This window comes from Podarcis erhardii, assembly GCF_964252035.2.
Source record: "Podarcis erhardii genome assembly, chromosome: 1".
Taxonomy (NCBI): domain Eukaryota; kingdom Metazoa; phylum Chordata; class Lepidosauria; order Squamata; family Lacertidae; genus Podarcis; species Podarcis erhardii.
In genome coordinates, this window is record NC_138497.1 from 4,660,151 (window position 1) to 4,732,239 (window position 72,089).

Consider the following 72,089-nt stretch of genomic DNA (forward strand, 5'->3'; position numbering starts at 1 on the left):
CCGTTGCTCATTCCCTGCTCCTGCAAACCTAGCAGTTCGAAAGCACATCAAAGTGCAAGTAGATCAATAGGTACCGCTCCGGCGGGAAGGTAAACGGCATTTCCGCGTGCTGCTCTGGTTCACCACAAACGGCTTAGTCATGCTGGCCACATGACCCAGAAGCTGTACGCCGGCTCCCTCGGCCAATAAAGCGAGATGAGCGCTGCAACCCCAGAGTCGGTCACGACGGGACCTAATGGTCAGGGGTCCCTTTACCTTTACCTAAGTACCATCTATACCAGTTTTCCAACCTTGTTTTCCAACCTTGTGCCTCCAGCTGTTTTTGAACTACAACTCCCATCATCCCTGACTAGCAAGACCAGTGGCATGGGATGATGGGAATTGTAGTCCAAAAACAGCTGGAGGCACAAGGTTGGGAAACACTGATCTATACATCATTTTCATAACATTCTCTTTAAAAGCACTGGAAATGTAAAGAAAGGGAAGGTATCTTCTACTACATGTTGTGGACTTGTAATGAGTTAAAGGCTTTCTGGGAAACTGTATATAATGAGTTAAAGAAAATGTTTTAAAATACTTTTGTTAAAAAACCAGAAGCCTTTTTATTGGGTATAGTGGATGAAGAGATACCAAGGGAAGTTAAAAGATTCTTTATGTATGCAACGACTGCAACAAGAATTCCTTTAGTCCAACGAAAGAAGAGTGGCAGATGAAGATGATGGGCTTTGCAGAACTGGCGAAGCTGATAGGAAAAATCCAAAACCAGCATGATCAAGTATTCCAAAAGGACTGGAGTAAATTTATACGTTTTCTGAAAGACTATTGTAAGCAATTAACATCCCTAGCAGGGTTGTCTGAAGACTTGTAATGATAAATTTTCTACCTTTTGATATTAATTTAAATTTTGAGTCGTTTTGTAACGAGTCTCATGAGAATTGGAAAACGTACAAATTGTAACGATGTAAAGGTTAATTTTGAAAGCCATGAGGTGGGAGGGAAGGAAGTCAACAGGCTCTAAAGAGCCAGGGTGGTAAAGTGGACAGTGTTGATGTGAATGTATATTATTAAATGGAAAATAAATTTTAAAAATATAAAAATATCAGGCGCTTGGCAGATGTCTCAGACTAAACATTTGTTTGGCCAGCTGAAGCAAACCAACCGGTCTTCCCAAGGTGAAAAACTGCTCCTGGGAGGGTGTGTGTTTGTGATTGCCAGAAGGACCAACCAATCGGCAAACATAAACAGGTTTCTTCGGAGCTTGGCCGGAATGGAACAAGGGACACCTCCAGGGAGGCTTCACCCCTCAAACGACGCACGACTGGATGCGCCCCAATATTGCAGAACGTGACGCCATCGTGAAGTTTTATTTCCAACCTTTTTGTCAAGGGCTCAAACCCCTTTGATGGTTTCAGTTGTCCTTTCTCAGTCCTGGCCTGACTGATGCTCACCATTCCGTAGATTCCCCAGCAATGCTCAGGATTCATAGAATCGGAACTGTAGAATTGGAAGGGGATCCCCCCCAGGTCATCTACTCCAACCCCCCCACCATGTAAGCTAGTGATTCGCTGGACGAAACCCAACATTGGCTTGAGGACATCTGCACCATTCATGTATAAACCCGGGGGGGGGGGGGGTTCGTATTGAGGAACAGATTCCTGATTTAAACACAGAAAAGAGGATTTAGTTGAGGGCAGATCAACTCCATCGTCCCTCCCCTTCAAGAAAAGGTAAATCAAGTGTATCCTTTTTTTATCCCTAGTCATTTTGTCTGCCTGTTCCTGCCCCTATCCCAGCTCCACAGTCTCCTATATCGAGATGGGAGTAACTAGGAATGTACCGTATTTTTTTGCTCCACAAGACGCACTTTTTTCTTCCTAAAAAGTAAGGGGAAATGTCTGTGTGTCTTATGGAGTGAATGTGTGGTCCCTGGAGCCGAATTGCCCAGGTGCAAAAAGCAGATCATGCTTTTTTTTTTTTTTTTTGAAAGAGGGAAGTGGGTGTTGAAACAAAGCCGCTGATCGTTTGCCGATCATGGAGAGAGATAAGGGACGCTAGAGATAAAGGGGGCTGCCTGGGAGGGGGGAGGTAAAGACAGCAAACTTGCAAGGAGAGGAGACAGGAATACTAAAACAAGCAATGAGGAGAGAAATTAGAAGAAAAGGAGGAGCAAAAAACTGCTCCAGCTAAGGAAAAGACACTAAGGCAAACAAGAGGGAAGGGGGTGTTGAAAGGAAGCAGCTGATCGGTAAGCGATCGGAAGGGAGATAAAGGACGCTAGTGATAAAGGAGGCTGTCTGGGAGGGGGAGGTAAAAGCCCATGGATCCTCAGGATTTTTGCATTGGGTCACCCCAAATTCACCATCAGATCACATGTCTGTGGCCACAGCATGCGCCACAAAAATCATACATCCACTGTTTTGTTCAGAATAATTTTTTCCCCTTGTTTTCCTCCTCTAAAAACTAGGTGCGTCTTATGGAGCGAAGAATACAGTACATACTGTTCCAATAACAGCCGCACATCCGCTCTACAGGGAATGATCAACGTGGTCATTCTGGATTTCTGTCGCCTCGCAGGCCTGTGGGTAGAAATACGAGGGCAATTTGCCCTTTCGAGACAGCAGCACATATCCACGTGGCTATGCGATTCTCCTATCAGGCCAGCCAACTCGCCTGGTCGCCACTGGCGAGCAACCATGGCCTCCAGGCGACCTGGCAGGAAAGTCCTTGCAAGGTGGGAGAGAGCGGACTCCTCCTTCTTTAACTTTTCAGGCCTGCCCACAAGTGGCTGATACTCAGTACGCAAACCGTCTAGTACCTTTGATCAGCTGGGGGTGCAATGTCCGTGTCCCCCCCAAATTTGGTGACTGCTTCTTGGATTTTTCACCTATCTTAAAAGAACAGAAACCATGAATGGTGGTGCGGTCACTACATTAAAAACCTAAGAAGAGCCCGCTGGATTAGGCGAATGGCCCATCTATTCCCGCAAGCGTCTGGTTCTTACATTGGCCAACCATACGCCCCAATGGGAATCCGATAAGCAGGATTCGAACGCAAGACCTTCCTGCAGTTTCCATCAGCTGTTGTTCAGAAGCATTGCAGTAGAGGCAGAGCCTAGCCATCATGGCTAGTAGCCATTGCCAGACTTCTCTTCCACAAATTTGTCCAGTCTTCTTTCAAAGTCATCTAGGCTGGTGGCCATCGCTTTCTCATGTGGGCATGAGTTCCAGAGGTTAACCATGCATCTTAAGACAACCCCTTCTTTCTGACCAGGGAAAATGTTTGCTTGCAAGCACTTCGGCCTGTTCCTTGGACTATGGATGATTTACAGGGCCGGGATGGGGGGTGGGGGAAGTGCAGCTGGACCCCCTCCAGACCAGCTCCTCAGAGAAGGCAGAAATGCCTCACTGCAGACGATCGGATCCTTTCCGCTCACAAGTTTCTAGCAGCTGAGAGTCTGTGGCCCTTTTCGAGCTCAGCCTCCTTGAAACCCGGTGGAGGCAACTGCGGAACAGGGACGTCCGGAAAATAATGAAGACCCAGGGGTCCACGATGGAGTTCACGGAGAAAAAGCGCAGGGCGGTGAGGTCTGCCTTCTCGTCGAAATCCGGGGCAAACGCGCCGACGTAAGCGCGGACCTGTGGGAGGGGAGGGAGACAGGTTGAAAAACTCACTTGTGGCAGATTGAGGCGGCTGAGTATTATTGCGATTACTACTTCATAGAATAATAATAATAATAATAATAATAATAATAATAATAATAATAATAATAATTTATTGTTTATACCCCGCCTAGCTTCCCTAAACAGGGCTGCCTTCAGATGTCTTCTAAAAGTCTGGTAGTTGTTCTCTTTGACATTTGGTGGGAGGGCGTTCCACAGGGCGGGCGCCACCACCAAGAAGGCCCTCTGCCTGGTTCCCTGTAACCTCACTTCCTGCAATGAGGGAACCACCAGAAGGCCCTCGGCGCTGGACCTCAGTGTCCGGGCAGAACGATGGGGGTGGAGACGCTCCTTCAGGTATACTGGGCCTTTGAGGCCGTTTAGGGCTTTAAAGGTCAGCACCAACACTTTGAATTGTGCTTGGAAACATACTGGGAGCCAATGTTGGTCTTTCAAGACCAGTGTTATGTGGTCTCGGCGGCCGCTCCCAGTCACCAGTCTGGCTGCCGCATTCTGGATTAGTTGTAGTTTCCGGGTCACCTTCAAAGGTAGCCCCACGTAGAGCGCATTGCAGTAGTCCAAGCGGGAGATAACCAGAGCATGCACCACTCTGGCGAGGCAGTTTGCAAGCAGGGAGTGTCTCATCCTGCGTACCAGATGGAACTGGTAAACAGCTGACCTGGACACAGAATTGACCTGCGCCTCCATGGACAGCTGTGAGTCCAAAATGACTCCCAGGCTGTGCACCTGGTCCTTCAGGGGCACAGTTACCCCATTCAGGACCAGGGAGTCCCCCACACCCGCCCGCCTCCTGTCCCCTAAAAACAGTACTTCTGTCTTGTCAGGATTCAACCTCAATCTGTTAGCCGCCATCCATCCTCCAACAGCCTCCAGACACTCACAGATGCATAGAATTTCAGAGTTGGAAGGGGCTAGAATCATCTATTCCAACTCTTTGCAATGCAAGGATATGCAGATGTCTCAAACGGGGATTCAACCTGCAACCTTGGCGTTATCAGCACCATGCTCTAACCAACTGAGCTTTCCTGTTGGTTCGTTTATTACCTGCCCTTCTTCAACATCAGGTCCCAGGACAGATTTACATCAATTTAAAACTCACTATGTATTGAATGGCAATGAGAAACCTAGACAGCATCTTAAAAAGCAGAGACATCATCTTGCCATATAGTTAAAGCTATGGTTTTCCCAGTAGTGATGTATGGAAGTGAGAGCTGGACCATAAAGAAGGCTGATCGCCGAAGAATCGATGCTTTTGAATTATGGCGCTGGAGGAGACTCTTGAGAGTCCCATGGACTGCAAGAAGATCAAACCTCTCCATTCTGAAGGAAATCAGCCCTGAGGGCTCACTGGAAGAACAGATCCTGAAGCTGAGGCTCCAAGACTTTGGCCACCTCATGAGAAGAGAAGACTCCCTGGAAAAGACCCTGATGCTGGGAAAGATGGAGGACACAAGGAGAAGGGGACGACAGAGGACAAGATGGTGGGACAGTGTTCTCGAAGCTACCAGCATGAGTTTGACCCAACTGCGGGAGGCAGTGGAAGACAGGAGGGCCTGGCGTGCTCTGGTCCAGGGGGTCACGAAGAGTCGGACACGACTGAACGACTAAACAACAACAACAAGAATAATAATAATCTATTCCAACCCATTGCAATGCAGGGATATGCAGATGTCCCAAACGGGGATTCAACCTGCAACCTTGGCATTATCAGCACCACACTCTAACCAACTGAGCTTTCCTGTTGGTTCGTTTATTACCTGCCCTTCTGTAACATCAGGTCCCAGGACAGATTTACATCGATTTAAAACTTGGTACGTATTGAAAAACAGTTCATCTAAAAGAAAAACCACGGGGAAAGGGGTGTATCCCAGAAACACCTGTCTTGGCCATCAAAGGCCAGGGTAGAGAGCTACCTTTTGAGCATTACATTGCAGAGGCAGTGGGGGTGTAGTGCTTAGAGCGTATGACCTGGGAGACATGGGTTCAAATCTACCACTCAGCCATGGGTGACCTTGAGCCAGCCGCTGCCTCTCAGCCTAACCTACCTCACAGGGTTGTTGAGAAATGGGAATCCGCGACCAGAAAGAAGAGGAGTTTCAAGAGGACTGGAGGAAATTTAAGGACTATTTGAATAAATATTGTCATATAAAAAATTAGAAATTACTTGAAAGAAAACAAATAGGCCTAGGATGAAACTATGTTATAATTAAACAAATGGGATTTAGAATGTTAAGAAAAGTGAATAAGATGGACTATAATTGGAAATTGTTTTAGTTTAATAATGATATTGGAAAGCTGTTACTTTTAACTACAAGGAAACTCAGAAGGGAGGGACTTGAGGACGTCAACCAAGATGTTTAAAAGGTTGGATTTGTGAAGAATTAAGTTTGTTGTCACTGTTTATTTGTTTATTGTTCCTTTTTTTCCCTTCTCTTTTTCTGTTTTTGTGTATCATTCTGCTTTTGTTATTGTGGAAAATCTAATAAAATTAAAAATGGGGAGGAGGTGAATTATGCAGGCCACCTTGAGCAAAGTTGGGTGGTGGTGGGGAAGGTAGGTAGTATATCACACCGTAAAACTTTTGGAGGTTGAAAACCAGGATGCCTGCTTTTTAACAACCACACGGTGTATAAATTTTATGGAATAAATTGGTAATGGATAGCAACATCTGGAGAGTCGCTATCCCAAAAGTCACTGAAATATTGTAAGCAAGAATTGCAAAAAAAAAAAACCCTTTGCTTTGGTTTTTCGGCCGCCTGCATGTGCAAAGAGCTCCCCCTGGTGGGTAAAGTTGGTGTTTGCTCAGTTCTGTCTCGAAACTGTTTCTTTGAAGGGGCTTCCGTAGAATCCGAGTTGGAAGGGACCCTCAGGGCCATTTAGACCACCCCCCTGCATGGCAGGAATCTCAACTGAAGCATCCATGACAGATGGCCAGCCAACCTCTGCTTAAAAACCTCCGAGGAAGGAGAGTCCACCGCCTCCAGAGGGAGACAGTACCACCATCATAAGACATTTGAAGGCAGCCGTGAATAAGGAAGGTTTTTTGTTTTGTTTAATGTTTTATTATGTTTTTATAATTTGTCAGAAGCTGCCCAGAGCGGCTGGGGCAAGCCAGTCAGATGGGCGGAGTATTAGTATTTGAAATATACTTGGAGCAGTGGTGAGGAGGAATGGAAGTTCTCTCAGAATGTCTGCTTTATATACATTATTTACACAATGGGCCCCACATGATTGGCTAATTCCAGGATTCTCCTGTAGGCCAATCAGGTTGCGGATTCACTTCCACCTGGAGCTGGATTGGGTGGCTCCTGTGGACCAATCAGACTGCTGCATTCTGGATCCTATTGTTCTAGGACCAATCAGACTGCTGCATTCTGGATCCTATTGTTCTAGGACCAATCAGACTGCTGCATTCTGGATCCTATTGTTCTAGGACCAATCAGATTGCTGCATTCTGAATCTTATTGTTCTGGGACCAATCAGACTGCTGCATTCTGAATCCTATTGTTCTAGGACAAATCAGACTGCTGCATTTTGGTTCCTATTCAACTCAGTACATAAAAACATTATTATTATTATTATTATTATTATTATTATTATTATTATTATATTGGACATCCCTATTTTCATATGCACACTTGCAGTCTAAAGTGCTTCTCAGGTGCTTTTCTGGAACATGAGAATTGGCTCCCAAGTCTCCCTGCATTTGTTCCAGGAGGGTCGTCCTGCTATATATCTAAGTACAGTGGTACCTTAGTTCTCAAACACCTTGGTACTCAAACAACTTGGAACCCAAACACTGCAAACCCAGAAGTAAGTGTTTCGGTTTGTGAACTTTTTCCGGAAGCCAGATGTGCTCTGTTTTGAGTGTTACACTTCCGATATGAGTGCCACACTTCCATTTTGAGTGTTAACACTGTTTTTGCTATTTATTTTGGCGGCTATTTTTCGTTTTGTTTTTGTGACTGTGTGGAACCCAGTTCAGCTACTGATTGACTGATTGTGTGACTGCAGTACATTATTGTTCCATTTTATAGATCCTTGGTCTTGTTGGAGAGCAAAATCCATGTTAAATTGCTGTTTTAGGGGTTGTTTTTAAAAGTCTAGAACGGATGAATCCGTTTTGCATTGCTTTCTATGAGAAAGCACGCCTTGGTTTTGAAACGGACTTCTGGAACAGATTGAGTTTGAGAACCAAGGTACCACTGTAGTGGGATTTGGAATAAATGTGAAATTAACCGTCACCACTTTCAATTTTGTTGCCTTATTATCTTCCTTACTGGGTCGTGTAAACCACTATTCTGAATAATGCCTTTTGTGGGGGCGGCAATGGGGATTCATTTGTGGAACTAAGGAGGCAGTGGCTCCGTGGGCGTTCAGCCACCCCTGAACTTGGCCAAGGCTGGACTCTGACGCACCAACCTCAACATTTGCTCTTCTCGAAAATGTCTCCAATAACCTTTTGACATCCTCCAACCTCCTCTCCTTGTAATCCTGGCCTTAAAAGGGCTCAGAATGTTCACGTGAGGCTCTGGTTCTCCGCAGGCATTTAACAGCTTTCCAAAAACAATGTAACTGCAGCAGTCCTGTAAAAACTCCCCCAAACTGCTTTCTGGCTAAAAGATCTGACGCAAGACAACAAAAAGCTAAAGATGCTTACAGTTAAGGCTCTGCTAATATATACCATTGAAAGCTGGACCATAAAGAAGGCTGATGGCCAAAGAATTGATGCTTTTGAATTCTGGTGCTGGAGGAGACTCTTGAGAGTCCCATGGACTGCAAGGAGATCAAACCTCTCCATTCGGAAGGAAATCAGCCCTGAGTGCTCACTGGAAGGACAGATCCTGAAGCTGAGGCTCCAAGACTTTGGGCCACCTCATGAGAAGAGAAGACTCCCTGGAAAAGGGCACAAGGAGAAGGGGACGACAGAGGACGAGATGGTTGGACAGTGTTTTCGAAGCTACCAGCATGAGTTTGACCAAACTGTGGGAGGCAGTGGAAGACAGGAGGGCCTGGCATGCTCTGGTCCATGGGGTCATGAAGAGTTGGACATGACTAAACGACTAAACAACAACAACAATATATACCATCTCTTTGGACAGGCAGATAAGCAGATAGTCCCTTTTCTGGATCTGTGGTTCCCAAATGCTTTTAGCAGGCACCAGAAAGAGCACAGTGGAGGTGCCTGCCTGATATCATGAGGCAGGTAGTTCCAAAGTGCACGAAAAGATGGAGTTCTTGCAAATGCAGAACGGGTATTGTGCGGCACTGGTAACAGCGCCAGTTCCACAGACCGAAGCAGCCCGACTGGCACATATGAGGTGCAGCGATCTTGTGGGTAAACTGGTCCCAAGTTGCTAAGGACTTTCCTAAAACCTTGAAGTCAGCCCGGTAGAAAATCAGCAACTGGTGCAGACCTCCAAGTACAGGTGTTATCTGTTGGCAAGTCCTCGCTCCTGCCAGCAATCGGGTTGCAGCAGCCTGCCCTAGCCACAGCTTCTGGGTTAAGCACAAGGGAAGCCCCACCTAGTTCACAGTTTTGTGATTTGTTTTTATTTATTTTATTAAATTTGTATACCACCCTCCATCTGAAGATCTCAGGGCCTATCTGCTGTCTTATGGTGCATGAAACAGCCCTTATTTTAGTACCCACAACTGTTACAGTGGTACCTTGGTTCTCAAACTTAATCCGTTCCGGAAGTCCGTTCCAAAACCAAAGCATTCCAAAACCAAAGCGCACTTTCCCATAGAAAGTAATGCAAAACGGTTTCATCCGTTCCAAACTTTTAAAAACAACCCCTAAAACAGCAATTTAACATGGATTTTGCTATCCAACAAGACCAAGGATACATTAAATGAGAGCAATAATGTACTGCAGTCACACAACCAGTCAATCAGTTGCCAAAAAGTGCAAGTAGATAAATAGGTACCACTCCAGCGGGAAGGTAAACGGGGTTTCCGTGCGCTGCTCTGGTTCGCCAGAAGCAGGTTAGTCCTGCTGGCCACATGACCCGGAAGCTGTACGCCGGCTCCCTCGGCCAATAAAGTGAGATGAGCGCCGCAACCCCAGAGTCGGCCATGACTGGACTTAACGGTCAGGGATCCCTTTACCTTTTTACAGAAGCAGAAGAAAAGGAGGCTCGGGAAATGTTTTAAGGATTGGGAAATTAAGGAAATACTACGTGACACTGGGGGAGAAAATGGCACAGGAGACAAGTGTGATGAGTGAATCAGCATATTAGAGAATCTACTGAGTAAATGAGAATGGGAAAGGGTCTCTGCTCTTCAAAAGAGACATGGATAAAAGGTAGAAAAAACAAACTTATATGTGCGAGATAAGACAATGTTTCAGATGCTCATGGAATTTAGTACAGTGGTGCCCCGCAAGATGAACGCCTCGCAAGACGGAAAACCCGCTAGACGAAAGGGTTTTCCGTTTTGGAGGCGCTTCGCAAAACAAATTTCCCTATGGGCTTGCTTTGCAAGACGAAAATGTCTTGCGAGTTCCTGCGGGTTTTTCCCTCCCCCCCTTTTCCTAAGCCGCTAAGCTGCTTATCAGCTGATCCGCTAAAAGCCGCTAATCCGCTAAGCTGTCAATGGGCTTGCTTCGCAAGACGAAAAAACCGCTAGACGAAGAGCCTCACGGAACGGATTAATTTCGTCTTGCGAGGCACCACTGTACATCTGAAAGAAAGTCAGAACTTTGTATCCATTACTGAGCTACCTCTGGAAACACCATTTGAGAAATGTATCTATATGAATGTTTGAGAACCAAGGTACCACTGTATTTAGTTGGGTGGAGGAAGGTGGGGCAAGGGGTGGCTGGCAGGGAAATGATTCCCTGTGTTTTGGCTTGGCTCTCCATTGCAGTGCACAGCCTGGCGATTCAGCTGCGGTTCCTGCTTTGCAGGGGTTTGGACTAGATGATCCCTGGGTGTCCCTGGAGTTCTATGAAATTAACAAAATTGGTTCACTTGATCCAAGGATACCAGTTTTTCCAAGTCTCATGGTCATTTATACCTCCAGAGCCCCCGGCCTCTTAGCACCCTGCAGGGAATCCCAACACCCCCTCAGCATAGCTGTCAACCTTCCCTCCCCCCCCCCCCCGACCTCATTGTCTGAAACATGGTTTGAGCTGGTTTGAGCTTGTGTTCGAATTCTGCTCGCTGGTTTCCCACAGGCAGCTGTGTCCAGGGTGGCTGTTTACCAGCTCCATCTGGTACACAGGCTGAGACCCTCCCTGCCCGCGGACTGTCTCGCCAGAGTGCTGCATGCTCTGGTTATCTCTTGCTTGGACTACTGCAATGCGCTCTACGTGGGGCTACCTTTGAAGGTGACCCGGAAACCACAACTAATCCAGAATGCGGCAGCTAGACTGGTGACTGGGAGCGGCCGCCGAGACCACATAACACCGGTCCTGAAAGACCTACATTGGCTCCCAGTACGTTTCCGAGCACAATTCAAAGTGTTGGTGCTGACCCTGAAAGCCCTAAATGGCCTCGGTCCTGTATACCTGAAGGAGCGTCTCCCCCCCCCCCCGTCGTTCTGCCCAGACGCTGAGGTCCAGCGCTGAGGGCCTTCTGGCGGTTCCCTCATTGTGAGAAGCAAAGCTACAGGGAACCAGGCAGAGGGCCTTCTCGGTGGTGGCACCCGCCCTGTGGAACGTCCTCCCTTCAGATGTGAAGGAAATAAGCAGCTATCCTATCCATAGCTGTCAACCTTCCCTTTTTTGTGGGAAATTCCCTTATTCCAGCGCCGTTTCCCGCTGCTATCCCGGATTGTTAGATATCCCGTAGACCGTCCCCGGTACAGGTGAGGTTGCTGATCCCTTATTTTTGAGGCTGCTGATCCCTTATTTTCAAATCTGAAAGTTGACAGCTATGCCCCTCAGCCCACTCAGCAATCTGGTAGCCACATTTAGAACTCATTGTACAGTGGTGCCTTGGTTCTCAAACGCTGAAAACCCGGACGTAAATGTTTCAAACGTTTTTTGGATGCCCAAATGCAGCTGTTGGCTATTGTTTCCGGGGCACTTGCACCAATCAGAAGCTGCACCTTGGTTTTTGAACATTTTGGAAGTCAAAGGGACTTCCGGAACGGATGAAGTTTGGCGCTTTTCTTTTTGCTATTTATTTTGTGTTTTTGTTTTTGAGGCTTTCTCGGTTAATATGTTTTTGTGACTGTGTGGAACCCAGTTCAGCTACTGATTGATTGCAGTGTGACTGCAGAAATGGATACAAGCCCCCCATCCAAACAATGACTGTTAACAGTGCAGGTAAGGGGGAAAATATTCTTAATTTTTATCATCTACAATACTGTCTTATTTATGTTATAGTACGTTGATTATTGCTTTCATTTTATGGGTCAATGGTCTCGTTAGATGGTAACATCCATGTTAAATTGCTCTTTTAGGGGTTGTTTTTAAAAGTCTGGAACGGATTAATCCATTTTGCATTATTTCCTATGGGAAAGCACGCTTTGGTTTTGGAACACTTTGATTTGGAGCGGACTTCCGGAACGGATTAAATTTGAGAAAATACCACAGTATTTTCCAAGGACACTTGTTCTCTCCTTCCAGTGATGTTTCTCCAGGAGGACACAAGTTACTTGCATTGATTTCCACAAGTTATATACCGGTTATTTATTTAGTAAATTTGAATCCTGTCCTTTGTCTCAAAAAAGGCCAGGGTGGCAGACAACATGCAGTGAAACATCTCCAAAACAATTCCATTGCAGATGCCATTCTCGGAAAGATCTCAGCTTCAAAGGCTGGTTGTAATTCAAGATAATAATCAGTTCAAACTGTTTTAAAAAACAACAGCCAGACACTGCAGAGCCACTGCGGTTAGATTGCTGGGCTAGGACCTTGGAGACAAGGGTTAAATACTAACTAGGTGAGCCTGGGAGGTCAGTCGGTTGCTCTTAGCCTAGCCTACCTCTCAGGGTTGTTGTGAGGATAAAGTGGGGAGAATGTTAGTATGTATGCCACCTTGAGTTCTTAAGAGGAAAGAAGGTGAGATAATTATTATTATTATTATTATTTATTTATATCCCGCCCTCCCCAGCCAAAGCCGGGCTCAGAGCGGCTAACAAGAGTAAAATAATACAACATTCTAAAATCATTTCATTATACAATCAGTTCAAATCAAATTAATGGCAACCATTGGGCTAGAGTTCTGTGAGGATTGCTGAAGGAGGGGGTCAGACTGTGCCCTGGTCAAAGGCCTGGAGGAACAGCTCTGTCTTGCAGGCCCTGCAGAAAGATGTCAAGTCCCGCAGGGCCCTGGTCTCTTGGGACAGAGCATCTAAACAAGTCGGGGCCAGTACTGAAAAGGCCCTGGCTCTAGTTGAGACAAATCGAACCACCTCACAACTTGGGACTGCCAAGATGTTTTTGTCTGAAGACCGTAAGGTCCTCCGTGGGACATACCAGGAGAGGTGGTCCCGTAGGTACAAGGGTCCTAGGCCGTATAGGGTTTTAAAGGTTAAAACCAGCACCTTAAACCTGACCCTGTACTCCACCGGGAGCCAGTGCAGCGGGTATAGCACCGGGTGAATGTGATCCCGCAGCGAGGACCCCGTAAGGAGTCTCACTGCGGCATTCTGCACCCGCTGGAGTTTCTGGGTCAGTCTCAAGGGCAGCCCCACGTAGAGCAAGTTACAATAATCAAGCCTGGAGGTGACCGTCGCGTGGATCACAGTGGCTGGATCAGGGCGAGAGAGGTAAGGAGCTAACTGCTTAGCTTGGTGGAGATGAAAAAATGCCACCTTTGTTATATATACAGTGGTACCTCTGGTTGCGAACGGGATCCATTCCGGAGGCCCGTTCACAACATGCACGGGTTGCGCTTCGCCGCTTCTGCGCATGCGCCTGACGTCATTTTGCACATCTGTGCATGCGCGATCAGCGAAACCCGGAAGTAACCCTTTCCGGTACTTCTGGGTCACCGCAGGATGTAACCTGAAAGAACGTAACATGAAGCGGACGTAACATGAGGCATGACTGTAAATGTACTACAGTGGTGCCTCGGGTTACAGACGCTTCAGGTTACAGACTCTAACGCTAACGCAGAAGTAGTACCTCGGGTTAAGACCTTTACATTAGATGAGAAGACCTTTACATTAGATGAGAAAAGAAATCGTGCGGCGGCAGTGGGAGGCAAAATTAGCTAAAGTGGTACCTCAGGTTAAATCAAAAAATCAACTAGAATTAAACAAAGACTTAATGAGAAGCCGGCTACAAAACTCATTTCACTGAACAAATCAGTTTCCTCAGAAGGAAATAAAGAAACGATAAGATTTTAAGTGATATCAAACAAGCTCAAGAGTAGGGCTGAAAACGCTTCCTTGAGTTTACAGCGAAGGTATGAAAACCTCAATGACAAGTTTTAAGCATAGCCCTATTCTCTTAAATAGCCCTATTCTCTTAAATTCTTGTTATTCTATAGTGAATTACTTCTCGTTTCAGGGATTTTCAAGATAATTTCTTTTGTTTTGTGTAAATCCTCCTTCAAACCTAGCTGCTGGTGGATCGGGGCCACTGGGGACCACCGACAGGGACTCCCTTGATCAAGCATCCCTTGAGACATCCTGGTCCCAAGTTGGGAAGGGCCTTGCCAAGTGACCCAAGAGCCTTGAACCTTGCCCAGGAGAAGACAGGAAGGGGCAGCTTCAGAATGGGGTCAGCGGCTCAAAAATAGCCGTTCTCACTCTAGAGACTGGCCTGCATTTGACAATCTGCCAGATGAATCTGATCTGGCACCAAATCTGGCCGAGCCTGAAGAGTTTTACGCCGGTTGGCAAAAATCCATTTCTCGTGTTAACAGGGTTCCTGCTGTTCCTGGGCCACTGTACTCTCAACGTTCAGTTCTGAAAAGACACTTCAGCTAACATTGACTTCCTTCTTCTGTCTCCTTGAGAAAATGTTCTTTTTTCGGGGAGGGGGAGGGGGGAACAGGCTGGCAAACCAGATGGTTCTCACCCCTAACCCTGCTCTGGTGGCCAAATGTGAAATATGGGCAGAGAAATCTAAATTCAAGATGGGTATTTACAAGCTGGAGGAGACTCTTGAGAGTCCCATGGACTGCAAGAAGATCCAACCGATCTATTCTGAAGGAAATCAGCCCTGAGTGCTCACTGGAAGGACAGATCCTGAAGCTGAGGCTCCAAGACTTTGGCCACCTCGTGAGAAGAGAAGACTCCCTGGGAAAGACCCTGATGTTGGGAAAGATGGAGGGCACAAGGAGAAGGGGACGGCAGAGGACGAGATGGCTGGACAGTGTTCTCGAAGCTACCAGCATGAGTTTGACCCAACTGCGGGAGGCAGTGGAAGACAGGAGTGCCTGGTGTGCTCTGGTCCAGGGGGTCACAAAGAGGTGGACACGACTAAACGACTAAACATAATTCAGAGAAGGGCAACCAAGATGACCCAGGGCCTGGAAACAACACCTTATGAAGAATGGTTGAGGAAGTTGGGGAGGTTTAGCTTGGAAAAGAGGAGACTGGGAGGTGATAGGATAGCGATCTTCTCTTATGGCCTGTCACATGGAGGATGGAGAAAGCTTGTTTTCTCCTGCTCCGGAGTGGTGGACTCAAATCAGTGGATTCACGTTACAAGAAAAGGAGATTCTGACTTAACATCAGTACTACTACTGATAATTTTTTTATACCCTGTCCATCTGGCTGGGTTTCCCCAGCCACTCTGGGTGACTCCCAACAGAATACAGCAGTACCTCGGTTGTCGAACGTAATCCGTTCCGGAAGACTGTTCGACTTCCGAAACGTTAGACAACTGAGCCACAAAGGGCTGCTGGCAAATTAATTGGAGAAAATTGAGAACACGCCTTGGAAGCCGTCCGACTTGCGAGGCGTGTTCGAAAACGGAAGCAATTACTTCTGGGTTTTTGGCATTCGAAAACTGAAATGTTCGGCTTCCGAGACACTGGAAAACCGAGGTTCCACTGTATTAAAAACACGACAAAACATCAGACATTAAAAACGTCCCTAAACGGGGCTGCCCTCAGATGTCTTCTAAAAGTCAAAGAGTTATTTATTTCCTTGACATCTAATGGGAGGGCGTTCCACAGGCCGGGCGCCACCACCGAGAAGGCCCTCTGCCTGGTTCCGTTTTACGGCGGGACAGATTCAGAAAGTGCTGGCATTGGGGCCAGCTGTGCACCCCACCCTCAGAACTACTGGATTCTGCGGCTCTGGGCCTGTTGGATCAGGCGATCCCTGTTGGATCAGGCAAATGGCCCTTTTGTTCCACCATCCTGTTCTCACAGGGGCCAACCAGATGGTTGTGGAAAACCAGCAAGCAGAGAGTTCTTTTCCTTCCTGTGCTTTCCAAAAACTGGTACCCAGAATGACTGCTGCTTCCAGCTGTGGTGGTCAGAGCCCAGCCATTGTGGCTGGTAGCCTTTGCTATACAGTGGTACCTCGCAAGACGAAATTAATTCGTTCTGCGAGTTTTTTCGTCTTGCGAATTTTTCGTCTTGCGAAGCACGGATTTTGGAAAAGCTTCAAAAATCACCAAAGTCTTCAAAAACCTCAAAAAAGGCTATGAGTTGCTCCTCGAAGTCAAGTCGCAACTGCACCCCCTGAATGCACCCTGCGTATTAACGGTTTTAAGAAAAAGGAAACAAACTTGCAAGACGTTTTCGTCTTGCGAAGCAACTCAAAAAACGAAAAACTCTTTCGTCTTGCGAGTTTTTCGTCTTATGAGGCATTCGTCTTGCGAGGTACCACTGTACATTTTACCCTGGTGGGGAAGCCTGTGGCCAGGTGACTTCTTTGGTCTGCTAACCTTTGATGGGTAACTCCAATGTCTCTGCAGATCTCTTCTCAGAGTTGTTTAACTTTAAATAGACCCGGGACACCACACAATTAAAATGCTCTTAAATCACTTGAAACAGTCGTGGCTTTCCCCAAAGAATCCTGGGAGCTGTAGTTTGTTAAGCTGTTAGGACACCCTTTTTCCCCTCCCAGAACTACAGTTCCCAGGGAAGAGGGATTGATTGTCAAACAGAAGACTGTCTTCTGTAAAGTGAAGGGGTTCCATCTCCCCAGGATAAATATGGGCCTAATTTGCAGGTCTATGGGGAGGACTCTTGTGATAATGTACACCAAAGGCTCTGAATGCTGAAAGCACTGTAATAAATGTGGACTATTACAGCTATTACTACTATTACTGCTCCAAGCCAATGGCTTCAAGTTAAAAGAAAATGGAAATTATGACCAGGGCCGGATTTAGGTTTGATGAGGCCCTAAACTACTGAAGGTAATGGGGCCCTTTATATGTCCAGCTGTCCTTTGTCAACAACAAATTGCCGCTGTTTTTTTGTGTTGAATATATTTGTATAGTTAAAGCTATGGTTTCCCCAGTAGTGATGTATGGAAGTGAGAGCTGGACCATCAAGAAGGCTGATCGCCGAAGAATTGATGCTTTTGAATTATGGTGCTGGAGGAGACTCTTGAGAGTCCCATGGACAGCAAGAAGATCCAACCGATCCATTCTGAAGGAAATCAGCCCTGAGTGCTCACTGGAAGGACAGATCCTGAAGCTGAGGCTCCAAGACTTTGGCCACCTCGTGAGAAGAGAAGACTCCCTGGGAAAGACCCTGATGTTGGGAAAGATGGAGGGCACAAGGAGAAGGGGACGACAGAGGACGAGATGGTTGGACAGTGTTCTCGAAGCTACCAGCATGAGTTTGACCCAACTGCGGGAGGCAGTGGAAGACAGGAGTGCCTGGTGTGCTCTGGTCCAGGGGGTCACAAAGAGGTGGACATGACTAAATGACTAAACAACAACAACAACATATGCTATAAGGTAATTTATGGACCTAATACAGTAGTGATCTAACCAGTGATATTGCAGGGAGCAGGCTAGCAGGCGGGGCCCATGACTTACATCACAGGAGCCTACACAACACAAAACACTGTTGCTGTATGTAGGTTTTATTTTGTGTTTTTATCTTATATTTTGGAAATGTACATCCAGTTTTTTTCTTTCAGTTTTTTGGGGAGCCCCAAGAGAGTGGGGCCCTAAGCTAGAGCTTGTTTAGGGATCCCTGACCATTAGGTCCAGTCGTGGCCGACTCTGGGGTTGCGGCGCTCATCTCGCTTTATTGGCTGAGGGAGCTGGCGTACAGCTACCGGGTCATGTGGCCAGCATGACTAAGCTGCTTCTGGCAAACCAGAGCAGCGCACGGAAGTGCCGTTTACCTTCCTGCCAGAGCGGTACCTATTTATCTACTTGCACTTTGACGTGCTTTCGAACTGCTAGGTTGGCAGGAGCGGGGACCGAGCAACGGGAGCTCACCCCATCACGGGGATTCGAACCACTGACCTTCTGATCGGCAAACCCTAGGCTCTAGCTTATAAGTAATTCCGACACTGATTCTGACTAAACATTAGGAATAACTTTCTGACAGTAAGAGCTGTTTGACAGTGGAACAGTCTCCCTCTGGGAGTTTGTGGGGTTTCCTTCCTTGGAGGCTTTTAAGCAGAGGTTGAATGGCCATCTGTCAGGGATGCTTCAGTTGAGATGATCTTTGGTCATGAATGATCTTGTTGAGATTCCTGCATTGCAGGGGGGCTTGACTGGATGACTCTCAGGGGTCCCTTCCAACTCTATGATTTTATGATTCTATGCTCGTTTGCTCAGCCTTGGCTCTCATGGCTAGATGTGCCAGCCTCAAAGCCCATTAACCACACATGGCAAGACTACACAACTAGATTGCGATCTGGCTTTCCTAACTGAGGCCTCATCCTGCCCGCAAAGCGCACCAAGCAAGGGCCACAGGTAAGCCACTGCTGTCTTCACGCTGCTTTGCCTTGTGGGTCCTGCACATCATCTCTGCTGCAAACAGGATATTGGAGTTGATAGCCTCTTTTGTCAGACCCAGCAGGGCTGCCTTGATGACCAGAAATCTGTCTTAATCTTCTTTGCTCTGTTCCAGACATGCCGTGCGCCTTGGCTAAAAAATGGATGCTGTTGGCCGGCAGCGCGAAACATTCTCCCGACTGTGTGCAAGTAACCAAAGCAAGTTCTCAAATGCATCAACATTAGTCAGTGTTCCCTTGCCATCCTGTTCCAGAAATCAATTAGTTAGCAGTTTTTGACTCGCAGCAAGCCGCAAAGAATCCGATAAATCTGAGCCTTGTCATTATGGGTGCTCCGAAAACACAGCCGGAATGTTTTGCAGCTTAACCAAGAGAGAAGAGCAGCGAGCCTTTTCTGTTACCCAGAACTGCTTCCCACGTCCAAACACCCTAGAGGGCAGCTGTTCTTTCCATCCCGGCTGTTGTGCTAATCTCAGAGAGGTGCGATGTGATGATTCTCAAGAAAACCAGTGCAGGGTTCAGAGCCCTTAGCCACAACAGCGAGGGCGCAGTCAAGGTCCGCTGTGATGTAGGTTGAAGTGTGACTTACGGGACAATGGCTATGGGGCTTGGGCGATAAATGCCTCTGTTCTCTGGTGGGGCAGCGGGGGGAAGTTATAGCGACCTGATCAAATTCTCCTTTAGTCTCAGTCACTGCTGCAAGAGAACGCGAGTCATTTCAGAAAGCTAGGGAGAAAGGAAGGGCAGGTGGATCCGAGACCGGGAGAGGAGCCTACATTTTGTACTGTTTCAAAATCTGGCGGCATTTGCCCCACACTGGGCAAAAGATTCCTGCACTGCCGGGGGTTGGACTAGATGACCCTCGTGGTCCCTTCCAACTCTACGATTCTACAAAATCTTCTACAAATGACAGAGAGGGCTGTGTTAGTTTCTGTAGAAAGTAGCTTACTGCAAGGGGTGAATTTGGCATTTCTTGTGTCCCCCTCTCTCAGTTTCAGCTCTGCTCACTACCAGCATGTGGTCCCCATTTTCTTGCCCAGAAGCGAATGCAGCCCTCAGCCTGTGAAAAGTCCCCTGCCCCTTAGTTATGCATGCATGTGACTTACTCCCTAGCGTGTCCACTCCTGCAGCCTCCATTTCAAATTTTCGCTTTGTAATTTGATTGTAAACTGAGCTCAAACTGCACACACTACAAAGCGTAAAGCGATACTTTTAGCATTTTCTCCCCCCCCCCTTATTAGGTGAATAGCTATTTAAAAGCCTAGAGTATCTTATATACGCCCTGTTTTTCTAAAGCCCTTAAACCCAACAACATCTGCCGCAGGGAAAGCTGCAAAACTTCAGGTTGGGAGACTGCTGCTGAGCTAATCTGGGATGCGAAAAACAACATAACCAGGCGTCCTTTTGAATGCACACGCATGATGATTTGTGCTCACGATGCTATCAGGGAGGTCACACGTGATCACAATTTCAACGCCGGTTGCACCTGCCAAAGCTTTGGGGCTGATCACGCTGCTTCATTCCCGGTCAGTGCGTATCTTCCTGCTGAAATCCTGTAATTTTTTTTATACCACAAATCATAGAATCATAGAATCCTAGAGTTGGAAGAGACCACAAGGGCCATCGAGTCCAACCCCCTGCTAAGCAGGAAACACCATCAGAGCACTCCTGACATATGGTTGTCAAGCCTCTGCTTAAAGACCTCCAAAGAAGGAGACTCCACCACACTCCTTGGCAGCAAATTCCACTGTCAAACAGCTCTTACTGTCAGGAAGTTCTTCCTAATGTTTAGGTGGAATCTTCTTTCTTGTAGTTTGGAAACATTGCTCCGTGTCCGCTTCTCTGGAGCAGCAGAAAACAACCTTTCTCCCTCCTCTATGTGACATCCTTTTATATATTTGAACATGGCTATCCTATCACCCCTTAACCTCCTCTTCTCCAGGCTAAACATGCCCAGCTCCCTTAGCCGTTCCTCATAATGTTGTTTCATTTCCTTTGCTCCTTTTGGATGCACTGTGGCCCTCCGAGACAGCAATAACGGGCCATGATTTGGGGAAGAGACACAGAGCAAACCAAAGCGAGATAAATCCTCCGCTAATGAACTATTCTTGTGTCAAGAACATGCTGCAGAAAACACCCTCAACCGCCGGGCCATTATCTCTAACCAATTTGTTCTAGAGATGGATTGCAACGTGGATGGAAAACAGACGCCAAACTGTCACCTCCAAAAGTGAAAGCAAGCATATGTCACGGATATTTTGGCCAGGCCAATGAGAATGTTAGAAAGGGGAATCCAACCTGTCTTGTGTAAAGTCCCCCTCTTTCAGAATTCTGCCTCCAGGGAGCAGCCGGCATAAGATCTCTGCCTGCTGTGATCCCCCCCCCCCCCCCCGCTTTCCTAAAACAATTCCAGCCTGTGTTAATAGCTGCTAGATCATTTATCACCGCAGTCCTGCTATGGCCCAGGCTCTGTTTTCTGTTAAATTAAACAATCTGCGAGGGCTTCAGCAGAAGGGACAGGAAGGTGCGTAGTTATCAAAGAGATGCAAAAGGGAGATTAGAGCTAAAAGTGTTCAGGGAAGGATGAAACATGGAAAAGACACGTTTGCTAGCAGAAGTCGCCGGCCCTCTTCTAATCAGGTGTGCAGATCACCAAGTGCCCTCCAGATTTATTTATTTTAAAAAAATTAATTTATAAAGTTTTCAAATATAACAATAAAGGAAAAACATTCCATTCAAAATATACATCCAATTCTAATCTTTCCACTTTCAGACTTCCTTCAGTCTATCTGGATATTTTTCATGTTATCACAATTATTCACATTTCTTCCATCTGTGTTGTTGTTTTTTTAACCAAATTAATCTTAACAATTATTATAAAACAATATTTCTTTCCATTATTATCACAGAGCTTCTTGAAAACCTACAAACGTTAATTGACCTTCACATATATTTTTAATATACTCTGTAAATTTATTCCAGTCTTCGGTAAATCTTTGGTCTTGCTGGTTCCGGGAACCGGCCCTCCAGATCTTTTGGGACTACAACTCTCATCATCCCTAACTAACAGAAACAGTGGGCAGGGATGATGGGAATTGTAGTCCCCAAAACATCTGGAGGGCTGAGTTTGCCTGTGCCTGGTGTATGGCATCTGTGCCCCTGCAGGTAAGACTAAAAGGGTGGAACCTCCACTCTGGTTGGCAGTCTACCAGGTGCAGGGAACCACAACCGGGGTGTTCTGCTCAAGTTCTGCTTGTGGGTTTCCAACAGGAATCTGATTGGCCACTGGGAGAACAGAATTCTGGACCAGATGGGCCTTTGGCCTCATCCTGCAGGCTCTTCGGGTGTCCTTAATATTAAAGTGTGCTAATTTATTATTACTGTTGCTCGTTTTATTAAATTTCTTCAGCACCTTTCTAACAAAATCTCAAGGTGTCCCACAAAGAATATATGAGAAGTAAAGTAAAAAATGAGAATATAACGTTGGTAACAGTAATATCGCTACAAACAGCAAAATCCACATCAGTCCACCAAAAATAAAAATAAAAGCCCAATTCACCACTCATGATTGTCAGTGCTGCCTTCACTGGGGTAGATCTTCGGACCCAGACAGCTCAGCTGGTTGAGGGTTCAAGCCTCACGCTGGGTGAAAGATTCCTGCATTGCATGGCATTGGACTAGATGACCCTTGGAACTCAGTTCCGTCACCTCTCAGATGGGCACCATTGCCATTCTAAGAGAACAAGGTGAGTTCCGGCACCTCTTTTCCTAGAAAAAAATAGCACTGAGACGATTCTGTGTCTCCCGACCTAATTTCACACAGTCCTCAGTTTAGTTTTTAAATCTATCTACCTGCAAGAAACGCGGGTGGCGCAGGGGATGCGGGTGGCGCTGTGGCTTACACCACAGAGCCTAGGACTTGCCGATCAGAAGGTCGGCGGTTCAAATCCCCGCCACAGGGTGAGTTCCCGTTGCTCGGTCCCTGCTCCTGCCAACCTAGCAGTTCAAAAGCACGTCAAAGTGCAAGTAGATAAATAGGTACCACTCCGGCGGGAAGGTAAACGGCGTTTCCATGCACTGCTCTGGTTCGCCAGAAGCGGCTTAGTCCTGCTGGCCACATGACCCAGAAGCTGTACGCCGGCTCCCTCGGGCAATAAAGCAAGATGAGCGCCGCAACCCCAGAGTCAGCCACAACTGGACCTAATGGTCAGGGGTCCCTTTACCTGCAAGTGTGACCACGGCAGTGTTCTGGCAGAAAGTGTTTGCAAAAGGGGGTGGACCATCTCTCTTCTGTCTCAGGCCCCACAAGATGCTGGGTTCAGCCTGGCCCACGGCTGGCTGGCACAAGCAGACCCTCTGGTCTTCCTCTCACCCCAAGTCTTTCTCAGCTCCACCTGCGGATGCCAGGGGTGCCTTTGAGAGGCACATGGCCATGTGGTACTTGAGATACCTACTCCATGCTCTCTAGGCATCTAGACATACACAGGCAAGGGGAGGCTGCCCCCAGCAAGGACCAAAATGCTGGAGCCAGGGGCGCCAACTTGAATAACATACTGTGGTAGCCCAGGTAAGCCCTGCCCCACATAATGCATCACATAATGTGGTGCGCACACACCATTTGAATGCCTGTCAACTTTGGGGGCCCCTGGCCCCCTGAAATATATTATTGGGGGGGGGCAAGGCCCCCTCAGTCACTCAGAGTTGGCTCCTATGGCTGGAGGCTCCCTGGAGAGGCCCTGTGGAATGCCCTCCCATCGGATGTCAAAGAGATAAACAACTATATGACATTTAGAAGACATCTGAAGGCAGCCCTGTTTAGGGAAGTTTTGAATGACTGATGTTTTAATGCATTTTTAATCTTTTGTTGGAAGCCGCCCAGAGTGGATGGGGAAATGCAGCCAGATGGACAGGGTTGAAGAATTATTATTATTATTATTATTATTATTATTATTATTATTATTATTATTACTACTACTCCCTCTGGGCGCACAGAGCGCGCCTTCCGAGGGCGCTTCCCTCGACGGCCAGGGCCTCTCCAAGGCGCACAGGTCTCCTGTCCCCCGTCCCCCGTCGCGTTACTTACGATCATGGGCAGGGAGCAGATGGTGAAGAGGGCGGTCATGAGAGCCAGCAAGACCAGCTGGCCCAGCTCCTCGGTGCGGCCGGCGCCGGGAGGCGCTGTCGACGGGGCGCCGGTGCCACCGCCGCTCCCGTGCGCTCCGGCCGGCTGGCTCCTTCTCGGGGGCTGCCGGCGCGCCATGCGGTAGAGGCTGCGCATGCTGACCAGGTTGCAGAGCCCGATGGCGAGTCCCTGCGCGCCCAGGAGGCTGGCGTAGAGCACCGAGTAGGCCCGCCCGCCGCCGGCCATGCGCATGAAGCACCAGGTGCCCGGGCAGTACTGCACGATGGCACCGAAGCCCAGCAGCGGCAGGGCGCAGAAGAGGGCGCACAGCGCGCCCGCCGCGACGGTTAGCAGCGCGCCCAGGCGCCGGCTGGTGTGGCGTTGGTAGAAGTAGGGGTGTCCCAGCGACAGGCAGCACTCCAGGGCCATGGCTAGCAGCAGCATGGTGGGCGCCAGGCCGAAGAAAGCCATCAGGAAGGCGAACAGCTGGCACAGGCTCCCGGGGCTCGCGTCTCCAGCGCCGGCGGCTGCGTCTTCCCCGACGGCAGTTGCTGGCGGCGGCCAGAGCTCGCTGAGGCTGCGGTTGCGCGCATAGGCGGCCAGGACGATGGGGCTGAGCAGGCACTTGCCCAGCAGGTCGGTGGCGGCCAAGGCGCTGACCAGGAGGTAGAAGGCGGACGCCCTTGGGCGCCCCCAGCCGCCGGCGCGCTGCAGCCGCGCGCGGAGCTGGTGCTGCCACAGGATCCCCAGCGCCAGGACGTTGCCCACCAGGCCGGCCGCGAAGAGGAGCGAGCCCGGCAGCGCCGACTGGCCGCCCTCCAGGTGCTGGTTGGCGCGGCAGCGGTAAGCGCCGCCGCCGTCCATGGAGCCGGCGGCGGGCGAGAGCGTGCGCCTCGACGGGGCGGGCAGGGCGGGACGCGTGTGGGGCGGCGCGGCCGGACGAGCCGTGCCTATGAAGGGGCGCGGGGCGGGGAGGGTGGGCAGGAGGGTGGACGGCCTCCCGCAGACGGGGCGGGGGCTAAGAGAAGGAAGCGCTGGCCTCGCCGGGAGGGCGGAGAAGGGGCCGTTTGTTCCCACGGGGAGCCGGGAAGGAATCGCCGCTGCCTGTGGGAAGGGGGCGGGCGGGAGCAAGCGAGAGGGATGGAGTCCTTTTCTAGACGGCAGGCGCAAAGGGTCGAGGAAAGGAGAGGCGCTGGGGCTTAGGGTTGCCTGGCAAGGCACCTCCTCTGCCCCAGAAACCCTCAGCTGCAGCGCCGAGAAGGGTAATAGGTTGGGTGCAGTGGTCCTGCCGAAAGGTTGCCGGCGACAAGGGCGCACTGCACATGCCCAGAGGCACTCTGCCCGTCCTCACTTGCCTCACCGCCACTTCCGTCCGGATTTGCAGCAGTAACTCGGAAAAAGGGATCCACTCCAGGGTGTTTGGGGCGGGGATTTCGCCAGTCAAAGGCGCATAGGATGGCAGTGCGGCAGGACATCTGCTTTGCGTGCAGAAGGTCCCGGGTTCAGTCCCTGGCTGGCAGCATCTCCAGGGAAGGCCCTGTCCAAAATCCCGGAGAGCCGCTGCCATTCAGAGCACGTAAGGCGCAGCTAGATAAGGGTCTGACTCAGAATAAGGCAGCTTCCTGGTATGAATTGCCCTCAGGTGACCAGATAGGGAGGCTTTGCAAAAACTGGTTCTTTGGGGGGGAAGGGTCATAGGTGACCGGGAGAGTATCTGCTTTGAATGCAGGAAGTCCAAAGTTCACTCTCAGGCCTCTCCAGGGAGGATTGAAGGAACCTGCCCCTCAGGAAGGTCAGTCCATTGGAAGATGAACCAATAATAATAATAATAATAATAATAATAATAATAATAATTTATACCCCACCCATCTGGCTGGGTTTCCCCAGCCACTCTGGGCGGCTTCCAACAAAACACTAAAATACAATAGTCTATTAAACATTAAAAGCTTCCCTAAACAGGGCTGCCTTCAGATGTCTTCTAAAAGTTTGGTAGTTATTTTTCTCTTTGACATCTGGTGGGAGGGTGTTCCACAGGGCAGGCGCCACCACCGAGAAGGCCCTCTGCCTGGTTCCCTGTAGCTTTGCTTCTCGCAATGAGGGAACCGCCAGAAGGCCCTCGGAGCTGGACCTCAGTGTCCGGGCAGAACGATGGGGGTGGAGACGCTCCTTCAGGTATCCTGGGCCGAGGCCTTTTAGGGCTTTAAAGGTCAGCACCAACACTTTGAATTGTGCTTGTAAACATCCTGGGAGCCAATGTAGGTATTTCAGGACCGGTGTTATGTGGTCCCGGCAGCTGCTCCCAGTCACCAGTCTGGCTGCTGCATTTTGGATTAGTTGCAGTTCCTGGGTCACCTTCAAATGTAGCCCCACGTAGAGCGTATTGCAAGACCAGTGAACTTGCAGGTCTTGTTGGCCTTCTAAGCCCTCAACCCCAGTGCCGGATTTATGTATAAGCTAAAGCTATAGCCAAAAAATTTAAAGGAAAAAAAACCTGGATGTACATTTCCAAACTATAAGATAAAAAACAAATAAAATAAAACATACATACAGCATCAGTGTTTTGTGTTGTGTATGACGCGAGTGGCGCTGAGGGACGCGGGTGATGCTAGGGACACGGGTTGCGCTGTGGGTTAAACCACAGAGCCTAGAACTTGCCGATCAGAAGGTCAGCGGTTCGAATCCCCGTGACGGGGTGAGCTCCCGTTGCTCGGTCCCTGCTCCTGCCAACCTAGCACTTCGAAAGTACGTCAAAGTGCAAGTAGATAAATAGGTACCGCTCCGGCAGGAAGGTAAACGGCATTTCCGTGCACTGCTCTGGTTCGCCAGAAGCGGCTTAGTCATGCTGGCCACATGACCCGGAAGCTGTACACCGGCTCCTTCGGCCAATAAAGCGATATGAGCGCCGCAACCCCAGAATCGTCCGCGACTGGACCTAACAGTCAGGGGTCCCTTTACCTATGGACCTATTAGGTCCATCAATTACGATATAGCCTATATTCAACACAAAAAACATTGACAATTTGTTGTTGATAAAGGACAGCTGGACATATAAAGGGCACCATTACCTTCAGTAGCTGAGGGCCTCATCAAACCTAAATCCGGCCCTGCTCAACCATCTTCCTCTAGTTGCTGAAATATCACTCATGATTATGATGATGAAATAATAACAATCATCACCAGTGCTTTTTTTGGGGGGTACACAGGGGTACGCATACCCCTAAACATTTTGTGAAGCTAAGTCTGGCCTCATTGAGGGGCAGTATTTCAATATGAGTAGGAAAATGAGAGTACCCCTAAACATTTTAAAAAAGAAAACAAAAGCACTTTTAATAATAATATGCCACCCATCTGACTGGGTTCCCCCAGTCACTCTGGGCGGCTTCCAACAAATTAAAACAATAGGACATCAAACATTAAAAACTTCAATAGGGCAAACATAAGGTTCTGCACTTAGGAAGAACCAGATGCACACATATAGGGTGGGGGGCAGCAGTACATGTGAAAAGGATCTAAGGGTCTTGGTGGACCACAAACCTGACATGAGCCAACAGTGTGACGCGGCAGCTAAAAAAGCCAATGCAATTCTGGGCTGCATCAATAGGAGTATTGCATCTAGATCAAGGGAAGTAATAGTGCCACTGTATTCTGCTCTGGTCAGACCTCACCTGGAGTACTGTGTCCAGTTCTGGGCACCACAGTTCAAGAAGGACACTGACAAACTGGAACGTGTCCAGAGGAGGGCAACCAAAATGGTCAAAGGCCTGGAAACGATGCCTTATGAAGAATGGCTAAGGGAGCTGGGCATGTTTAGCCTGGAGAAGAGGAGGTTAAGGGGTGATATGATAGCCATGTTCAAATATATAAAAGGATGTCACATAGAGGAGGGAGAAAGGCTGTTTTCTGCTGCTCCAGAGAAGTGGACACGGAGCAATGGCTCCAAACTACAAGAAAGAAGATTCCACCTAAACATTAGGAAGAACTTCCTGACAGTAAGAGCTGTTTGACAGTGGAATTTGCTGCCGAGGAGTGTGGTGGAGTCTCCTTCTTTGGAGGTCTTTAAGCAGAGGCTTGACAACCATATGTCAGGAGTGCTCTGATGGTGTTTCCTGCTTGGCAGAGGGTTGGACTTGATGGCCCTTGTGGTCTCTTTCCACCTCTATGATTCTATGATTCTACGATTCTATGTGCAGAGGAGGGCAACCAAGATGATCAAGGGTCTGGAAACCAAGCCTGATGAGGAACGGTTGAAGGAGCTGGGTTTGTTTAGCCTGGGAAAGAGGAGACTGAAAGGAGATAGAATAGCTAACTACAATTATCCCAGAGGCTGTCAGATGGAAGATGGAGCAATCTTGTTTTCTTTTGCTCCAGAATGTAAGACCTTCAAGTTACAAGAAAGGAGATTCCAAAACTAAACATCAGAATGAACCTTCTGACTGTAAGAGCTGTTCAACAGTGGAATGGACTCCCTTGGAAGCTGGTTGACTCTCCAGCATTGGAGGCCGGTTGAGTAGCCACCTGCCAGGGATTCTTCAGTTGTGATTCCTGCATTGCAGGGGGTTGGACTAGATGACCCTCAGGGTCCCTTCCAACTCTACCATTCTACGATTCTTTGAAATCTCTAAAATTTGAAGCAGTGGTCATCCAGGTTTCAGGAAGCTCACCGCCATATCTGTCCTGTCCACTGGAAGGGATGTTGATTTAAGAATAGAGGAAGCTGCCTTTTATCACATTATCACATGAGCACTGCTCCACAGCATTTGATATTTTCATTCACATATATTCATTTGAAATAAGATGGGTTTATGAAACAATTCTATATTCTCCCAACACACTGACAAAGATCTACGAAACAGCAGTCAATATCTGGAATCTCTGTTCAGTAAAGGTATAAAGGGACCCCTGACCATTAGGTCCAGTTGTGACCGACTCTGGGGTCGCGGCGCTCATCTTTACTGGCCGAGGAAGCCTGCGTACAGCTTCCGGGTCATGTGGCCAGCATGACTAAGCCGCCTCTGGCGAACCAGAGCAGCGCATGGAAACGCCGTTTACCTTTCCGCTGGAGTGGTACCTATTGATCTACTTGCACTTTGACGTGCTTTTGGACTGCTAGGTTGGCAGGAGCAGGGACCGAGCAACGGGAGCTCACCCCGTCGTGGGGATTCAAACCGCTGACCTTCTGATCGGCAAGTCCTAGGCTCTGTGGTTTCACCCACAGTGCCACCTGCATCCCTCCTCTGTCCAGTGTTGAACATTATATTTGCTGAATACATTAATAATAATAATAATAATAATAATAATAATAATAATAATAATTTATTTATACCCCGCCCATCTGGCTGAGTTTCCCCAGCCACTCTTGGCGGCTTCCAATTGAATGTTAAAAACAGTACAAAGCTTCACATCTTATCTTTCATCGTACAAAGTTTGGTATCTCTCTTCATTTAAAGACTTTCAGAGACTTTGAGTCTAAGATTCCTTTTACTGAATCAGAACATCAGTCCATCCAACTCAGTATTGTCTGCACTGGCTGCCAGCAGCTTCCAGACAGAGTCTAGCCTCTCCCAACCCTTGATGGAGATGCTGGGGACTGAACCTGAGACCTTTTGTTTGGTAGGCAGATGTTTTAACCCCTGAGCTAGCTCTCTCCCCTGTCACACACTAAAAGAAAGGGATCATGGCTGGTTACTTGTGAGCTGGAAGGAGCTAGTGCCCTCAACCCTTCGTGACCAGAGAGCCATAATATTTGCTTCTGTCCATCCATCAAGTTTGTTTTTTCCGCAGAGCTGGGAGCTCAGATGGAAAACAAAGATTACTGGCTTCAACAGGGACAGGCTTTGTAGACACTTCGTGACTATAGGAAAGTGCAGGAAAATCTGAGCCTTGCTTGCGGAAGCATTGAAAATCGGTCCCCCGAGTGACATTTTTTGGTGAAAAGGATCAGTGGCGTAGCGTGGGTTGTCAGCACCCGGGGCAAGGCAAGTAATTTGCACCCCCTAACCCGTGGATTTGCGCCCCCTAACCCGTGGATTTGCGCCCCCTAACCCTAATCCCCAGATGTTGCGCCCGGTGCGGCCGGCACCCCCTGCACCCCCCACGCTACGCCACTGACAAGGATATTCTGGCTGTGACCCTGCAGTACTGTGTGTGGTTTGGGAGCTGCACGGTCAGGGGAAAACCAATGCTGTCCAGGGTTGTAAAGACTGCGGAGAGAATAATTGGGTGCACTCTTCCCACCTTGGATCAAATCTACGTTTGCAGGTCCCATAAGAAAGCCGCAGAGATAGCGCAGGATAGTGCGCACCCCGGAAATGATCTCTTTCAGCTTCTGCCTTCTGGAAGAAGGTACAGGGTTATAAAGACTAGGGCTAGCTGCCTGAGAAACAGTTTCTATCCAAATGTGATTTTGGTTTTAAATGCAGTGTGATGCGGGTGGCGGTGTGGGTTAAACCACAGAGTCTAGGACTTGCCGATCAGAAGGGTGGCGGTTCAAATCCCCACGACAGGGTGAGCTCCCGTTCCTCGGTCCCTGCTCCTGCCAACCTAGCAGTTAGAAAACACGTCAAAGTGCAAGTAGATAAATACGTAAGGTAAACAGCGTTTCCATACACTGCTCTGGTTCGCCAGAAGCGGCTTAGTCCTGCTGGCCACATTACCCGGAAGCTGTACGCCGGCTCCCTTGGCCAATAAATCGAGATGAGCGCCGCAACCCCAGAGTCAGCCATGACTGGACCTAATGGTCAGGGGTCCCTTTACCTTTAAGGTAGTCTCTGTGGGAGTATCTTGTATTTAATTATGGGGTATCAGAGTTTTTAGGGGGCTAAACAGGCTGGGATAGCTGGGATAGCAGGCTTGTTGGTTTTGAATGTTTGATGTAGATTTTTTCAGTTTCGTCATTCTGTATGGGAGAATGACAGTAAAGATTATCATATCGTACTGCCTCCATCTCGATCATTTTGGCAGTCCTTTTCTGAACTTTTCCCAACTCAACAATAAAATAAACCTGAAAGCGACTTGCCTATCAATCTTCCGTGTGGGGTGAGCATGGACTCCAGAAATCCTAAGTCTGCAGGGAAATGCGATAATAATAATTAGATGTCGGTGCAAATTTCCCTGCTCCCAGATGCTTTAGCTGAGATTTCTACATTGCAGGGGGTGGACTAAATGACTCTTAGGTTTCCTTCCATCTCTACTATTCTGTGATTCTATGAAGGAGCCCCTTCTTCCATGCAGACCTGCCTCTGTGTTAAGATCTGTGGAGTTGACCTTCCTAGTTGGGCTTCCACCATCTAGCAAATAATAGCACCCCAGGGGAGGGCCTTCTCGGTGGTGGCTCCCCAGTTTTTGTAATCCCCCCTCTAAGTTACGGTGGGAAGCTGCTTTTAATTACTGTCCTGCTGCTTGCTGAGATTGTGAAAAATACTTTTATGTGTCTTATCTTCAGAGCTGTATTTTTAAACTGCAGATATTTTAAATGAAATAAATATAAGCATAATGTTTACGTCCCCTGTATATTGCAACGGCAGAAAAAAAGGCCAAAACAAAAACAACACAATATTGGGTTATATTACCTATAAAAGGCAGATTAAAAGGTTCAAATGACTTTTTTAAAAAAATGACAGAGGCATGGTCGTTTTATTTGGGAGAATAATTTGACAGACGTTTTATTTGGGAGAATTTGCCTCATTTTGCTATAAGAAACATAAAACCACCTAGGTCAGGAATGGTTGTAAACTGGGCATCGTTGCAACGAATCCATTATTGAAATCTAGGAAAGGAATAGATTTCACTAAGTCTTGGATTTTGGATGTCCCGGTTAGTCTCACGTATCCCTATATGATCTGTGAGCCAAGTTCCACAGCTGTTTGAGGAGCTGTTAGCTAAGCATTGATTGACATTTTTATTTATTTGAGGGATGTTTATATGGCCTTTCAACCGCAGTTTTCAGGGCACTTGACAGATGAAATGATTTTTGAAACATCAAGGCCCAAAACAAAACAAAACTTCAAAAGCAGCATTAAGAGTGAGTGATGGAGCCTTTTAAAAGCTAGAGAGAAGAATACAGTATGAAAAAAGATCTTTGTCCAGTGCGGAAAAGAGAATCGTGCAAATGTGTCAGGGCCCTTTCACACTTAATTTTATGGTGCATTCATCATGATCTGTGCTCATGATCCTGCTTCCTGCAAAGATTTTGAAGAGAAGAAGAGTTTGGATTTGATATCCCGCCTTTCACTCCCTTTAAGGAGTCTCAAAGCGGCTAACAATCTCCTTTCCCTTCCTCCCCCACAACAAACACTCTGTGGGGTGAGTGGGGCTGAGAGACTTCAGAGAAGTGTGACTGGCCCAAGGTCACCCAGCAGCTGCATGTGGAGGAGCAGAGATGCGAACCCGGTTCCCCAGATTACGAGTCCACCGTTCTTAACCACTACACCACACTGGCTCATATTGCTTATACAGTGGTATTTCGGGTTACATACGCTTCAGGTTACAGACTCCACTAACCCAGAAATAGTACCTAGAGTTAAGAACTTTGCTTCAGGATGAGAACAGAAATCGTGCTCCGGCTGTATGGCAGCAGCAGGAGGCCCCATTAGCTAAAGTGGTGCTTCAGGTTAAGAACAGTTTCAAGTTAAGAACAGACCTCCGGAACAAATTAAGTACGTAACCAGAGGTACCACTGTAATTCTGAATCTCTGCCTGTTCATAGCTTCCTGCTGAAATCCTGTGAATTTTTATACCCTAGATGTTCTGGGTTGGGCTTTCATGTCCTGCTTTTTCATGTAATAATAATAATAATAATAATAATAATAATAATAATAATAATGGTTTTAATAGTAATAGTAATAGTAATAGTAATAGTAATAGTAATAGTAATAGTAATAATAATAATTTATTTATACCCTGCCAATCTGGCTGGGTTTCCCCAGCCACTCTGGGCAGCTCCCAATTGAATATTAAAAACACAATAAAGCATTAAACATCAAAAGCTTCCCTAAACAGGGCTGCCTTCAGATGTCTTCTAGACGTCAGATAGTTGCTTATTTCCTTGATATCTGATGCAAGGGCGTTCCACAGGGCAGGTGCCACCACCGAGAAGGCCCTTTGCCTGGTTCCGTGTAACCTCACTTCTTGCAGGGAGGGAACCGCCAGAAGACCCTGGGAGCTGGACCTCAATCTGTGAGCTGGACAATGGGGGTGGAGACGCTTCTTCAGGTATCCTGGGCCGAGGCCATTTAGGGCTTTCAAGGTCAGCACCAACACTTTGAATTCTGCTTGGAAACGTACTGGGAGCTATGGGGCAAGAGTGCCTCTCCAGATACCAGCAGTGCAGGAACACTGGGAAACACTCCAGAACAACTAACAAAGTAGAATGATGTCTGGACGATCCAGTATAAATCCACCGCTGTTACTGTGTTAATGACATGTTGCAGAATAGACCCATCAAAAATAACCCCCAACTAGTCTCAAGAGTCCCTCAGTCCTTGCACAATCATTTACAGTGGACACTGTAAATCCGTGCGGGATGCACGTTCGCAACCCACAGCGCTCGCAACCCGCATCTGCGCACATGCGGGTTGCGATTCGGAGCTTCTGTGCATGCGCAACCTCCTCAACCCGGAAGTAACCCATTCCGGTACTTCCGGGTTTCGGCAGTACACAACCTGAAAAAACGCAACCTGAAGCGGTTGTAACCCGAGGTATGACTGTATTGGGATAATTGTGGATTGGATCGAGTAAGTGACAGGTTTGTGGGTTAATTTCTGCATTATTTACTTGCAAGAAACCTGGTTAAACAGATAATCCTTTGGGATTTTACCATCTTCTCTAGGCTTAATTCAAGAGATCAGTATTGGAGGAAAACCCCGGTCTCTTGCCGTCCATCTAGCCTGAGCGATCCAGGCACGGTACTTTAGCCAAGTTTCTGAATCCACAAGGATAGTTTTTGTCTGCCAGGAAGATTGAAAAAGTCCTGGTGTCAATTTCCACCAGCAGAAACCATCTTCCCTTGCCCACAAGGGCGTTTGCCATGTCCCTAAATCTTGGAAAGATGTTGCAATGGTTACCTGGCATGTGCTCTGGTTGGCTGAAAAGTTCCAGCTGTCACTCTCACCAACATGGGTGGGCTGTGGGCTGGCAGTTTTTTGCCCTCACTAAAGATAAGAAAACCAGCAACTATCTGTGCTGTGTTGCTCCAGAGGAGACCAGATAATAATAATAATAATAAATTTTTATTTATATCCCGTCCTCCCCAGCCGAAGCCGGGCTCAGGGCTGCTAACAACAATAAAATAAAATAACACAACATTCTAAAATCATGTCATTATAAAATTAATTCAAATCAAATTGGTGGCAACCATTGGGCTAGAGTTCTGTGAAGAATTACCAAAGGAGGGGTCAGGCTGTGCCCTGGCCAAAGGCTTGGTGGAACAGCTCTGTCAAGGTGTTTTTGTCTGAAGACCGTAAGGTCCTCCGTGGGACATACCAGGAGAGGCGGTCCCATAGGTACGAGGGTCCTAAGCCATATAGGGCTTTAAAGGTTAAAACCAGCACCTTAAACCTGATCCTGTACTCCACCGGGAGCCAGTGCAGCTGGTATAGCACCGGGTGAATGTGATCTCGCAGTGAGGACCCCGTAAGGAGTCTCGCTGCAGCATTCTGCACCCGCTGGAGTTTCTGGGTCAGTCTCAAGGGCAGCCCCACGTAGAGCGAGTTACAATAATCCAGTCTGGAGGTGACCGTCGCGTGGATCACGTGGCGAGGTCAGGGCGAGAGAGGTAAGTAAGAGATGCCTATTGGTAAGTAACGAAGTGGCGTTAGATAGATTTGAACCAACAGGTGTCTTTTATTTTCCATCCCTTGCTTTGTCTATCTGCCTCCCCTCTTCCTTTTTCTTCTCATATATACATTAAAAATGGAAGGCTGTCGTCACACAGCCTGCATTGAAGGATTTGAAAGGCCGGATCATAATCCCAGGCTTACGATTTTAACATTTTTATATATGATTTTTGGTACTGTTGTTGTGAGCTGATTTGATATTTTCCTTAATGAGTGAGCTGCATAGAAACATGTCTATGAATAATAATACTAATTGTTGTTGTTGTTTAATCGTGTCCGACTCTTCGTGACCCCTGGACCAGAGCACTCCAGGCACTCCTGTCTTCCACTGCCTCCCGCAGTTTGGTTAAAAACATGCTGGTAGCTTGGAGAACTTTGTCCCACCATCTCGTCCTCTGCCGTCCCCTTCTCCTTGCGCCCTCCATCTTTCCCAACATCAGGGTCTTTTCCAGGGAGTCTTCTCTTCTCATGAGGTGGCCAAAGTATCGGAGCCTCAGCTTCACGATCTGTCCTTCCAGTGAGCACTGGTGGGTTATTCAATCCTAAATGCCAGCAATTAAATTAAATACAACCATGCATTATGGTATAAATGCCTGGACAGAGAAATTGCAATACCCCTGGGGACAAGCAAATGGCTACTTAATGATACGTAAATACCGTAAATAGCAATATCCATTATGGAAGCGACCATTGCAACAGAGTCGGGAGCACCAAAAAAAAAAAAAAAGTGTTCTTTTTGCAAACTACCAGGCCAGGCTGAGATTGCCCCAACTTGACTAAACATTAACCAAAACAGAACGAGTCTGAGCAACAAATCAACAGCACGATCAAATGACGGACTGGTTCAGTACAACAAACCCCTTTCCTAAATCAAGACATAACATCAAACTATAACATAACAACAGTATATATCATCACGAAAATTACATGGGGGAGATTTTGCAGAATGGATTTCAGGGACCAATACATCCTCAATAGTTTTGATTCTATAGAGACCCTAAATTAGAGAGTTTTTTTGTTTAATTTTACCTGGGCTCAACTTGTTCACAACACACTCCCTATTCCGGAAACGCCATTGGAGAGTCTACTCCTAATCCTATTATCCCAGATGAGTATGCTGCCAAGTTGTCAGAATTTAGAAGGCTCTCTGTGAGTTACTGTGGTTTTTAGCTCAGGCCCAAACAGTCATAAATACTTCTGCTTTTCGTTCTGCCTAGGCAACAGTTTGTATTGGCAGCAAAGCGACAATGTGCACCTAAGATTTGTGGGGGTGTCAAAAACAGTGCAGTTGATAACAGCTCCACTGACAGTATCAATGGCCAGTCAACACTCCAACTGACCAAAGATTTAGCACTTTTAAGTAACTACCATGGGCTGGTTTGTTTTTTGCCAAAAATTCATACTGCTCTACAACAGTGGATCCCAAAGTGTGTGGCAACCGGGATTGCGGGATAACTGGGAGGGGGGCTAAGAGGCAAGGGGGAAGCAGGAGGTTGCTAGTAGACTTTGAAACAGTGGTGTCGCTGGATCAAGTCTCTCAGTTTTAACGAATTAACCAAACTAAATAGTTTTTTACTGGATTTTGAATAAATGTGCAATTAATTGTTACTGTTTAAATTTAATTGTGTTATTATCTAGTGTAGCGTCCCAGTCAAGGGAAGTCATAGCCCCACTCTATTCTGGAATACTGTGTCCAGTCCTGTGTGCCACAATTTAAGAAGAAGAAGAAGAGGAAGAAGAGTTTGGATTTGATATCCCGCTTTATCACTATCCTAAGGAGTCTCAAAGCGGCTAACATTCTCCTTTCCCTTCCTGCCCCACAACAAACACTCTGTGAGGTGAGTGGGGCTGAGAGACTTCAGAGAAGTGTGACTGGCCCAAGGTCACCCAGCAGCTGCATGTGGAGGAGCGGAGACGCGAACCTGGTTCACCAGATTACGAGTCCACCGCTCTTAACCACCACACCACACTGGCTGGAAGGATGTTGACAAGATGGAACATATATAGAAGAGGGCAACCAAGATGATCAAGGGTCTGGAAACCAAGCCTGATGAGGAATGGTTGAGGGAGCTTGTTATGTGTAGCCTGGAAAAGAGGAGACTGAGAGGAGAGCCCTCCTTCTTGGGCTGTGGAAATTTCTAGATGTTAACTGAGTAGTGACAAAGAGTGGACTGTTGGAGTATCTTGTTGTCCGGAAACACCAAGCAAGATGAGAGCATGATGGGAGGGAGCTATTGAGATATTCTGAGAATCAGTGGCGTAGCGCGGGTTGTCAGCACCCAGGGCAAGTAATTTGCGCCCCCTAACCCGTGGATTTGTGCCCCCTAACCCATGGATTTGCGCCCCCTAACCCTAACCCCCAGATGTTGTGCCCGGTGCGGCCGGCCCCCCCTGCACCCCCCACGCTATGCCACTGCTGAGAATTCTCCAGGGTTATAGGCCCACCCCAGTTGTGTTGTGAGACAACAGCAATTGGAGGAATTTCAAGAACTGGACAGCAGACAAAGGCCAAGGACTTTATAATTGGACATGTTCAGACTGGCACATGCAGAGAAAAGAAAAAAGAATTAGAGCACCTCATTTGAAATCCTATGGAAAGGTAGATAAGGTATTGACACGAATAGCAATCGCTAAAAATGCAGCTGTGAGCTTAATGATTAATATACCAACCAAAATGTAATTAGATGTTTTAAAAAAATAGGAACCGCAGCAATCTAAGTATTAGACAAAAAAACATGAATCAAGGAGCACAGGAAACCACTTTGATTAAATTGTATAAATTTGGAAATAATTGGAATTATTTTGATATTGATTGAAATCTGCATAATTGGCAAAATATTGGGTAAATGTTGGAAAATTAATTTTATTTTATTTATTTTTTTAAAAAAAGAACTTTCTGGTGGTAAGAGCCATTTGACAGCGGAACAAAATACCTCGGAAGGTTGTGGACTCTCCTTCCTTGGAGGTTTTTAAGCAGAGGTTGGATGGCCAAATGTCATGAATGCTTTAGTTGAAATTCCTGCATTGCTGGGGGTTGGACTAGATGACCGTCAGGGTCCCTTCCAACTCTACAGTTCAATGATCTATGATTCTTTAGTGGATCGTGCAAACCTCTATTCTAAATAATGTTCTTTATCAGGTAGGGGGCACTGGGAGTGAGTTTATTGAACCCCAAAATATTTGGGAAGCCCTGATCTGCAGCAGCTTCAATTCCTTGCAGTGAAGAAGAAGAGAAGAGTTTGCATTTGATAGCCCGCTTTATCACTATCCGAAGGAGTCTCAAAGCAGCTAACATTCTCCCTTCCCTTCCTCCCCCACAACAAGCACTCTGTGAGGTGAGTGGGGCTGAGAGACTTCAGAGAAGTGTGACTGGCCCAAGGTCACCCAGCAGCTGCATGTGGAGGAGCGGGGAAGCGAACCCGGTTCACCAGATTACGAGTCCACCGCTCTTAACCATTACACCACACTGGCTCTTCATATGCCTTCATAGCTTGAAGAGGCTCTAGATTCAATCCCCAAGATCTCTAGGTAGGTCTGAGAAAGCCCTAGCTGAAACCCTAGAGAACTTGCAACAATACCGACTTCCGGGTCGGCGCCATCGCCGAATGGCGGACTCCCTCCGAGCTCCGGAGGGAGTCTGCTGGGTAGGGGTCGGGTCCTGCCGCGCCGGCGACGCGGGGACCCTCAAAAACCATGGGCGGAGATGCCCATGGACTTGGTGACTCGGCAGGCACCGTTTGCGCCCCCCGACCCGCGAAGGAGCCTTTTTAAAGGCCGCGGAGCGGGTGACGGGTGTGTGTGTGTGTGTGTGGTGCTATGAGTCCACTGCTTCCCCTGCCTAGCGAAGCCGCATGCCATTCGGTGGAGAGCAACGACTTCTTCTTTGGAAATTTCGGATTTGGACTAAAAAGAACAACCCGTGAGTAAATTTATTGGACTTAAAAGGCAAATTTGATCTACGAATTTGGAGCGAGAGGGGGGGTGCAAAAAGGAAGTCCGCCCCCCCCCGTTGTAAATGGCTTAACGCAAGGATTTGACAACTAAGATCGAGAGATGAACTTGCTTACTTGAAAAAAATTTAACTTCACGAAGGGAAATTACAATAATTGTGCTGGAGGAGAAGATTGATTTGTGGGAACTAAAGTGCAACCCCCCCGGGAACCGGGAACGATCCGCTATGAGAGACTGGCGAAGAGACACAGAAACTTTGACAGCTGTCAAAGTAGCTGTCAAAGCAGGAAAATAAAAGAGAACTTTGTTACGATGGCTTTGCTGGTTAGATTTGTTACAATTTGGACATAAATTACTGGAAATAAAGGCAACAAGTTATTTGACTTTTGGGTCTGATTTTGAAAGAAATTAAGTTACCATATTCCCTCTAGAGGGAGGCTGGGACATTGCAACAGTAGCAGCAAGTGGAAAAATACTATGAATTTGAGCAGGATTCGTTATCTCTTGGGAAAGCTGCAAAAACGAAGCATTATTTTGTCTACAGAGGTTTCTATACTAAAGGAGACAATGGATTTATCTATTGAAGAAAGGAAGGGACTTGACGCAAGTTATGTTCCTGAATAACAAAAGCCTCTGTGGAGAACAAGAAGTTTCTGAATTAGAAGGTTTCTGCAGCAGAACAGGAAATAGCAACCTGAGGAATAAGAGCTGGACTAAACTTGAAGTTGGAGCATTTGGAACATCCAGACTTTAAAAGGATCAAGAAACAGAATTTGAGTTAGACTCTTAAACATAGAGGTCTGGATGGAAGAAGAATGATCTTTTCTGAGAGTTTCTCCGAGATTGGACTTTCTGAAATTAAAAGCTATCAAAAGATGGCAAAGTGGAGCTGAGATATAGACGTGGATGCACCAGGCTGGCAGTAGACAATGGATGAACTTTGGGGATTGGAACCGGGGAACGGGGGTGGGGTGGGGATTTGGAACCCAAAGGCTGTAAAATTACATATTTTTTTCTTTCTTTTCTTTTTTCTTGTCTGTTGTTTGAAAATAGGGGAATTCGTGGAAGGGAAATGGGGTCGATCTTAGGGAATTATATAAAATATAAGGAGAAATGGTTAATTAAGATAAATAAGATAAATTAATTTGGAATAAATGGGTTATTTAAAAGTACAAATAAGGCTTTAAAATTTGGGGTAAGAATTTGTGGAATCAATTTAAGGGAAATGGAATACAAGAGGGGGAGGGGGGGGGGAAGTCCGGGAAAGATGTCACTGAAACTAAGTGTAAACTATATCTGTCTTTTCTTTCTATCTTTCCTTTTTATTCTGGAAAATTTTAATAAATATATATATATTTTTTTTTAAAAAAGAGAGAACTTGCAACAATACCAACCCAGACGGTCCATTTGCCCAATACGAAGCCACGAAGAGCCTTGCCACTGGATCAGACCAAAGCCCCATCTAGCCCAACATCCTTTCATTCTCACTGTGGCCGGTCAGGTACCTATGAGAAGTCCACAAACAGGACCTGAGCACCAAAGCACTCTCCCCATTTTCAATTCCCAGCTCCTGATCTTCAGAAGCATTTACTGGCCCCATGTTCTCTCTGCTGAAATGCGAGAGGCTCCATCAATATCAACATTGTGCCAGCTCTAGAAGACACTCCTGTTTGGGCAAATGATCTCCAGGCTTCAACTTCCTGCTTTAATTATTGTTATGATCGTTATGCTACTTTAGAAGGCTTGTTTATTATACCTTTTAATTATGGGCGTTTTCATGTTCTGATGAAATGGTTTTTGCCACGTTTTGCTATGTATTTTTTATTATGGAAGCTGTTGTGGGAAACAACCTCGGTATTTGTTACGGAAAAATCTAGGTGCGAGGCTGCTCAGTCCCCCAGCTGGTCGGGCAGAGCCCGCTGGTCCCTGCAGAATAAAAGAAGGAGTCCAGCCACCAACCGGAGCAAATAGCTGTAGGCCAAAGTTTATTGCGCAACAGGTTCAAAGAGGAATTTTGAACCCTGAGGATGGGTTTTAAAACTTTCCCACCATATCCCAGAATACAGTTCGTACAGCATCATTGCTACATCACCGACATGTCACAAAAGGGGAGGGGTAGACAGGGTTTACACTTGTTTTACCTTGGCAAACATGTCCAGACATGTCCTTGGTACAAGATTAACATAAGCAGACATGGCAGGGCAAGACCCAGGTATAAGATGAGCATAGGCAAACACCTCTGAAGTCCCACCACCCAAAGTACAATAGAACTTCCTTTGCATGTCTGGACCCCTTGGCAAGTTTGGTGATGGTATTAGGCTTTCCTTGGCCAACAATCAGCTCAGCAATTGTCACCTCCGGGCACTTCTTGGGGTAGGAGGCGTGTATACATGTCCTCACGCTTGGGGAGGTAGCAGGGGAAAGAGTCGTTTTTCCAAGGGCAAAATAGTGTTGAAACGGAGAAAACTGGGAAAGGAGTTGATTTTATATGATTGTTAAAGCTAGGTAACTCCCCCCCCCCCCGATGGAGGGCACAAGGAGAAGGGGACGACAGAGGATGAGATGGTGGGACAGTGTTCTCGAAGCTACAAACATGAGTCTGACCAAACTGTGGGAGGCAGTGAAAGACAGGAGTGCCTGGCGTGCTCTGGTCCATGGGGTCACAAAGAGTCGGACACGACTAAACGACTAAACAACAACAACTTCCCCGAGATGTCAAGTCGAAAGGATACATTTATGCATAATATTTGTAACATTTAACAATTTTAAAGCTGTGGGCCCCCCCATAATTTCCGTAACAGTATTTATACAGTGGTGCCTCGCAAGACGAAATTAATTCGTTCCACGAGTTGCTTCGTCTTGCGATTTTTTCGTCTTGCGGAGCGCGGATTCCCTGGGTATTAACAGCTTTAAGAAAAAGTAAGCAAACCCGCAAGACATTTTCGTTTTGCGAAGCAAGCCCATAGGGAAAATCGTCTTGCAAAGCAACTCAAGAAATGAAAAACCCTTTCGTCTTGCGCGTTTTTCGTCTAGCGAGGCATTCGTCTTGCGAGGTACCACTGTACTCAAAATAAAATGTGTTGTATAAATTATTTTACTACTACTATTACTACTAGTACTAGTAATACTAGTAGTAGCACCATTAATACCAGTAGCAACAGCAGCAGCAACAACTAGGAGCCACTGCTAATTACTGGTGAGAAACTTCATGACTCTCGATCTCCATTCTTATGGGTTTTTAAATGTTCATATTGGACTTGGATTGAAGAGACATTTACACAAAGGACACCTTCAAAGAGAAGATTGGCCATAAGTTTAGCAGGCAGCTCTGAAAAGATGGCTTCCATGTTAGGAACCGCTAAGAGATGGCGCAAACAATAAAAACTGCCATTGTTGTCATAATCCATGTTGCAACTGAGCCCTGACATTCCCCAATCTTGGCTTAGCGCCACATGCAAATCCGGCTCGGCAGCTTAACTATATTTACTGCCAACAAGCCACTGTCCGAAGCCATGATTTGTTGCTGGCTTACCAACCATTTGTTTGTATTAATCGTGGCTTGGCGTTATTTGTGAACACAGCACCCATGCTTTGTTTGGCTACCCCACCCGAGACATGCGACAATCCACGATGGCAAGTGCAGCTGGAGAGCAAAAGAAAACCTTTGGAGAACAAGATTCATGTAGGTAGTTGTGTTGGTCTGACACAGTCGAAATAAATAAATTGTCCAGTAGCACCTTAAAGGTAAAGGGACCCCTGAGCGTTAGATCCAGTTGCGGCCAACTTGGGTTTTCTTTTCTTCCCTGGGAGAAAAAATATGGGAAGAAAATATAGGTTTTTCTTCCCTGGGAGAAAAAATATGGGTTTCGACACCAGATTGCAGCCACCACTGCTAGATTTGGCAAAAAGGGGGAGAAAATAAACAAAACCTTGGAATAAGAACTACATAAAATTGTGCATCGCATGTTTTTTGGCTCACAGTTAGGACTGGGGTCCAGGCATTCCTGGAACTCTGATCCAGGAAACATTTTAGGAAGCCTATGTTCTTCCAACTTAGCCGGTTTGGAAGAATGGGAGGGAAGGAGATGCAACAACAAAGGCAGTCGGACAGAAATCCCCGCTTTGGCTCAGAGATTTGCATCAGAAACTCCTGGCTGCCTACCTGAAAGGGTCCTTAATGAAGTCATTTCGCAGCACCTGAAATGGTCAGCATCATGTAGTTAACAGAAGAACATAAGAGTTTGCGGGATCAGGCCAAGAGTTTGCAGGATCTAGTCCAGCATCGTGTTCTCAGGCCAAACAGGTGCCCCCCTGGTAAGCTCAGAAGCAGGATTTGAGCAGAAGACGTCTCTTCCTGTGCTTCTAGGGTACAGAGTTATTCAGTGTGAACCTCAGAGCCGGATTTAGGTTTGATGAGGCCCTAAGCAACTGAAGGTAATGGGGCCCTTTATATGTCCAGCTGTCCTTTGTCAACAACATAGGTAGGCAAACTAAGGCCCGGGGGCCAGATCCGGCCCAATCGCCTTCTCAATCCAGCCTGCAGGCAGGCCGGGAATCAGCGTGTTTTTACATGAGTAGAATGCTTTTATTTCAAATGCATCTCTGTGTTATCTGTGGGGCCTGCTTGGTGTTTTTACATGAATAGAATTTGTGCTTTTATTTAATTTATATATATATATATATTTATTAAGTTTTGCATAAATATATTTCGCAGACATACAAAAGACAGAAATAAATAAAACAAACATAAAAAAGAAAAAAAGAAAGAGAAAAACATACAATACATACAACATAAACAACACAACTTAACATTAATTTTACAACAACATTGATCGACTTCCCTTTATCTCGATTTCGGATAATGTTATCTTAGTTATCTATCTGCTGTGATTTTTTTTTTTTTTTATACATATATATTTCTGATTAACATTTTGATTTTCCCCTTTTGTGCTTTTATTTAAAATGCATCTCTGGGTTATTTGTGGGGCATAGGAATTTGGTCATTCCCCCCCCCCAAAAAAAATATAGTCTGGCCCCCCCACATGGTCTGAGGGACAGTGGACTGGCACCCTGCTGAAAAAGTTTGCTGATCCCTGGTCAACAACAAATTGTTGCTATTTTTCGTGTTGAATATATGCTCTATGGTCATTTATGGACCTAGTAGGTGTCTAAAGCCATTTGCACATGTTGCCATGCAACCAGTCCATGCAGAATAGAGCCACCCTTTATATAAAGGTAAAGGGACCCCTGACTGTTAGGTCCATTCGTGGATGACTTTGGGATTGCGGGTCTCATCTCGCTTTATTGCCCGAGGGAGCCAGCGTACAGCTTCCAGGTCATGTGGTCAGCATGACTAAGCCGCTTCTGGCGAACCAGAGCAGCGCACGGAAACGCCGTTTACCTTCCCGCTGGAGCGGTACCTGTTTATCTACACGCACTTTGACGTGCTTTCAAACTGCTAGGTTGGCAGAAGCAGGGACCGAGCAACGGGAGCCCACCCTGTTGCGGGGATTCGAACAGCTGACCTTCTGATCGGCAAGCCCTAGGCTCTGTGGTTTAGACCACAGCGCCGAGCAAACCAGGTTTTTTTCCCTTTATTTTTTGGGGGGGCCCCCCAAGAGAGTGGGGCCCTAAACTAGAGCTTGATTAGCTTATACGTAAATCCGGCACTGCAGATTAGAATCAGGCAGATCTTGGAATCCCAGAACGATTGCAGAGCACCCCTGTTCCGTTCTGCCCACCGCTTTGCTACGTCACTGGACAGCCCTCAAGTGACGAATGCCTGCTTGGATGGCTGAGGTTGTGGTCTTGCAAGCGATGACCTCGAGCAAGGGCTTTAAAGGGGTCGTCCACGCATTACCCCCATTCCTTCCCAAGCTATGGGGCTGGCAGAACGTTGTGGGGAAAAGATCCTCAGGACTACAGTTCAGAAGGAGGCCTCAGATGTGTACAATGTTTGTTTCAGAAGATAAGCAGCTGAAATGCCCAGAAGATAGGGATTTTGCAAGTGGGGCAGGGAAATGCCTCTTTCATTGTCTTCTCTGTTCTTCTTCCACCAGACGTTGACCCTTTGTCCCACTGGCCTGGCTTTTTCGGAGGAGACTGGGCCGAAGTGTTTAGCTTTCTTTCGGCATCTGTTTTCTCCACTGGAAGAATTTGTTTGAATGCTTCGCCGCAACAAGATCTAGAAATTTCACATCCTTTCCCGTCCTGGAACTTGTGTACGTGTCTCGAAGACTCTAGTGTTCATCTTGCAGGAAAAGAAAAACAGAGTTTGCCCAAAGGGGGTCTGCGTCTGCAGGATTTTACCCTTAGATGGGAACGCAGCTCAAACATTTTGAAGGCTATGAATGCTGGGCATTGAGAAATGAGATCTGGATTCAAATGCTGCGGCAGGGGGGAATACCTTGCCTAAGAGGATTGCAAGACTATCCATGGATATTAGCCAAGAAGGCTACAATGTTCTCCCCGGGGTGCCTTTAAATTACTGTTTTTAAGTAGTTTGTTTTTATTATTCTGTATTTTATGACTGATGTTATAAAACTTGCGACTGTGAAGCCTGCAGAGGCAGGCAGAGGGAGGGAGGATAATGAATGTGCTCACACCTTGCCTGCCTAGCTGCTAATAATAATAATAATAATAATAATAATAATAATAATAATAATAATAATTTATTATTTATACCCCGCCCATCTGGCTGAATTTCCCCAGCCACTCTCAATCAAGTGTTAAAAACAGTACAGTGTTAAATATTAAAAACTTCCCTGAACAGGGCTGCCTTCAGATGTCTTTTAAAGATAGGATAGCTGCTTATTTCCTTCACATCTGAAGGGAGGACATTCCACAGGGCGGGCGCCACTACCGAGAAGGCCCTCTGTCTGGTTCCCTGTAACCTCACTTCTCACAGGGAGGGAACCGCCAGAAGGCCCTTGGCGCTGGACCTCAGTGTCTGGGCTGAACGATGGGGGTGGAGACGCTCCTTCAGATATACAGCACCAAGGCTGTTTAGGGCTTTCAAGGGCAACACTAACACTTGAATTGTGCTCGGAAACGTACTGGGAGCCAATGCAGATCTCTCAGATATATTGCTTGATATATTGAGGTGGTTGCTTTCCCATGCCTGCACATGTTGCAGCTTCCAGCTGTGTTACACTTTGGGAATGCACAATCCCAGAACTCAGATGCCACAAGCCACGTTTTTAAGAACCTAGGGCATCCTTCTAACTCAGTGCTTTAATACAGAGGTCTTTAGCCATCAAGGTTGTTGCTGCCTTGTTGTATTCCTGCTAAGGTTTACCAGCCCAAAAGGGCACCTTCATTCATTTGTTTGTTTATTCATTCATTCCATTTATGTCCATGCCCTCCAAGGAACTCAAGCTGGTGCAAATAGTTCTCAATTCCCCACTTTTCCTTAAAGGTAAAGGTAAAGGGACCCCTGACCATTAGGTCCAGTCATGGCCGACTCTGGGGTTGCGGCGCTCATCTCTCTTTATTGGCCGAGGGAGCCGGCGTACAGCTTCTGGGTCATGTGGCCAGCATGACTAAGCTGTGTCTGGCCAACCAGAGCAGCGCACGGAAACACCGTTTACCTTCCCGCTGGAGTGGTACCTATTTATCTACTCGCACTTTGACGTGCTTTCGAACTGCTAGGTTGGCAGGAGCAGGGACCGAGCAACGGGAGCTCACCCCGTCGCGGGGATTCGAACCGCTGACCTTCTGATCGGGAAGCCCTAGGCTCTGTGGTTTAACCCACAGCGCCACCCGTGTCCCCCACTTTTCCTTAGAACATCCCTATTTAGGGAAGCTTTTAATGTTACTGTATTTTAATATTTTGTTGGAAGCTGCCCAGAGTGACTGGGGAAGCCCAGCCAGATGGGCGGGGTATTAATAATAATAATAATAATTTTTCATTGGAGAAATGCTGGCGGGTATGGAGTTATCTGACCCCCAAGCCAAGGAGATAAGTAACTATATAAGCTTTAGAAGACATCGGAAGACAGACCAGCATATGGACGGTTCTTTTAAAAATGTTTATTGTTTTATTTTGTTTTTATATACAGTGGTACCTCGGGTTGCAGACGCTTCAGGTTACAGATGCTTCAGGTTACAGACTCTGCTAACCCAGAAAAAGTACCTTGGGTTAAGAACTTTGTTTCAGTTCAGGATGAGAAGAGAAATCGCGAGGTGGCAGCGGGAGGCCCCATTAGCTAAAGTGGTACCACGGGTTAAGAACAGTTTCAGGTTAAGAACAGACCTCCAGAAGGAATTAAGTTCATAACCCGAGGTACCACTGTATGTTGAAAGCCGCTCAGAGTGTCTGGGTCAACCCAGTCAGATGGACGGGGTATACTACTACTACTAATAATAATAATGGAATAGGGCATCCCTATTTTCATCAGAGAAATGTAGGATGGTTTTGCACCACAAACACAATAAAACAACAAAATAATAGCACAATATAATTCAGAACAGCCACAGTTAATTGCACACTTATTCAAAATCCACTTGAAACTGTGTTGTTTAATTAAGCCAACAAAACTGAGGAATTTGATCCAACGATACCAGTTTTCCAAAGTCTTCTAATCGTTTGCGCCTCAAGGAACCCCTTGCTGCCCTTCCTTCTTAGCACCCCTCATGTAATCCGATCAGCCACTGGGAACCACTGAGCTAAATCATGTTCAAATGTGGCCAAGACCAAAGTCTGATTTTTATTTTAAAAAGCAATACATCACACAGGATGGAGAAACCAAGAAAATAGCAGAGTGGGGAAGACAAGACAAGAGTGGTATATTTAGATTGCTGGAAAGTCTGATATGTCCAGACTTACATCACATGCAACATAGCCAAGCCATAAAGACATCATGAGATGCTTGCGAGGTCAAATCAACCTTCCACTGTCCCCGTGTCTTGCTCCGACAGTGGCCTGTTCCAAATGTACCAGAGGAAGCGAACAAATGCATCCAGTTCTAGCAGAGTAATCCCATCCCCGATAATTGCTTCCAGCTTCTGATACTCGGAGGTTTATAGCCATGCCCTGCAAGATGATGGATTCGGAGCTTATTCCGATTCCCTTGGAATGTCAGAGCCGAGCTCTGGAACATGCAGAGCAACAAGAAATATGTTCAGCTTTGGAACGGGCCCAGAGCTTTGTGAAATAAACATACCTTTCAGAAAGCAAAAAAAGAGGATGAGTCCTCATGCGCCACGAGAACTGGGGCTGCATCGCACATGGGATGTGCCTCTTCAGCTGCCCACCATCAACTCAGGAGAAACAGTTGTGTGAACAAAGTACAAGGCTAGATTAGAACTCATCACAGCCCAGGGAAGCTGAAGGTTGGGATATTCACAGCAGATAAAAGAAAGTACTTCACTCCGTGTAGATGAGCTGTGGAACTCTCTGCCACAGGAGGCGGTAATGGCCACCAACTTGGATGGCTTTAAAAGGGGATTGGACTAATTCAGGGCCAGGGTGGCTCTGTTCTGCCTCCACAATGGAAGGCAGCAATGTTTCTGAATACCAGCTGCCAGAAACCAAAGGAGGCGAGAGTTGCTGTTGTGCTCAAATCTGACGATACGATACAATATGATACAATACGATAGGGAAGCTGTTATGTACTGAGAACAATAGGATCCAAAATGCAGCAGTCTGATTGGTCCTAGAACAATAGGATTCAGAATGCAGCAGTCTGATTGGTCCTAGAACAATGCAGCAGTATGATTGGTCCGCAGGAGCCACCCAATCCAGCTCCAGGTGGAAGTGAATCCACAACCTGATTGGCCTACAGGAGAATCCCGGAATTAGCCAAACACGTGCAGCACATTGTGTAAATAATGTATATAAAGCAGATATTGTGGGGGAACTTCCATTCCTCCTCACCACTATGAGCTGAATAAAGAGCATGAAATTCACACTCAACTCCAAGTATATTTCAGAAGCTTTTAATGTTTGATGTATTACGGTCTTTTAATATTTTGTTGGAAGCCGCCCAGAGTGGCTGGGGAAGCCCAGCCAGATGGGTGGGGTATAAATAATAAATTATTATTAATTTATTATTATCATTATTTTTATTATTTTTATTATTTTTATTATTTTTATTATTTTTATTATCTTTATTATCTTTATTATCTTTATTATCTTTATTATCTTTATTGTCATTGTCCCATACCGAATAACAAAATTGAAAAAAATCTACATCAGACCTTCAAAACCCAACAAGCCTGCTACCCCAGCTATCCCAGCCTGGTTAACCCCCTAAAAACTCTGATACCCCATAATTAAATACAGCATACTCCCATAGAGACTACCTTACACCACGTTTAAAACCAAAATTGCATTTGGATAGAAACTGTTTCTCAGGCGGCTAGTGTTAGTCTTTATAACCCTGGACCTTCTTCCAGAAGGCAGAAGCTGAAAGAGATCATTTCCGGGGTGCACACTATCCTGCGCTATCTCTGCCGCTTTCTTATGGCACCTGGAAGCATAGATTTGATCCAAGGTGGGAAGAGTGCACCCAATTATTCTCTCTGCAGTCTTTACAACCCTGGACAGCGTTGTTTTTCCCCTGACCGTGCAGCTCCCAAACCACACACACAGACCATAAGTTAATACACTCTCAACAGAACAATGGTAAAATGCCATCAACAGGTCCTTTGAGAGATTGTTTTTCCAGAGGATTCTCAGAAAATATGACCTCTGCTGTGCTCTCTTCATCAGGTCTTTGCTGACTTGTAGGCTTCAGACGATACTTACCATATATCTTGTTTGGGTCTACTATATTTTTGTTCTCTGCTGTTAGGAAATGAGTACTTTCGAATGGAATCTGTACTGGAAGCCTGTTCAGTATCCAAAACGTTCGGAAACCACCAAAGCACGGCTTCTTCTTTTTCTTTATAAATTTTTTTATTAAAGTTTATCATACCAACACAATACAATAATACAAACAAACAAGAAAAACAGAAAAAATAAAGGAAAAATAAAGGAGGAAAAAACATGTATCATTTCCGTGCCTTATTTTCTTATAACTTACTTCCCCGACTTCCCCATACTGCCCCTCTCTGTATTCCAATTTCTATTTTATTGCTTCAGCAAATCCTTACCCTTAATTTTAATTTAATTTTTAACCTTTCTTTTCTTTTTACATATCCATTACCGCTGAAAACCCCATACTTTCTAAATCATAAAGCACGGCTTCTAATTGGTTGCAGGAACCTCCTGTATCCAGTGCTTTTTTTTTCCTGGGGGGGGACGCATACCCCTAAACATTTTGTGAATCTTTGTACTTATCTCCATTTACTGTATTTATTATTCCCAATTTGAACTATATAATGGTGATTTTCTTGAGTTGAAATGAGAGTACCCCCTAAACATATTTTTTTTTTTAGAAAAGAAGCATCGCCTGCAGCCAACTGGAAGCTGCCGCACAGGACGTTTGGCTTTGTTAACGGAGAAATCTGAGGGCTCCCTTGGACAAAAAAACAAGGACACCAGCTAGGAATACCAGAGCAAAACAGCAGCCAGTAGGCTTGGTCTTTATTGAAGACTGTTGCGACAGGACTCCCACTTGCCACAAGGTGGAACAAGGTGGAAGCCCCAAACAAAAGAGAACCCAAACTTTTATTAGCTGCTAATCCCCATGTTACACTCCCCCAAACTACATCACTAATTGTCAGGGAACTGACATCAAAGGGAGAAACGGAGGCAGGGCACCAGAGTGATGCCGGGGAGGGAACCAGCAGAGGGGAAGGATTTCAGCGTGACACCAATAGAGAGGGGAGGGAGATGGAGGAATCGGTGTCAGGGCTCCAAGACCCTTCAAGCGAAACTAGCGGAGAGAGTGCTGGCACGCCCCTGCCTTCCCCTCACTTGCGCAGACGCGTTCCGCGCAGGGAACATAGGCGGAGACTTGGGGTCAAACAGCTTTTATGCTGGAAGAGATTCAAGAAACGCCCACTGACGGATTCTGCAAGTGACTAACAGGTCACGGAGGGCGAGCTCTAACCCTAAACATGGTTGAGCAAACGATCTAACTGAAGCGGAGGCAATTTACGCACGAGTAACCCACCCATAACCATTACAGCAATCCGTCAGTCCCTTGCTGTTACTCGTGAGTAAGCAGTGGAAACATGAGCCAGACTGGAGGCGCCGGGGCAGCAGAGCCAGCTGCGGGGGCGCAGGACCTGGTGAAGAGGAACCAGGAGCTGGAATGGCATGTAGCACTGCTGATGGCGTGGCTGGACGAGAGGCGCACCCAGGACACGCAGGTGAGACCCACCCCAGTGGCAGAGAAGGTGCCCGGACTGGTACACAAATTTGGGGGAAAACCCCAAGAATATAATGGATTCCGGACAGAAATAGAGTGCAGCTGCAGCATGATGACTTTGCTGACGAGGCAGCGCAGGTGGCGTATATCGTGGGGCACCTTGAGGGCAGCGCGAGGGAATGGGTTAGACCCCTAATGGCCGCGCATAACCCCGCCATGAAGGACGTCCGGAAGTTTCTTCAGGCGATGGACGCTATGTATTCCAGCCAATTGGGGGAGAGTGTGACCCAACGGGAGCTGATGAGATGCAAGCAGGGGGACCTTTCCGTTAGAGACTACTGGTCCCGCTTTGCGATGCTAATACACAGGCTCGAATGGGATATGGACAGCCCGCCCATACGGATGCTGTTTGAGGAGGGGTTGTCCCCAGCCGTTAAAGATGAGCTCTCCCGCGCGCCCCGCCCGGAGACTATGGATCAGCTGACGAAAACTGCGTTGGCGATAGGCGCTCGCCAGGAAGCGCGCACTTTGGAAAGGCGGGAAGGGAGAGGGGAGCATTGCCCTGACTACCGCATTCCTGAGATGCCAAGGCAGCCTTCCGATGACGTGGTGCCAATGGAAATTGAAGGGGCACGCGCACGCGAGGTTCCGAGCGCCCACCAAGTAGTCAAGAGGGAGGGAAAGGCTGGGAGAAACTCCCAAGAAATGTTTCCTCTGCCAACGCCCAGAGGCTTGGCAAGGGATGGTGGGGGCTGCTGGAAACGAGGAGGAGGGGGCAGAGGAAAAGGTGCAGGGAAACGCCAGCGCTTGACTGCCCACAGGGGGGCGCAGCAGCCAAGCGAACAACTAACAGAAGTGCCCCAACCAGACCCACCCAAGGTTTCTATAGCGATAGAGGTGGTGCTAGAACTCCCAAATGGACACCCAGTCAAGGTGAAGGCAATGCTGGACTCAGGCAGCTCCTGTAATTTTTTTAGTAAGGAGTTTGCAATGGAGACCAGATCCACCTGCTGCCACTTAATTTCCCACTCTAAGTGACAACGATAGATGGCAGGGAGCTGCTGGGAGGGGAAGTCACGCATCAAACCCCGCCAATGAGAATGAGTGTGTCCAGCCACACAGAAACCATTGCCTTCCACGTGGCCACACTGGCGGGACCCCCTATAATACTGGGCATGAGCTGGCTAGTGCTAGATGATCCAGTGGTGGCTTGGCATCAACGGACAGTCACCTTCGGGTCAGCGCACTGTTTGGAACACTGTCTAGGGGGAGTCAAGCCCAGAGTGAGGTCGGCCAGAGTGGCAGCAACTACTCTGAAGCAGAGAGCGGAAGTGCCGCCACAGTACGCGGACTTACAAGAGGTCTTCAGTGAGAGGGAAGCGGACAGGCTGCCGCCACATAGGCCCTTTGACTGCCAAATCAACCTACTGCCTGGGGCGCAGCTACCAGTGGGTAAGCTGTATGTGCCATGTCAGACCGGGAGATGCAGGAGTTGCAGAACTTTATTGACAAGAACCTAGAGAGGGGTTTCATAAGGGAATCTAAGGCAGTGGGGGGCAGTCCTGTGTTCTTTGTGGACAAAAAAAACCACGGATCAGCCCAGGCTGGTCGTGGATTACAGAAGGTTGAACCTCGTATCGGAACCTGTGACCTTCCCAATGCCCAGAATTGATGACATTCTAACCCGGGTAAGGAAGGGGAAGATCTTTACCAAGCTGGACCTCAGGGGAGCATACAATTTGATTAGGATGAGGGAGGGGGACGAATGGAAAACCACCATGTTCACCCCCCTAAGGGCCTTTGAGTGCTTAGTTATGCCATTTGGATTACAGTCGGGCTCAGCCTGTTTTCAAAGCTTCATGCACCATGTGCTGGGTCCCCTGCTGTACAAGAACTGCATAGCATTTCTGGACGACGTCCTGATCTACTCGGACAATGAAAAACAGCATGTCCAAGACGTCAGGGAAGTGCTGAAAAGGCTACAAGAGCACCAGCTGTGGGTCAAGCTGGAAAAGTGCCAGTTTCACGCCAAGGAAGTGGAATTCCTGGGATACAGGTTGTCAGACAGAGGCCTAGCCATGGACCCCGACAAGGTGCAGGCGGTGCTGGAATGGAAGGCCCCCAAAACCCGGAAGGATGTGCAGAGGTTCCTCGGGTTCAGCAACTTCTACCGGAAGTTCATCAAGAACTTCGCTCACTTGACCGCGCCCATCACGGATTGCCTCAGTAGTAAAAAGAAGTTCGTCTGGACGGAAAGTGCCCAACGATCCTTCAAAAGGCTAAAGAAGGCGTTCGCCTCGGAGGAACAGCTCCTGCACGTGGATCTGCAGAAGCCGATGAGGCTAGAAACTGACGCATCAGACAGAGCGATAGGAGCGGTGTTACTCCAGCCGGGACCGGGCCCACACACCTGGAGGCCGTGCGCCTTCTTCTCAAGGAAGCTGAATAAATCGGAACAGAACTACACGGTGTATGATCGCAAACTGTTAGCTATTTATGCAGCATTTCGCCAGTGGAGACATCTCCTAATAGGGGCTCAGCACAAGATTCAGGTTTGCACTGATCACAAGAACCTGGAATACTGGAGGACAGCGCGAGTCCTCAACCAGAGACAGATTCGGTGGGCACAGGAGTTCTCCAAGTTCTTCTTTGAGATCAAGTACGTGCCAGGAGAAGAGAATGTGAGAGCAGACGCGCTTTCCCGGAAACCGGAGTACATGGAAGGAGAAGGACCACCGGAAGCTCGACATGTGTTCCCTGAGGAACGATGGGTTTGGGGGGGGGGCGTTGGTTGGGAAACGAGAACTAACCGAGCTGATTCGCCAGGATGAATTTGCCCAAACCAGAATCAGGGAACTAAGGGAAAATGGGAGAGACCGGGGGGACTTCGAGGAAAGGGAAGGGTTACTGTATTACAAGGGAGCAATGTATGTGCCCGGGGGGGGGGGGGCACTACGGGAAAGGGTGCTCAAACAGCTTCACGACAACCCCACAGCGGGGCACTTTGGGCAACACAAGACTATGTTGCTGGTCACCAGGGAGTTTTGGTGGCCAAGGGTAAGGGAAGATGTATGAGAGTATGTACGGGGGTGTGACCACTGCCAAAGAGCCAAGGGAGAGTGGGCAGCCCCGGCAGGGCTACTAGAACCCTTACCCATGCCGGGAAGACCCTGGGAGGTGGTGTCGATAGATTTCATGACAGATTTACCCAAATCCAGAGGTAAGACAGCAGTCATGATTGTAGTAGATCTGCTAACCAAGATGTGCCATTTTATAGCATGCTCTCATGCGGTGACAGCAGAGGAAACCGCACAGCTGTTCGTCACTCACATATTCAGGTTGCATGGGGCCCCTTCGAGGGTTATCTCTGATCGAGGGAAATAATTTACCTCGAGGTTCTGGAGGAGGCTTATGAACTTATTGCAGGTGGAAGTGGGATTCTCGATGGCAAGGCACCCGGAGACTAACTGGCAAGCAGAGCGGGCGAACAGCATTTTACAGCAATATCTCTGCTGTTACGTCAACGAGAGACAGAACGATTGGGTAGAAAAGCTAGCTCTGGCCGAGTTTGCGTATAACAATGCGGAGCATGTGTCCACGGGGATGAGCCCGTTCTTGGCTAATTATGGGTGTCACCCCAGGGCCTTTCCCAGGAGGGGGGAGGAAGGGTGGAGTGTGCCCGCCGCAGAGCAGTTCGTGGAAGAAATGGAAGCACTACACCAGCAGCTTAGGATGAATCTGGACAGGGCCAAGGAGGAGTACAAGAGGCAAGCAGATAAGCGTCGCCGGGAAGGGGAGACCATTAGGGTGGGGGACCGGGTGTGGTTATCCACTCAAGGATTGCCCTTCAAGGGTGGATGTAAGAAATTCAGGCCGAAGTGGCTGGGACCATTTGAGGTGACACACCAAGTCAACCCGGTGGCATTCAGGCTTAAGTTGCCAGACAGCATGAAAATCCACCCGGTATTTCATAGGTCACTGCTCTCACCGTACAGAGGGGAGCGGAGGGTCCGGGAGGTAGGAGGAGAAGGGCTCACACACCCACCACTGGAAGAGAGGGAACACCACCACCAGGTAATGGAGATCCTGGACTCGCGATGGCGGGGACGGCAGGTGGAGTACCTAGTAGCTTGGGAGGGTGAACCCGAGTCAGAAAACATGTGGGTTCCAGCGGGGGAAATAGATGATGGGTATCTGGTGGAAGAGTTCCACAACAGGTATCCAAGGAAGCCCAAACCCCTGGAGAGATTCTGGGAGGAACAATTTGCCACCACCGATGAGGAGGAGGAGGATTTTGTGGGTTTTCCAGCGTCCAAAGAGGAAGGAGGAGAATCGTCAGGAGAAGAGGAATCAGATTGGGAAGCCCCTCCCGTCAGAAATCGGAGCGGGTGGGAAGCGGGATTTGAGTCCTCGGACGATGACGGCAGCTCCTTTCGAGGGTTCCCTGCATCGTCGGCTGAAGATTGGGACAAGGTCACGTCTTCTGGTCAGGCCGGGGGTGGAGGGGGTCCTGGGGGGGGAGGTGGATGTCAGGGAACTGACATCAAAGGGAGAAACGGAGGCAGGGCACCAGAGCGATGCCAGGGAGGGAACCAGCAGAGGGGAAGGATTTCAGCGTGACACCAATAGAGAGGGGAGGGAGATGGAGGAATCGGTGTCTCCAAGACCCTTCAAGCGAAACTAGCGGAGAGAGTGCTGGCACGCCCCTGCCTTCCCCTCACTTGCGCAGACGCATTCCGCGCAGGGAACATAGGCGGAGACTTGGGGTCAAACAGCTTTTATGCTGGAAGAGATTCAAGAAACGCCCACTGACGGATTCTGCAAGTGACTAACAGGTCACGGAGGGCGAGCTCTAACCCTAAACATGGTTGAGCAAACGATCTAACTGAAGCGGAGGCAATTTACGCACGAGTAACCCACCCATAACCATTACACTAATACATCACGGTTACATCATGAAAGGGGAGGTCCAGTGGCAGTAATCTGAGCATCCTGGACCCTGCCCCATGGTTCTCCTTGCCCTCCACCAAACACCCATCAAGTGTAACAAAAGAGATCTTTACATTTCTCTGTTTCCCAGCCAAGTGAATCACACCCTTTTGTCTTCATCTGGGCTTGTTATTTCTGGAATGGCACTCAGGTATCAGGATGCCAGGAATTATCCCTCAGGCAGAGGGGCTGCTGAGCAGCTGAGCTCACATGTCTATATGAATTTCTGAAGTTTTCCCAGTGAGCCAGTACACAGAGACATTTATCAGTGAACTCTTACATTTGGTATCGTGCAGCAAAGGCCCTGTGAATAGATAGGAAGAAACTGTGATGAAGTGTTTTGTGGGGGCAAATCACAAAAGTCACAAAAGCTATTGTGCTGGTTTTGGCAGTGGGCTGCATGTGCATGGTATCTGCTGGAGGGGCAACCCCCCCCCAAACCTATACATAAATTCCTGCAACAGCTTCCAAAAATTGTTGGAAAACCGGAACACATTTGGGAGCCGATTTGTTCAGGAGCCAAGGTATTTGAAATCCAAGGTACGGCTGTAGTTGCAAACTCCTGGTTCTAATGCACCAGGGGAGTGTTTCACAGTTCGATTGTGAACTGCCCTGTAACTTCAATCCAGTCTTTGCCCAGGGCTGGTCCAAGAAATTTTTGTACCTGAGAAGGACCCAAAATGGTGCCAGGGTTGATGGGGTGAGGGAAAATCTGCCTCAGGAAGAAGTGGAGAAAAAAATATCAGCATTGGGATTCAGGCCATCCAGACCCCCTGGACCAGAGCACGCCAGGCACTCCTGTCTTCCACTGCCTCCTGCAGTTTGGTCAAACTCATGCTGGTAGCTTCGAGAACACTGTCCAACCATCTCGTCCTCTGTTGTCCCCTTCTCCTTGGGCCCTCCATCTTTCCCAGCATCAGGGTCTTTTCCAGGGAGTCTTCTCTTCTCATGAGGTGGCCAAAGTCTTGGAGCCTCAGCTTCAGGATCTGCCCTTCCAGTGAGCACTCAGGGCCGATTTCCTTCAGAATGGAGAGGTTTGATCTTCTTGCAGTCCATGGGACTCTCCAGAGTCTCCTCCAGCACAGTAATTCAAAAGCATCAATTCAACCTAATAGGTATCTAAGCATCAATCAATCAATCAATCAATCAATCAATCAATGCTTTTAATGCGATTGATTGATGCATAGATACCTATTAGGTCCCTAAATTACCATATATAGCATATATTCAACACAAAAAACAGCGGCAATTTGACATATAAAGGGCCCCATTACCTTCAGTAGCTGAGGGCCTCATCAAACCTAAATCCGGCCCTGCCAATCTGACAGAATTCTATCGCGAAATCCATGTTTTGGAATCAGAAGCTGGTGGGTGATGGACTTCCGGTGCAGCGCGATCTCGTCGCAAGCGGGGATTTTTCCGTGAGGGAGATCCCGGGCTATTTTGGAGGAAAAAGGGGTGCTACAGGGCGCGGTGGCCCCCCAAAATACCACTGGTGGGTGTCCAGAGGGTCAGGATCCCAGCGGACCAGGAGCGGTCAGCCCGGCCGTCAGGTAGCTCCGAAAGGAGCGAAGAGAACGGCGGAGCGGACTTGCGGGTCGAGGGAAGCCATTATCTGCCTCCAGAATAGCGAAGCCCCGAGCTTGCCGAGGAAGCGCTACGCTCTCAAACTAAAGAAATCCGGTACCGAATAAGCAGAAATTCGAAGCTATAAAACAAGGAAGTCCCGGAGTAAAAAGGAGAAGTTGCGGAGCTCAGCTGACAGCCGAAATCAACTTCGACGCAGCACTTTTTGCAGAGCTGGGAAAAGTGAAAGTGAGTTGCCCCAGCGGATACCGCTTTTCCCCCTTGTCTGAACTCTGTTAAAAAGTAACTGATTTCAAAGATACTGTTATAGCAAAGGGGGGAACAGAAGTTTAACTGTCTCTAACTGAAGTCCTGGGTGAATCGGAGGGTGTAAGCGATAAAAGGGACGCTTCTCTACTTGTACGCAGCAACAAAAAGCAGCGAAACGGAAGAGAAGGTCCCGACGCCATTACAGATATTTTATGCGTCACGTATGGATATCTCAGCGGAATATTTTTGAGCAAGATCGAGCAACATCAGTTGGTTGGTGCAAATCGTCCTGCTTACTTTTTTTTTTTTTTCCTCCCGCTTTTTTTGTCTATTTTGGGCTTTTCTTCCTTAATTACTTGTGGAGTTTATTTTTATGAATTGGGGGCGCGGAGACTGACGGCGACGGATACTTTCCTTTGCTTGCCTTTTCTTCTCCTCAGTTGGAGTAACGCTATACAGACTAAGACCTCTAGTGGATAAAGAGAGGCAGCACAATTTGTTCTTTATTTTTCATTTTTCACTCAATTGACAGACTTTGATTGTCGCTCAGCAGTTATCTAAGCGATTGCTCCTGAATACATAATAGGACCACCTTACTTCAAAGGGGTAGAGGGCTCTGAAATACCCTTCTTCCATCCCCCTCCAACTGAATCTGATGAACTAGTTACTAAACTGTTATCTCAAATATTATACCTCCCCTCTTCGTGTTTGATAGGACCTTACTAAATGAACATCATTAAAAAAGGATTAGCCTGAGTGGAGGCAAGAAGACAATACAGCGGACTATTATTCGAACTTCTGGTGGTATATTCATAAGTTGTAAAAGCCATAAAGACTACTTAAACTTAAATAATTGTTAAATTGTACATAACTGTGAAATAACTGTGAAAGGACAGAATTGGGATAAGTTGACAAACTTTGTTGGGAGGAGGTTGTGGCTGAGGGTTAGGCAAGAAGTTGTTGGTGTGAGGGGAGAACCACTGGGTCATAATGTCAAACCCAACAAAGAAAGGGGCTGAGGGGGGGACACCGGTAGAGAGGAAAGGATCTAAACAAGAGATAGACTTTAAAGCAGATATTCTAAGAATGTTTGCGGAAATAAAGCAGAGTGAAAAGAATCTAGAATCTAAATTAGAACAAGTAGATAATAAAATTGGAAAAATGGATAAAAAAATTGACGAAACAGTAAATGAACTGAAAGGGCAAATGAAAGAAGTGTTTAGAAGGACTCAATCGGTTGAGGAGGGATTAAAGAAGACAAGATTAGAAATGAAAGAGGTTAAACGGGAAGAAGAGAGATTAAAAGTAGAAATGACGGATCTAAATAAAGCACAGGAAGAGATAAAGGATGTGATAGCGATGAACGAACTTCGGATGAGGGAGGTGAACCTGAGACTTAGAGCGGTGCCAGAGACTCAAGGAGAGAATATCAAAGACAAGCTAATAACAGAACTGGCAAACTGGATGGAACTACCTACAGGAGAGATGGCAAAGGCGGTCCAAAGTGCATTTAGAATGAAAGTGAAGACAAATAAAGCAAAAAGATTTACAGGGGATTGCCTGATTACATTCAAGGATAGATAGATGAGAAATTTGATCCTGCAGAAGAACAGAGAAAAAAGATTGAATATAGATGGGAACTTCATAAGCATTTTTAAAGATATACCAATTAGGCTGCTTAAACGAAGAGACCCCTACAAACTGCTGGCCCAGACATTAAAGAGAAACAATATTGAGTTCAGGTGGGAATTCCCAGAAGGAATTTCATTTATGTATAGAAGTAAGAGGCACAGACTGACAAACCCAGAAGAAACTGGGAAATTTTTGAGGAAATATAAAGAACTCAAAGTTGATCCGGAGGAAAGTAAAGGAGCAGAGGGAAGAACACCAGAGCAACTAAAACCAAAGGCGGCGGAAGGAGAGAATAGAAAGGAAACGGACGAGGAAGAAGACGAGGAAGAAGAAGAGGCAGACGAATTATAGGCAAACAGCTAGACTTTATTCAAAGTAAGATATCATGGCGCTAAAAATTTGGAATTGGAACATAAATGGGATGAACGAAAAAAAGAAAAGGAATAGTATTGAACAGTTTCTAAAAAGGAAAAATTTAGACATCATATGCCTACAAGAGACACATGTAGCAAGAAGACACAAAAAAATATTAATTAATAAAAGACTGGGAAACGAATTTGTATCGTTAGACAAGGAGAAAAAAAGAGGAGTGGTCTTATATATTAGAAAACAAATTGAAGCGAAACAAATTTTCAAGGACGAAGAAGGAAGGATAATTGCGGTTCGAATCAACTGGCATGGAGAAAATCTGATTATTGTGGGGATCTACGCACCGAACGGAAATAAAACAGAATTTTATAAGGTGTTAGAAGAGAATCTATCTGAATATATGGATCAAAAAATCATTTTAATGGGTGACATGAATGGGGTGACCTCATTAGAAATGGACAGATGCAGAGAAGGAATAAGTAAAGAAGGAAAACTACCAAAATCCTTTTTTTCGATGATTGAGAGTTGCAATTTGATAGATATTTGGCGCCTCAAGCATCCATTAGACAAACAATTTACATTCTATTCTGAACCAAATAAGTCAATGTCAAGGATTGACCAGATTTGGATCTCGAGTGAACTGACACCAAGAACCCAACGGATAGAAATTCAACCGAAAGTAATCTCTGATCACAACCCGATAGAATTTGAATTAAGAAGCTTCGAAGAAGGAACCTTTAGATGGAGATTGAAAGATTATCTCCTAGATGATCAGAAAATAGTAGAAAAAGCGCAAAAGGAATTATCAGAATATTTCATAGCCAATTGTAACAAAGGCACAAAGGATAAAGTAGTATGGGATGCCAGCAAGGCAGTAATGAGAGGCTTCTTCATTCAGCAAAATTCAATTAAAAACAAAAATAGAGAAAAAGAGAAAAAAGAAATTTTGAAGCAAATTATGGATAATGAACAAAAATTAATTAAGAAACCAAACAATTTGGAGATAAAAGAAAAAATTAAAATTCTACAATCACAGTTTGCCATTATAATAAATAGAGAAATAGAGTGGAATATAAAGAAGTTGAGACAAAGAAACTTTGAATTTGCGAACAAATCAGGAAAATGGCTCGCATGGCAATTAAAAAAAAGGAAAGAACAGAATACAATAAATAAGATTATAATAGAAGGAGAAGAGATTACCAACCCAAAGGAAATAAGAAAGGGATTCTTGGACTATTATAAAAGACTATATAAAAATACAGAAAGAAACAACTCGAGGAAAATAGAGAGATACCTGAAAGAGAAAAAGACACAAAAGATCCCGACTGAAAAAAGAGAGCAACTGAACACTCCAATTGATATAGCAGAGATAAAAGAGGTGATTAAAGAGTTAAAAAGGGGGAAAGCACCAGGGCCGGATGGCTTCACTGCCTGTTATTACAAAGAAATGGAACCAATTTTGATAACACCATTGAAGGAAGTGATGAACAATATTCTAAAAGAGGGAGAAATCCCGGAAACATGGAAGGAGGCGTTCATTACATTCATCCCAAAACAGGACTCAGATCTAACCCAAGTCAAAAACTACAGGCCGATTTCACTCCTAAACCTAGATTACAAGATATTTGCTGCAATTCTAGCAAAGAGGCTGAAAAAGATTCTGTCAGAAATCATACATAAAGACCAGGCCGGCTTCTTACCAAACAGACAGATGAAAGACAACATAAGATATATAGTTAATGTGATGGAATACCTGTCTGATAGGATTGATAAAAGAGCCGCAATGATCTTTGTAGATGCCGAGAAGGCATTCGACAACATAATATGGGACTTTATGATGAGAAACCTAGAATACATGGAGATAGGCGAAGACTTTCTTAAGGGAGTCAGAGCTATCTACACAGATCAGAAAGCTAAACTGATTATAAATAATGTAGTTACAGAAGGAATAAGGATACAAAAGGGAACGAGGCAGGGATGCCCTCTCTCGCCGTTACTTTTCATAACGGTATTAGAGGTTCTTTTGAATTCGATCAGACAAAACAAGGCTATAAAGGGAGTGACAATCGGACAGAATGAGTACAAGACCAAAGCATTCGCAGATGACTTGGCTATAATGATTGAGGAACCAACAAGTACGATAAAAGCAGTTTTGGAGGAAATGGAACAGTTTGGAAATCTGGCAGGCTTTAAACTCAATAAGAAAAAAACAAAAATAATAGTAAAAAATATGGATCAAGACCAAATAGAAGCAATGCAACAATTAACCCAAATAGAGGTGGTCAAAAAGGTAAAATATCTCGGTATTTGGATAACTCCCAAAAATATAGATTTATATAAAAACAACTACGAACCAGCTTGGAAGGGAATCAAAAAGGACTTGGAGGTGTGGGCAAAATTGAAATTGTCATTTTGGGGAAGGATCTCTACAATCAAAATGAACGTGCTCCCAAAATTACTGTTCCTATTTCAGACTATCCCCATAATTAAGGGAATTAAGATCTTTAAGGAGTGGCAAAGAGTGATCTCAAAATACATCTGGCAGGGCAAAAAACCGAGAATCAAATTTAAATTGCTAACAGATACAAAAGAAAGAGGAGGTTTTGCCCTGCCAGATCTGAAATTGTATTACGAGGCCTCATGTCTTTGCTGGACGAAAGAGTGGATTAAATTGAAGAATAACGAACTGTTGGATTTGGAGGGATTCAACAACAGATTTGGGTGGCATGCTTATTTATGGCACGAAAAAAAGAGAGTCCATAAGGGCTTTGAGAACCACATATTCCGAGGTCCCTTAATTGAGGTCTGGGATAGATACAAAAATCTATTAGAACTTAGAACACCACGCTGGTTTTCACCCTTAGAAGCAAAGAGTATAAAGAGATTAAATATGGGAAGTAAATGGATAACATATGACCAACTGTTATATAAAGAAGGGGAAAAGTGGAAAATAAAACCGTATGAGCAGGTGAAGGAATATGTTTATGACTGGATGCACTATTTCCAAATGAATGAGGTGTTTAAAAAAGACAGTAAAGAACGAGGTTTCATGGACAAAGAATCGTTATTTCAAAGCGAGGTGATAGGTAATGATACGAAAAATTTATCAAAAATGTATAAACTGTTATTGGATTGGAATCTGGTAGATGAAGAAGTTAAGTCGGTAATGATTAGTTGGGCAAAGGATGTGGGCCACAATATACAATTTGAGGAATGGGAAAAATTATGGAAGGAGGGCTTAAAATTCACGGCATGTATGACGTTAAAAGAGAACACGATGAAGATGTTTTATAGATGGTATATGACACCGGTGAAATTGGCGAGGATGTATAAGACATGCAATAGATGCTGGAAGTGTAAGGATAAGGAGGGTACATTCTATCACATGTGGTGGGGCTGTGGGAAGGTGAAAGACTTCTGGGAGAAAATATACAATGAGTTAAAGAAGATCTTAAAGTATACGTTTAGAAAGGAGCCAGAAGTCTTTTTACTAGGACTAATAGGAAAGGAAATAAAAAAGGAAGACTGTAAATTTTTTAGATATGCAATCACAGCCGCAAGAGTGTTATTGGCCCAGAGATGGAGACAACAGGAAATACCGACCATAGAGGATTGGAGAACAAAATTGTTAGAATACGCAGAGTTAGATAAATTGACAGGAAAGATTAGATACTTAAGAGACCAAAAATTCATCGGGGACTGGAAGAAATATGTAGATTATCTGGAATGCTTAAGTAAAGGAAAGATGACGCTTAAGGGATTTAAAGAAGCACTGTAAAAAAGTAATAAGTATTGATTAAAGGGAATAGGAGGAAAAGAGATAAATAATGTCAATACAAGATTGAGGAATGCGTAATGAAAGTGATGAATACGGATGATTTACGGGACAGCTGAGGGAAGTTTGAAAGAAAATGTAGTGATGAAAATGATGTGAAATTACTGTATATATATATATTATTTTTCGTTGTTGTTGTCGTTTGTCTTGTTTTATGTTTATGTTTTATGTTTAATAATAAAAATTATATGGCAGAAGCTGGTGGGTGATAGGATTCTGGGCACATCCCCTTTAAGGGGAAAAACAAACAAACAGCAGAATTAAAAGATTCCATGGGAGCAGTGGCGTAGCGTGGGGGGTGCAGGGGGGGCCAGCCACACCGGGCGCAACATTTTTTGGGGGGGGGCGCTCACACTCGCAGCTCTCTGCCCCTACCTGGCTCACTCACTCTCTCTCATTGCAGTGCTGGCTGTGCGAATCCGATCCGAGCTGCCGGGTCGCCGCCCACTGTGGAGGGGGAGGGTGCCAGGCGTGCGTTGCGTTGCGGAGCGGAGAGAGAGCGAGGGAGGGTCTATCTGGGGGAGGGACAGTGCAGCGGCCGCCCAGCGCAGCGCTGTGCGCGGGAGAGAACCACAACCGACCAGCCCAGGCAGCAGCAAGAAGAAGCTGGCAGCGGCGGCAGGTTAGGGGTTGGGGCGCAAATTACTTGCCTTGCCCCAGGTTAGGGGGCACAAATTACTTGCCTTGCCCCGGGTGCTGACAACCCACGCTACGCCGCTGCATGGGAGGAATTAAAACATTGTGCTATGTTGATCATTCAGTCAGAACAAACATTCCAGCACACCAGAGAAAATAACCCCTTTTCTTTTCTCCCCTCCATGCTGTTCTGGGTGTTATCCTGCTTCAAGAAAAAATACAGGTATAAAAGAGTTCCTGGATGCTAAGATGCAAGTACTCTTTGGTGAGAGAACCGCAGCAGAGATTTAAAATCACAAAACATCCATCAAAGTAAAGTGTGGAGATATAGTCTGTTGGACCTTTAAAATATGCACTTGTGGGTTCCAAAACTTCCCTCTCTCCCCTGCATGACTCCCTCTTCCCTTGACTACAATTTAACTAATATGCTCTCAATCTACTTTCAAATCACTGCAAGCTCATTTGATCTTCTGTGGGATGGGTCTGTGTGTCAATCATCTTGGCCTACCTTACAGGTTTGTGGGGAGGACTGTTGAGATTATGTGTGTGGAGCACTTTGAAGATGCAAAAAGTGAAAAAAGGTGCTGTATAAATGCTAGACAGCACCTTAAAAAGCAGAGACATCACCTTGCCAACAAAGGTCCGTATAGTTAAAGCTATGGTTTTCCCAGTAGTGATGTATGGAAGTGAGAGCTGGACCATAAAGAAGGCCGATCGCCAAAGAATGGATGCTTTTGAATTCTGGTGCTGGAGGAGACTCTGGAGAGTCCCATGGACTGCAAGAAGATCAAACCTATCTATTCTGAAGGAAATCAGCCCTGAGTGCTCACTGGAAGGACAGATCCTGAAGCTAAGGCTCCAATACTTTGGCCACCTCATGAGAAGAGAAGACTCCCTGGAAAAGACCCTGATGTTGGGAAAGATGGAGGGCCCAAGGAGAAGGGGATGACAGAGGACGAGATGGTTGGACAGTGTTCTCGAAGCTACCAGCATGAGTTTGACCAAACTGCAGGAGGCAGTGGAAGACAGGAGTGCCTGGCGTGCTCTGGTCCAGGGGGTCACAAAGAGTCGGACACGACTAAACGACTAAACAACAACAACAACAACAATAAATAAATAAATAAATAAATAAATAAATAAATAAATAAATGCTATAACGTTACATCATTGTTATTTAACGTTATACTGTTATGTTGGTATATATTGCCCTATTATTTTTATGTGATTGGGCTTGGACCAAATGATGCCCAGGATCCCCTCCAGACTTATGATTCAATACAGTGGTACCTCGGTTTTCGAACGTAATCCGTTCCGGAAGACCGTTCGACTTCCGAAATGTTTGAAAACCGAGGCGCAAAGGGCGGTCTGCAAATTTAATTGAGAAAATTGAGTAACACTCAGCAGAAGCCGTTCGACTTCCGAGGGGCGTTCGAAAACGGAAGCATTTACTTCTGGGTTTTCGGCCTTAGAAAACCAAAACTTTTGACTTCCAAGATGGTTGAAAATCACTGTACTGTAGTTGTAAAATCGGTGCCTGTAGAAAAGGATGGTCTATGAAAATGCCAAATCAGTTCCTTTCCCAAAATGAATAGCACCAGACAGGTGTGTCCAGTGTTCCATTTATTACATAAACTAGAGGAAATACCTTGCCATGGAAATTAAATAGCCGGGGGCACCACTAGTAGTACGTGATAACTATTAGGGCAAAAGTGGGCATGTCTTGACTCCCCCTTCCTTGGCTGTAGGTAATGTCACTCAGACACCTCACCTTCTGAGTCCATTCCACTGCCAAACAGCTCTTACTGTCTGAAAATTCTTCCTAATATTTAGTTGGAATGTTATTTCTTGTAACTTGAATCCTTTGGTTCAGGCCCTCCGCTCTGGAGCAGCAGAAGCTAGTTCCATCTTCCATGTGACAACGCTTCGGATATTTGAAGATGACTGTCCTATTTCTTCTCTGCCTCATCTTTTCCAAGCTAAACATCCCCAGATCCCTCAACTGTTCCTCATATGGCTTGGTTGCCAGACCCTTGATCATCTTGGTCGCCCTCCTCTGCATACCTTCCACCTTGTCAATATCCTTCTTAAACTGGGGTACCCAGAACCAGACACAGGTCTGACCAAAGCAGAAAACAGCAATACCACATATCACATCTTGAAGATGAGACTGTGCATATCAACACAGCGTCAAATTCACAGGAGACTCTCAATTGCCGGCTCCTCCTCCCCCTGGGTTTTCCTCCAGCTCCCGGCTCTGCTTTCCCACTGAGTGAACGTCCTAAAAATGGTGTTTTTACGAGGAACACAAGCACAGAGAACAAATGTTCTAGGACGGATTCTTTGTTCCGTCCCAAGCAATGCACAGGACATGCCGAATGCTGCTTATTCACCTCTTTTAAACTTGGCAGATCGTGAGCCATCAAATGCTACAGATCATTTGAAAGGGAAGAAAAATCAAATAAACCGGTGTGGAATTGATTTAGGGGTGCCGAAAGATTAAAGGCAGCCATAAAGTGGAATGATTTCACGAGCCGTTATGCTTGTTCTTGTTCCTTGCTAAGTGTGTGGATTGTGACTTGTGGCAGGCATCCAAGCAGCAGGTTCTTCGATGGCGAGAGTTGTTTGACGGTAAAACAGAAGACCTCAAAAGTGGACTCGCCTTCCTTGGAGGATTTTAAACAGTGGTTGGATGGCCAAATGCCAGCGATTCTTTAGCTGTGATTCCTGCACTGCAGGGGGTTGGACTAGATGATTTCTAGGGGTCCCAACGATACAATTCTATGATTCTACAAACCCCCCATACATATGGCCCAGGCTTGCACCCCAGGGAGGTTACTTTGGTGCTGCTAACACAACGGCTGGACTTCACGCCTGGAGGCGAACGTCCTTGTTACAACAGCTCCAAGATTATATGCCTGTTTTCAGGCACAATTCAAAGCTCTGGTTATGACCTATAAAGCTCTACACAGCATTATAGGTCCAAACTATCTCAAATACGACCATAAAGAAGGCTGATTGCCGAAGAATTGATGCTTTTGAATTCTGGTGCTGGAGGAGACTCTTGAGAGTCCCATGGACTGCAAGAAGATCCAACCTCTCCATTCTGGATGAAATATTTTGTTGGAAGCCACCCAGGGTGGCTAGGGAAACCCAGCCAGATGGTCTGGGGTATGTATGTATGTATGTATGTATGTAAGTAAATAAATAAATAAATAAATAAATATTATCATCATCAGTGCTTTTTCTGGGGGTACTCGAGGTACTGCTGGCACCTCACCCCAAGTTTTTTTTTTTAAAAAATAATATTTTATTAAAGTTTTCTTGGTTTACAAAGGTATGCGCAATGTCTCTTTTTTCAAGTTACATTTTCCATAGGTCAGTTTCATTTGTTGAGACATTAGGGTTACATTAGGAAGAAAAATGGGGAGAAGAGGTGGAGGGGGCCATGGTGGCTGGGGGTGGGGTCAGGAGGCGATATTTCTATTTTGCTTAATGTATGTGTGGGGTTTTTGTGTCAGCGTCGTCGTGCAGGTTCTCTTTGCTATTCGCTTGTGGTCCATTGATGGTGGTGAGAGAGGTTGGGGTTGGCCATGGGTGAGGTTGTTCGTTTGTGATTGGCTGTGTTGAACTTTGTTTTCATGTGTGAGTGGGTGTTTTTGAGTAAGGTTAGCCATATTGATTCATATGCTGTCGGTGGATTCTTGTCGTTGTCTTGTTCTACCCCCCCCCCCCAAGTAAAAAGTACGGCACTTACCTTAACAACATTATGGTGAGTACTGGCATCATTTTTCTATATAAAAAAAGCACAGATCATCATCATTGTCTCTCCAGACAAACAGGTGCCAGCAATTATGGAATTGTAGAATCGTCAAGTAAGGTCCGTATAGTTAAAGCTCTGGTTTTCCCAGTCATGATGTATGGAAGTGAGAGCTGGACCATAAAGAAGGCTGATTGCCGAAGAATTGATGCTTTTGAATTCTGGTGCTGGAGGAGACTCTTGAGAGTCCCATGGACTGCAAGAAGATCAAACCTCTCCATTCTGAAGGAAATCAGCCCTGAGTGCTCACTGGAAGGACAGATCCTGAAGCTGAGGCTCCAAGACTTTGGCCACCTCGTGAGAAGACTCCCTGGAAAAGACCCTGATGCTGGGAAAGATGGAGGGCACAAGGAGAAGGGGACGGCAGAGGACGAGATGGTGGGACAGTGTTCTTGAAGCTACCAGCATGAGTTTGACCAAACTGCGGGAGGCAGTGGAAGACAGGAGTGCCTGGCATGCTCTGGTCCAGGGGGTCACGAAGAGTCGGACACGACTAAACGACTAAACAACAACAACAAAGAATTGTCGAGTAGAATCAAGAGCTGCTTCCAGCATTGACAACCCTGACCTAAATGGAGCAAAGACCTGAATCAATGGAAGGCAGTTTGCCGTGTTCCTGTGCAACTTCATAAAAGGTAAAGGTAAAGGGACCCCTGACCATTAGGTCCAGTCGTGACCGACTCTGGGGTTACGCGCTCATCTCGCTCTATAGGCCGAGGGAGCCGGCGTTTGTCCGCAGACAGCTTCCGGGTCATGTGGCCAGCATGACTAAGCCGCTTCTGGCGAACCAGAGCAGCGCAAGGAAACGCCGTTTACCTTCCCGCCAGAGAGGTCCCTATTTATCTACTTGCACGTGCTTTCAAACTGCTAGGTTGGCAGGAACAGGGACCGAGCAACGGGAGCTCACCCTGTCACGGGGATTTGAACCGCCGACCTTCTGATCGGCAAGTCCTAGGCTCTGTGGTTTAACCCACAGCGCCACCCGCATCCCATGCAACTTCATAGCTTGCACCAAAGCCCATTTATCAGCCACATCTGGCCTTGAGCTGCAGGCTGGAACCCTGTTCCCTCCGTGACAGTTTCCAACCAGCCAGAAGCAAGCAAGCAAAACAGTTGTGGGATTGTGGAACAGTTAGGTAGTGGGATTGTAATGTTATTTTAAAAATTTGGGAAATGATATACAACAAATTGAAGAAAATGTTCCATTTAACATTTGTTAAAAAACCTGAAGCATTTTTGTTAGGGATTGTAGGGAAAGATCTGCCAAAAAAGCTGGAAAACATCTTCATGTATGCGACCACGGCCGCGAGAGTTCTAATAGCACAAGCACAAGGATGGAAGACTGAAGAAACCCCAACTAAAGAATCATGGCAAGGAAAATGGATGGACTATGCAGAACTGGCAAAACTGACATACAAGCTACAGGACAAGGATAACTGTGACTTTAAAGATGAATGGGAACCCTTTACAAAGTATTTCAAGATGCAACAAAGCGAACTGGACTCCTTGGCTGGCTTTGAATAAACTTTCACAAACTTTTTATTGATAACAATCAGCTAAATAGTTTGAGGATCTATACAACTTTGTAACATGCAGTAAACAGCATTCTCAGAGAAACCAAAGACTGAAACTGAGGGAAGCCGGGGGGTGGGGGTGGGTGGGTTTTATGTGGGAGGGTGGGGGTGGGAGGAAAAAAATTAAGGATGATATGTTTCTGGATAATATGTTTTGTTTTAATTTTGAATTTAAAAATTTATATAAAAAAACAGCTGGGGCACTTTAGGAGAAGTGCTGGGCCTGTTGCAAGGAAGGGAAGGCCCAGTTATCTTGCAGATGTTTTGAGCTCCAGCCCTGGCTAGCGCAGCCGCTGGGACTTTGAGTCTGAAACATCTGAGCTGCATCAGTTTGGGGAAGGCTGTTTTTGATGACCAGACAGCTTTCGTTTCTTGTTAGTCATTTGTTTCGCAAGATTTATATGCCACGCAGTTGTAATAAAACCTCAAAGCGGTTTACAAAAGGAACGGTGCAATAAAACGCTCCATTTCAAAATGTTTCAAAGCAGCTGTTTGAAACATCCAAAGGATAATTAAAAGCAAGCAAAAGCCCAGCTGTCAACTCGCATCAGCCTTCTGCATGTCATAGAATCATAGAATCATAGAATCGTAGAATCATAGAGTTGGAAGAGACCCCAAGGCCATCGAGTCCAACCCCCTGCCAAGCAGGAAACACCATCAGAGCACTCCTGACATATGGTTGTCAAGCCTCTGCTTAAAGACCTCCAAAGAAGGAGACTCCACCACACTCCTTGGCAGCAAATTCCACTGTCAAACAGCTCTCACTGTCAGGAAGTTCCTCCTAATGTTTAGGTGGAATCTTTTTTCTTGTAGTTTGGAACCATTGCTCCGTGTCCGCTTCTCTGGAGCAGCAGAAAACAACCTTTCTCCCTCCTCTATGTGACATCCTTTTATATATTTGAACATGGCTATCATATCACCCCTTAACCTCCTCTTCTCCAGGCTAAACATGCCCAGCTCCCTTAGCCGTTCCTCATAAGGCATCGTTTCCAGGCCTTTGACCATTTTGGTTGCCCTCCTCTGGACACGTTCCAGTTTGTCCGTGTCCTTCTTGAACTGTGGTGCCCAGAACTGGACACAGTAGTCCAGGTGAGGTCTGACCAGAGCAGAATACAGTGGCACTATTACTTCCCTATGTCTGGGGAAGAAGAAGAAGAAGAAGAAGAAGAAGAAGAAGAAGAAGAAGAAGAAGAGGAGGAGGAGGAGGAGTTTGGATTTGATATCCCGCCTTTCACTCCCCTTCAGGAGTCTCAAAGCGGCTAACATTCTCCTTTCCCTTCCTGCCCCACAACAAACACTCTGTGGGGTGAGTGGGGCTGAGAGACTTCAGAGAAGTGTGACTGGCCCAAGGTCACCCAGCAGCTGCATGTGGAGGAGCGGAGACGCGAACCCGGTTCCCCAGATTAGGAGACTACCGCTCTTAACCACTACACCACACTGGCTCTCCAGTAAGGCGCTCCTAAGCAAAAATGTAGTTGGCAGGTGCAAAAAAGAGGACAGTGAAGGCGTCAGGCTTACGTCAATTGGCAGGGAGTTCCAAAGTGTAGCTGCTTCTGCCACGCTAAGAGGCCGATTTCTTACAAGTTTGGTGGGTGGGCTATGTGGCACCTGTAAGAGTGTGAGGTTTTGAAGATCATAGTGGTTGAATGGGTAAGGCAGTCACATATAAACTGAGCCCAAGGTTGTTGAGGGCTTTATAAAAGGCAAAAACATTCCTCTTCTCCCAGGCCTTTGGCTAACTAAACAATCTGTGTTGTTGTTGTTTAGTCATTTAGTCGTGTCTGCCTCTTCGTGACCCCCTGGACCAGAGCACACCAGGCACTCCTGTCTCCCACTGCCTCCCGCAGTTTGGTCAAACTCATGCTGGTAGCTTCGAGAACACTGTCCAGCCATCTCGTCCTCTCTCGTCCCCTTCTCCTTGTGCCCTCCATCTTTCCCATCATCAGGGTCTTTTGCAAGAAGATCAAACCTATCCATCCTTAAGGAAATCAGCCCTGAGTGCTCACCAGAAGGACAGATCGTGAAGCTGAGGCTCCAAGACTTTGGCCACCTCATGAGAAGAGAAGACTCCCTGGAAAAGATTGGAAAAGTTGAGATTCCTGCATTGCAGGGGGTCCGACTAGATGACCCCTGGGGATCCCTTCCAACTCTACAATTCAATGAGTGTTGGCTCTCTGGCTTGCTGCAATTGACTAGCTAACCCTAGCTAACAGGACCAGTGGTCAGGGATGATGGGAATTGTAGTCCCAACACAGTTGGAGGGCCAAGTTTGGCCATTTCTGCCATAGGCCTTCCAAGCTCCCTATATCAGCCTTTACCAACCTAGCAGCGGCGTAGTTTGGGTTGTCAGCACCCGGGGCAAGGCAAGTACCGTATTTTTTGCTCTATAAGACTCACTTTTTCCCTCCTAAAAAGTAAGGGGAAATGTGTGTGCGTCTTATGGAGCGAATGCAGGCTGCGCAGCTATCCCAGAAGCCAGAACAGCAAGAGGGATTGCTGCTTTCACTGCGCAGCGATCCCTCTTGCTGTTCTGGCTTCTGGGATTCAAATTTTTTTTTTCTTGTTTTCCTCCTCCAAAAACTAGGTGTGTCTTGTGGTCTGGTGCGTCTTATAGAGCGAAAAATACGGTAATTTGCGCCCCCTAACCCGTGGATTTGCGCCCCCTAACCCGTGGATTTGTGCCCCCTAACCCTAACCCCCAGATGTTCCGCC

The 72,089-nt window shown here is 46.6% G+C and overlaps 1 protein-coding gene across 1 annotated transcript; it reads right to left on the minus strand.

The window, feature by feature from the left end:
• Positions 1 to 2,208: 2,208 nt before the first annotated feature.
• On the minus strand, positions 2,209 to 24,510 carry PTGDR (prostaglandin D2 receptor; the record flags this gene model as incomplete). Its single annotated transcript, XM_081877083.1, has 2 exons — positions 2,209 to 3,635; positions 23,608 to 24,510. 2 exons carry the CDS (start codon positions 24,508 to 24,510, stop codon positions 3,402 to 3,404), a joined length of 1,137 nt encoding a protein of 378 aa, XP_081733209.1. The 3' UTR covers positions 2,209 to 3,401.
• Between the last annotated feature and the right edge of the window lie 47,579 nt (positions 24,511 to 72,089).